Genomic DNA, 67,165 nt, shown 5'->3' with positions numbered 1-67,165 from the left:
GGGCAAGCTCTTTGAAATTTTAGACTATAGCACACTTAAAAGTTTATGTGTTTTTAATTTCATTCCTAACATGCTCTGTGATATTTATGTTTGTGATTTCTTTGAAATTACAAGTGTTTTCGAGTAAACCTTGTTTTCCGGGCACACTTTATATTCCAGGTACACTTTTGTTCCCTCAATATACTTGGTAATTTCAAAACTTGACTTTCCGACTACACTGTCTGCTAGAAATCCTTTTCCGGGCACACTTTGTATTCTAGAAAGGTTATTCGGGTATACTTTGCATAAGAAGGTTGTTGGGGCACGTTAATACAGTGTGAAGGTTGCTTGGGCACACTTTACTTCCAAGTATACTTGACTGAATATGTTTTTAGTATGCCTAATTGAATATGATTCTTATTCTGATAGGGTTATGCTAGACTAAGTCATTTAATTTGAATTCAAGAAATTTATACGGGGATCTTCATTGATTCCTAGTAAGGAGGTTTATTTGATATCCCATACTTGATTATTTGCCTTGTGATTAATTTCTCAAGAAATCTGGTATTTCGGGTAAGCTTTCTTCAATAGTGTCTTGACTTTAAATCATTTAGCTTGACCAAGCAAGGTTTGATGTCTTTTTTTAATCGGGTAAACTTTGTGTAAGTGGAAGTATACCGAGTAGACTTTGGATATATTAAACTTTCCAAGTAAGGTTTTATTAACATAAATGGTAATAAATGCTTTTAATATATCAAGTGGATAATGTTACTATTTGACAGCTAATAATTCACAAAATAACAAAAAAAACATTTAAAACCCACTTTCAAAAGGTATATAAGAAGGAGTTAAGCAAAATTTTCAACATTACTTTTCCCTCTCCCTCCTTCCACTGCAACTGCTTACTCATAAAGAAACCTAAACCGACTTATCACATTCATCTTTAATCCAAACCCTAACTTGAATTAGCCCTCTAATTCCGACTCGGTAAGCAATAATAATGTGTTCTCCGATCCCGATTAGACTATAATGGGCTTTGATTATGTATCTGATTACTAATACTCTGTTTTTGTATTTAGGTTATAAACTTGTCGAAGAACAGGTTCTTGATTATTTTTCTCTCTTTCTTCTTCATTTTTATAACTTGAAATTATCTAAAGTTGTGAACTTTATGACTAATTTCACTTTGAATATGTTAGTTTATTCTGTTCAGATATGGCAGAAGAAGAAGAACAGCCAAAATACTTATTTGAAAAGAAGCATAATATGTGTGCACTATTGCAAGTCACACCTGACAACGAGCCGATGGAGAGAATGATTACATGGATGGCTCGATCAAATGTCAGATTCGCTTTTACAGAATGCCCAATAACCTACAGAAATCATTCACTAGATTTCTGGAGATCTGCAAGATTCATTGATGACATTAATGGGAAAAGGATTTAAGCAACAGTCGCAAGTCATGAGATTCAAGTGACTGAAGAGTGATTAGAAGATGCTTGCGGTTGAATGATGATGACCATAACCCAATAAACTTCAATACAACACACCTGATGAGAATATTTGAAGAGACGATGGGTTATCAGGGAACTCTACATGATGGACAGTTTCAAAAATGGATGTTCCCTATGTTGTATAGATTCCTAATTCATCATGTGATACAGGGATTTTCTCCACGAAAAGGATCATGGAATTTGATGATTCGTGATCTAGCAAATGCCACTTTCGGAATTATTTATGATCTGCCATTTAATTTCTCAAAGATGATCTTTGAGGGATTGGTTTCAAATTTGAAGATGTAACATCCTAAAATTTATAATGTTAAATAAAGAAAGTTACGTTTAGTGATTTCGCGTTATTAATTAATTAATATCGAGTAAAGAACGGATCATGGACTTAGATTAATTAAGATGGGTTAAATGAGAATGGGCCTTAGGTCCATGGGCTTTAAGGGATATAAATATCCCCTAAACCAACCTAAAACCCTAAACCCTCATTTCATTTCCATCATAATCTCTACACACTCAAAAACACACACACATACCTACACCTATATACGGCCGAGAGCGAGAGTGGGATCCAAGACCAAGTAAACGAGATTCTTGATAGATCCTTCAATACGCAAGATAAATACAAGATCTAGGGTCCGTGACTAAGCCAAACAAACACGAAAAGGTACGTTTTGATCTTAAAGTTTACGTTTTTATAAACGTTTAGCATTGAAACTTAGAACGAGAGTAGATCGGGTATAAACGAAACATAAAGTTGTAAACTTGATGATAAATACGAGTGTAATGAACCCGAAAATGGAAACGGCTCAGTTAATGAACCCTTAACACTAGTATTGAACGTTTTTGAGCTTAAAGGTCCAAACTTTACGTGTTTTCGGGTCAAACCATATCCAAAAACGACCATAGGATTGATCACGAGTTGGTTAAATATCATATCCAAGAGTTTCACGTCAAAACGATGATGATTTTGGGGGATTAAGGTTGAACAGAGGCGTAGCTGGGCAACTTCGCCTGCAAGCGATAACTTCGCCTGCAAGCTTAACTTCGCTTGCAAGCAAGTTCGCCTAGCTGGTAACTTCGCCTAAGGCCAAGTTCGCCTAGCTGGTAACTTCGCCTAAGGCCAAGTTCGCCTAGCTGGTAACTTCGCCTAAGGCCAAGTTCGCCTAGTTGATAACTTCGCCTACGGCCAAGTTCGCCTAACTGATAACTTCGCCTAAGGCCAAGTTCGCCTAACTGATAACTTCGCCTAAAGCTAAGTTCGCTTAAGGTTTAACTTCGCCTAAAGTTAAGTTCGCTTAGAAAATAAAATTAAAAACCTAATGGAAAATGTGTTAAGACAGTTAATGTAAATAAATTTTTCCAAGCTGACCTGGCAGCTCGACCCCAGCCAGGGGCTCTGCCCCTTGGACCCTGCTAGGGGCTGCCGCCCCTAGACCCCGCTGCCAGGGCGTTGCCCCCGGACCCCCGTTCGTTGTGGGTCATATAAAGATAGAAATACAACATGAGTAGTAGTAGTTAATTGATACATGTAAATATTATACAGTTAGCCGTGCACAGCTCAAGAAGGGAATAACTATTAACGGAGAGCGTAACAGGATTCAAGTGAGTTTCTAGCCCCATTTATGTGTTATGTTTTCGGGGCTGTGTGCATACTCAATATGTTTGTTAAGAGATAAGTGTATGCCTTATGTGGATAATGTGAAATGTATGAATGATTGCTTGATGGTACGTGAACGATCTTCGGATATTGCACGTACTGTTAGGTTGTAACGCTATGTATAAGGTAAGTATGATATGTATGCTTATGTGTATGAACGTGATAAAGTTAATAAAAGAAGGAAATGATGGTTGTATGGTTGTATGGTTACGAAAAGGGTACCGAGCCCTAATAATACTCGAGGTATGATGTATGGTTGTATGGTAACGAAGAGGGAATCGAACCCTACTAATATTCGAGAACTAGGGAACCGAACCCTACTAATATTCGAGGAGAGAGGGTACCGAGCCCTAATAATACTCGAGGAAAGAGGGTACCGAGCCCTAATAATACTCGAGGAAGGAGGGTACCGAGCCCTAATAATACTCGAGAAAGGAGGGTACCGAGCCCTAATAATACTCGAGGTATTTAGGGCGTAATGCTCTTTATAACGTAAGATATGAAAGCAAGTTAATACAAAAAAGGAAAGTAAGAAAGTATGAAATTATGAATGAAAGAATATAAGTTTATGTGTATTGTATAATGTATGATTAACTAGAACTCACTCAGCGTAGCTGACTTTTAGTATGCACGCAGGTGAGTAGGATGAGGCAGCTCGCTTGAGGAGACACGTGGCACTGAATAAGAGGCTGGCATCCGAAGACTCAAGACGTTTAAGTCTAATGTTTGTTTATTTTGAAAAACAAAATGATGTTTTAAGACAAGATGTGTTTTGTTATGAAATGTTTTATGAAAGCTTTTATATTCCGCGAATGTTTTAATTAACTCTGATATTTAGAACTGCGTTTATGAGTAAATCCAACACGAAAGTAGGGCTACCGGTAACGGGGCCTTACAGAAGAAGGCTGAGGTAGATAGATTTCTGCAGTACCCAAGGTTTCTACAGATAATCTTTAACAGTGAATTACAAGGTCTACCCACTATTGGCATTAGACAGCTACTGCAGAATCCTGACACTTACAAGAGAATTAAGAATCCGGGTGCTGCCAATAGATTCAATTCTGAAGTTCCATTTGAAATTTTGCCATAGTTGTTGGATCATAACTTGGAGGTGATGCCAGTGCCTGAGTTAAGCTCAGAGGATGAAGGAGGAGAAGATGATTCTGATAGTGATAGTGATGACTCAGATGGAAATGATGATGTTGATGAAGGAGGGGCTGGAGGAGCCATGATAATTGGTGAACATGATCAGGGGAGCAACCTGAGCAACTAGAACAGCACGTTCCAACACCACCACAGTCACCACCACTCATTGACCAATCCATTATATCATCACCACCACAAACTCCACCACATCAAACCACTCAATCCACACCTCAAACCCTAACCATAAGCCAACCTGAAACATCAACACATGTATCCCCAACACCACAAACACCACCAACATCCAGCCCAATTCACTCAAATCCTTTTATTCCAAGCCCACCTCATACACACTCACCACCACTATCCATATTTCAAACCCAGAACAACCTAAATATGAACAATTTTCTACATCACCACCTACAACACCACCCACTGACACTGACTTGTTGACCTTGTTGAAAGAAAATGTTGAACTGAAGAGAAGGAATGAGGAGGTGACAATGGAGAATGTGATGTTGATAGAGAAGTTGGTACAAGTTGAAATGAGAATCAAATCCCTGGAGCAGAAGGTTGAGAAGACCTCAGCTGCCCCAAAACAGGGGGGGAATGAAAGTATGCCAACTGTCTCTGGTGTAAATATTGAAACTGAAACTGTGACAGTTGTAGACACTGCAGACAGTTTGAAATTGATTATGAATGTTTATGATGATGGAAAGGAGAGTAGTGAGGAAAGGAGAATTGAGGATGATGAGTATGAAGGTGATAGATTAGATGTTGGAGAACAGGACTATGATTACAATGATGAAATAGTAAATGTGGAAAGGGATGAAGAGAATGTTGAGACAGATGATGGAATTGATAAGACAAATGTTGAAGAGAATGTAGCTGCTACTGATATAGCTACTGATGTCTTAACTGACATTCAAACTGGAGTAGAGACTGAAGTAATGAATGAAGGGAATACTGCTATTGAGGAGCCTATCACTCAAACTGAACAACCAGAAAGCTCCAAGAGGGTAGGGTATGACCCTGAGTTAGAAACACTTGAAAAGGAGATTGATGATTATAGACAATCTAATGATGACGAGGAAGAAGTGCCTAAAAGAACGGATAAAAGCAAGGAAAAAGTTATAGAAGAAGAGCCTATGAAGGTATATCCAAAAAAAGATGTGTCGTTTAAAGATGATGCTATTGCTGCTGATGCTGCCTTAAGAGAACAAGAGAATATTCTGAGAGAAACAAGGGATAGGGAAATTCTGGCCCAAACCCTGACTTCAGAAGAAATGGCAGAGCAGGAAGCCTTGATCAAACAGGCCCAAACTTGCAAAAGAAATCTTTGATGATGTGGCTGATCAAGAAGTAATTGATGCCTTGATTAAGTTAAAAAGGGATGAGGAAGTAGAAAGCTCTTTGGCTATGGTGGTTAGCATTTTTCAACCACAGAGTCAACCTGAAAAAGAACACCAAAGCAGGTTTTTTCGGAAAACTCTATTTATTCTGGTGTGGATGGCAGGCAGGCCTATATTTCTTGGTTTTAATAGGACTCCTTACAAGCGTTGTTTCTATCTACTATTATCTAAAAATAATCAAGTTATTAATGACTGGACGAAACCAAGAAATAGGAGCCTGAAAGGAATCCGGAAAAGGAGAATGAAGAATCTGTTGAAGAAATGTTGGCTAAGGCCTCAAGAATACATGAAAGAGTGGAAAGATTTGAGAAGATATACTCAAGGAAGAGGAAAGCCACTGATCAGGGCATAAAAGATTATCAGAAAACAAAGAGAGGGAGATGGGATGAAAAGAATAAATGCTATATTGAGACTCCTGATGATGATGATAATGATGCCAGTCCAATCAGGGCAATTCCACTACAAACACTGCAACCAGGTCAACAGATTCCAGGTGTTCTTGATGTGCCTATCAGAAGTGAACCAGAGCATCCACCCTATGATGAACCTAAGATTGATGCTGTAAATGATTTATCTGAAGAGGAGGATGAGTATGAAGATTCGGATGATGATGCTAATCCTGATGGTGATCAAGGAAAGAATGCCAAGGCTGTTAATGTTGAGTCTCCACAAGTTGAAATGACTGATGAGCAGAGAGCCAACATTGAGTTAAGTATGAGGGAAGCCAAAAGGAGTCATCCATTAATTGTAAAGTTGAGGAGGTATGGCATAAGTTTTGAAACTTTGGCTGATCTTGATGATGATCAGTTGCAAAAGAGACTTAAAAGGAGAGGGATGGTTTCAAGAAAAAGATGGAAGAAAAGAACAGAGATAGTCAGAAGTTTAGAGAATATCTAAGAAAACATAACTACTCAGAGAAGGACTTGACACAATTCAACTTTGACCAGCTTCAAGAACTCTACAACAATGAAAGAGAGAAAGTAAAAGAAAAATATGTCAAAGAAAATGATGAGCTTGAAAAGATTGAAGCCTTGAAGAAAAAGTTTGGAGGTATGTGTGGTTACTTACTGGAGAGAGGGTTAAAGCCTGATGTTGTAGAAAGCCTGTCAAGAGAATCTGTGCAGGATCAATACAACAAGTTGAAAAGAAAAGAAAAACTGAAAAGGACACAAACTGAGAAGTCTTCCAAACAATCTGAACCAACTGATGAACCTCAGACTAAAAAAAGAAGAATTCAGACTTTGAGAGAGAAAATGAAAGAACAGGTCAGATCAGATGAAACCTCAATCCCACAAGAAGCCAAACCTGAACCAGAAGATGAACCCATTGTCCCCTGAGAAAATGAAGAGATGATAAACATTCTAAGGGACATAATGATTAATCAAAGAGGGATGGATGAAGCCTCATTCAATGCCTTAGAGAAGCAAGACAAAGATCTTTTATACATACAAAAGGCTGAATGGGATAAAGCTTTGAGGGAGGGAGATAACCCTAGAAGCTTTTTTGAAGGAAGATTTGTTTCTACAGGACTGACAAATAGTCCTGGGATAGCTAGGATGTTGCTAGCTCTCAAAGAACAAGCAGGACAGGATGTTGTTGAGTTGGCTAATCTCCCACCTGAAATGGTAATTTCAATATACATCAAAACCTTTAATTTGAAGCCTAGAAAACCAAAGAAGTCCATTCCATTCAGGCCTCCAATTTCAAGAAGATATCCACAAGGTGGAAGAGGTGAATCAAGTAGATCTGCACAACAAAGAACAATAAGACCACAATCTGATGTGGATCTTCCAAGAGAAATCTACTTTAATTCTATAACTGAGTCCCTGAAGGTGATTATGGAAAGTAGGCAACTGAGAGAAATTGTTGCCCGAAGTGACTTTCGTGAATACACTGAAGAGCAACTGGAAAGGATGGCCACTCTTAATTTGTATGACTACAGAAATAGAAACAAGATGGCTGGAAGGCAGATGAATGATCTGTCAAAGTTTTTGAAAGACGAAGCTGACAAAGGATTCAAGTTCTTAAAAGAAAAGAGAAGTTGGAGAATGATTCAACTTCACAAGTCAAAAAGGACAGAAAAATTGAGAAGAATGGACATTGCTGAAAGAGACTATATGATGAATGTCAGAGGCAGGAATCCATTTTCAAATATGAACACATGCATAAGCCTAGGAAGAAGAATGATACGCCCCAACTACACAGTACAAAGAAATGGCATTATAACTGAAGTGGAATACAAAGAAAATGATGACCATTACTTGCTGAGAAACTCTGATGGAAAAATACTGGGGATTATCAAGAAAGATGAAGACTTGACTTATTTGCATGTTGAGGATCTGATGGATATAAGGGATTTGGTTATACCAGAAAGTCATACTCACTACCGAATCCTTAATATCTTTAAAATGAAAGCTGCATCAGAAATAGTCAACCGAAGACAAGCCTCCCATAATTCAAGGAAGAGACAAGATTAATAGAATAGGCTTTGTGATGTAATGTCTTCGGACAGAATTTTAAATATGTAATTTGTTTATGTTTTCTTGAATATGTAATTTGATTTTGATTTGATGTGTATTTTGACTAAGTGTAAATAACTTTAGAAATGTTTTGGGTCAGCTGAGGTCTTCCAATCTAGGGGGAGATTGTTGAGTCAAATATTTGACCAAAGTGAGATATATGGAAGATTGGAATCTTCTCAACCTCCTCGGAATTCGCTAAGTATGGATCCGGGCACACCTTAGACCTCCGAGCAAGCTTTTTACTTAGCCGGGTACGATATTTTGTCTATCGGGCAAGGTTATCTTCAAGTAGTCTTCTTTAGTGGATATCCGAGCAGGGTTTGCAAACTAGTGCATTGTCGGGCAAGGTTCACTAGTTTATGTAAATCCGGGCAAGGTTCACTTTATCAAGCAAGTCTATTCTTCATAGCCAAGTAAAGTTCACTCCCGAGTAAGCTTTTGGCTAACCAAGTCCATGAAGCCAACTGATTGGAAGACCGGGCAAGGTATTCATTAATAATAGTGGTCCGAACAAGCTTGATGATTTAATGTAATATCTTTAAGTAATATCGGGCAAGGTTCAACTCAAGCAAGGAACTTTACTGCCGAGTACACTTTGCTAATAATTTATTTTATAGCAAAGAGTTGAATGGACCATTGAAGAATAAGGTTGCTCGTAAGGGTTTGTCGGGCAAAGTCTGGCAAAGTCAAGAAGACTGAAGTCTACCCAGTGAGTATTTTACTTGGTAAAATACTCTTCAAGTAAAGTCTATCTGGAAACTGATCTCGGACACACTTCTTTGTTACCAAGTTGTGAAGGATGGCAGAGTACATAGCCTACTCGGAGAATGAAGATTAATGCAAAGCATACCTGGAAGACTTGTTTTACACTTAGAATATTTTGTGATTATGTAACTTGAATATGTATTAATGTTTGGGGTTTCTAGAAGGAATGACAGTTGTGCTAGGTTGGCAGGCCTATAAATAGAATGTTTTAGGGCACGCCGCCTACGGAAAAACTACGGATTTTGAGCCTTTACACTTTTTGATAAGAAAGAATATTTCTTGAAAGTGACGGCCGTCCTAGGATTCGTACTGATAAACCTTCTTTCAAGAAACCCTAAATAGATTATCGTTTGTATGAGTAATATTATACAAATGGAAATCTTTTGGGTAAATCTTGTTTTGTGTTGGTTACCTTTGAATATTGATTAAGCAACCGTATGTTTGTTATTGATTCCGCATTTAACAAACGGAAATCTTTCTAAATATAGCAACCCGTCATTAACTCTCTTGTCGACACATCTATTTGTGTGAGTTATGACATGATTAAGTAAGATCCAGCTGAAAATCGGGGACCCGACATAATTATAACAGGCTGCTTGAATAAAAATTAAAAGAGAAATTAATTATAAAAGATAAATCAAAATAAAGTTTTAAATAAAAACACATATTTTAATAAATACTTTTAAAATCACCTACTTTAGTAAATATTTTTTCCTCACCATCCATTTTGATAAATCAAAATAAAGTATTTGTTAACATATAACCACCACCATCAGTTGAAGATAGCCACATAAGCAACACAAGTGGTAACCATTTGCAATTAACTAAATGTAAAAAAATCCGTTTTACAAAGAATAAGTACAAGAAGCAGTTCAACAATACATGCATATACTGCCAAAAGGTGAGTGAGAATATAGTGTTTCACCAACTGTTTACAAATATAACTTAGGTATTTAGAGTTGCCTCTTGGCCACTCGGGAACTTTTGACCATATTTCCTCCATTGCTATCCATTCTTCATCAGCTGTATACAACAACAAAAAAATATAATATACACAATTAGAACTAATTAATCAATAACAAAAATCAAAAGAAATTAATTATAATTAAGTATAATCTACCATTTTAATTAGACCGCCATGGCTGCAGAAGCGATTGCATATGAAGAACCAAGCACTTGCCATTCGTCTATTCGGCCACGCCAAGCAACAATTTTGACTTCAGTAATCACATCCCACTTTTAACTTCGATTTTTTTCTTTTTAAAACCCATAACTGTTCAGTTTCGATTTTACGGTGGCCAAAAATGTCAAGTTGAGTTAACGAATATTCAATTTTTTTGTTCAGGTTGAAATGAAACATGCGAACTTGAACAGATGCACTGTTGTACACCAAGCGACTTTGCATAAACATTTAACGTATAATTGATGACTAATATAATACAGTTCGGACGATTTCCAGCCCATCAATGAGGCGTTTCACTTTAGGTCTCTATACAATGACCCATTTAATTGACCCAATTAACTACTTTAACCCATTTAATCAACAGTAACAAAATATACTTTAATTAACAAAAATCTGCAATAATAAAATCTACTTGCAAACAAAATTTGCATATAAATAAAATCTGCAGAAATAAACTTAACGAACTGAATTGTAATACCTGCTGCAGATATTGAGCAAGCTGACGCCTCTGGATAAGAGAGAATTGTTTGATCAACTTCAGTACTCGACAACATCATTAATATAGCTGCACCAAAATAAAAATAAAGAACCTATAATCATCTAATTTGAGCTATGAGATAAAACAAAACTTAAAATGACTCGTTAAAATAACTTAAACGTAACACATGTTTCGGGTGGCTTCGATTTGGTTTCGCTAAAAGAGTTCAGATCAGGTTGTTTCGGGTCTGTTTTGGTAATCGTTTACATTTAGAAAAGACACCCTAATATAATGAATGTTTACCAGCTACCATGATTGTTTCGACAATCATTTAAGTTTAAAATAACCCAAGCGAACTCGTTCTAAACCTGAACCCAAATAAATCAAAACTTAAAATGACCCGTTAAATTAATTAACTGAATTGTAATCATTAAAATGACCAAAAAAAAGAAAATTAAAAAACTGGTGTAAACTACACAAAAATAACAGTCACAATTTATAATGTGTAACCTGTTTAATTAACTGTGTCGACCCATTGAACAAAAAAGAAAACGAGTACCTAAATGTAGATTGCCCGGTTCCTCCTGTAGCAAAAGTGACAAGAACCGCCTTTCCAGACTCCATTTGTGCTGCCTAATAGCACCACAAAAATAAGTTTAACTCCAATATTTAACTTAAAAGTTGAAACAGGAAACATGTTGATAATAATAAATTAATTAAATAAAAAGTAAAAAAAAAAAAATTATTTGAGAACATACCATAGCGAATTCGACATAAGCTCCAAGCGTCATGACTCATGATAGGTGCAGAATTGCTAACTTTTAGACTTTTAAATCCATCACCCACTGCAGCAATTAATTCTACACCGGTCACTTTTCATAACTTTAATCAAATTTTAAAAACCAAAATGAGCCAAAGAAAAGATCCATGGACTATGAGATACTAATCGGAATTCAATTACAAAAGGCCTAAATATTATTTGTTAAAACCAAACAATGGACCATCAAATTCACACCAAATTTCATAAACTAACGTATATCAAGCCTAATTTTTAGTTCTTAAAACAAATTTGTCTACCATGTACTTTAAATCAACATTCAAAATAGTATTATATGTTTTATTTTTTGTTGACCTGTGTTTTATGCCTCAAATCCAGCATTAAATGGACGTCGATAGCCTGAGATTGCTAAAGAGTATGACGTGCAACAACGCCACTGCTCTTGCAGAAGTGAGAGATGGAGCACTGCCATTCCTTTTGCGTCCACCATAGATTCTTTGAAAACCACCAACATCAAGCCTTGCACTCAAATAAATCTTCCTTGCAATGGAAGCCTAGCATAATTAAAAAATAAAAATATCAACAGAGTGAAATTAGTTATCACAATATCAAATGTATATCTGAAATACTAAATGAAAGCTTACCAGCTACGTTGTAGTATCAATCAAGATCGTATGTTACAAGCAACTTGAATGTAGTGGCCTTGACAATATTTGTCCAATGTGAAATCCATCTAATCAAAAATGACAGCAAATGAACACATGAGCATAAACTGGGTACAAAACTCAAATCTTAATAACTAAATTCACATATAGTTATTTCAAGATTGACAAATGCAATATAACTTACAAGTAAGCAAATCTCTACTAAATATAAAGAGTGAGTGAAAGACCTCTTAAAAGTTAAAAGGTCCAACAAATATTGATAAGTTTACAAGTCTTAATGCATGGCTTAACTTCTTTTTAAGGGTAAAGATGTCTTTCTATCAATACTTACATCTTGGCCCCTCAATTTTTATCAACTTTTACTATATAAACAATAATTATATTTTTGGCCCCTCAAGTAAAACTAACAACCCCTCACGATTTTTAAAAGATCATAACTATTTCATACGTTAATATTAAAAAAAAGAAACTACACCATAAAAACGTGAATTTTGTTCTCTTTAATATTTACGTCCGACAACCGGGTTCTGGCAAGGCGTTTAACATCATCGGGTTACACCGACACTGGTTAAGCGTTTGATGTCGGGTTACATGCGTACCGACATCGGTTACGAGTCAGATGTCGCGCTACACACGTGGCGACGTTAGATTTCATGCGTTCAAGCGCGGGTTACCCAGGTACCGAATCTGGTTACGCATCCGATGATGCATTATGCGTTTATGGTCGTCAAGTTACGCTCGTACCGGTAACAACTATGTGGTCGATGTGCATTCGTTACATGTGTATCGACATTGATTACAAGTTTGATATTGCTTTATGCGACAGATGTGGGTTTGTGTTCGTTCCAATGTTGGTTGACGCGCATAGCGAGCCTAACGCGCCTACTAACGTCGGGTTGTGCGTTCCATATCAACCTATTCTGATCAGTTGGAAAATAACACCACCTAATTCTAACATGTTTGAAAATAACACCAACCCATTTTGACACGTACATAATCACGCAATATATGTTGCAATTTTGCATGCACATAATTACGCATAAAGAAAGATAATTACACACCTTCTATGATAATTACACAACATATTTTCATAATTACGCATGACTATAATCACACTTATTATACGCACAACACACCTAGGTATAAAGAAAATTATTTTTTTTCTTTAAAAAAATAGTATAGCAAAAAAAAAGGTAGTTTGTTTTTTTAGAAAAGAAAATACTTATGTAATTTTTTTAAATGCTTGATTTTATGGTGTTGTTTTTTATATAATAATGTCGTGGAGAAAAGTTATCAATGTTTTAAAAGTTGAAGAATTATGCTTAATTTAGGTTCTAGTATAAGGAGGAGAAAAATATAAATGCATATAAAGTTCAATAGTTTAAGTAAATACAAGTATTAAAACACATTAGAAATCTTATAAATAATTTATCTTTTTGTTTAACGTTAAACATTTATTATTGTTTCTCTGTCCATATGAATGGAGAACCAATATGGGAGAGACTATATATTCTATAAACACAAGTTCAGTCCTTATAACAAGCAACTGACTTACTCAACTTTTTGGTTAAGTAAAGTCTTAGAATTAATCCATCGACATGATTAAGTTAAATGTGTGATATTTATGATAATAAATTGTAAAGCTGAGCCAAATTGAGTCAATGAGAAAACGTATGATCCTCTTGCAAGATGTAATAGCATAACATGATACCTACACGAGACGGTTACTTTAACAATACTTTATTGATACACGTTGTTGTTCATACATTACATAAGTTAAGCCTATCGAGAATTCGGCATGGTAACGTTACACGGAGAATAAATATGGCATAGATATCTACGTATATTCATTAGGAAATGACTATTTATAAGCTACCCTCATTAGTTAATCATCACTAATGAATGAGGTCGCTCATTCGTTAGACACACCTAACGAATAAGGTTTCCCATAGAGAATGACCTTCCATTCGTTAAACATCCTCAACGAATGGACATTACATTAACGAATGAGCCTTCATTTGCTAACTCCCTTAGCGAATGAGCTTAATCTATAATGAATGGACCTCATTCGCTAAACCTGCCTAGCGAATGAGCCATATTACATTAAACATAAAGACTAAACTACCCTTAACTTATTCGATCAGCTGTGGACAACAAATCATACACTGACAGTCAAGCATACCATCTCAAGTTTAATTTGAAGCCTAGCCAATTCAGCTCGGAATGAAGTTCGAGTCCAGTTCGAGCTAGCCCTGGTTTGGATTATATTAGCTCGTTAACAACCTTTAACTATTGTTCGCCGCCGCATCGCGCGGGCACTCTACTAGTGTAAAAAAAATAGGTATTCAGATTTGAGGTGGAAACTTCTAGCCTAACTTTTAATAGCCCTAAGACTTTGACCGCAAGAATCAAGTTCATCAAATTAATTTTTGATCTGAGGGTAATTTGGGAAGTTTCAAGCTTAAAGTAAGGGTCACGGTATATAAATTATAATCAACGGCAATCCTGGTGTTTTTCAAAAATTTGAGAATACGGGTTGATATAAAATCAAAATTTGATTTGAATTCAAGTGACCACAAAAATCATCCAAAATGAGTAATTTACAATTTTACGTAGCAACATTAACATATTTACAATGATCAAAAAACATATACAATCCAATTTGTGAAAGTTAATGTCTTACCCCAATTCTCCTAATAACCCACAAGCTTGCTGCCAAAGCTAAACCTACGCCACTTTTATTGAACTCAAGTGATTTACTTTAAAAATTAGCTATTGCGAAAAAAAATCCCTGATTTAGAATTGTCAATCTTACCTACTCGCCTGAGCTGACCTGTGAATGAACAACGCCATTGTTTTAGCTGAACAACCACTCTTGTCGACCGCCACCGTCTATCAACAACTACTATTCGGCGGCAGAGTTTCGTGAAGCAAAATACAGTCGATTAGAGAAGGAAATTGTACTTACCAACAATAATAGCAAGCCGGAGTCCTTGTAGCCCGCCAGAGTTTCGTGAAGCAGAAATAAAGCCGTCTGTAAGCGGAAGGAAAACTCAAGACATGGAGAAAGAAGAGACGGTTCTAGGGGTTTTTTTGGGAGCGGAGGAAATTTTTGAATTTTGAATCTCACATTCTTACATCCTTATGATGTACTCTCAATTACCTGCATCACATTATTTGTGTAAGAGAAAAACAAAACCCTTAAAAAAATAAAAACCATCAAAAAAATTATTAAAAAATAAAAAAGGTAAAAAAAATCAAAATGTTTATCTGACATCCTGGTAAAAAAAATATATCAAAAAATATATTAAAAATGAAAAAAAATAAAAACAAAAACAAAAAAAAATATCTAACATCCACGTTCCAAAAAAAAACTCAAACTTAGTTTAGCTTTTAGTGGGTTTAGGTTTTTTTACATGTAAAACAAAAAATCTCATTAACATTTTACATGTAAAACAATAGTTCATTAAGATTTCACATATAAAATAACAGTTTTAATTAACATTTTACACGCAACACAACAAATCTCATTAACGCTTTACATGTAAAACAACAGTTCTTTAAAAATATTTATGTAAAAATTAATATTTTACATGTAAAATAACACTTTTCATTAACATTTACACGTAAAACAACAAATTTTATTAACATTTTCCATGTAAAACATAAGTTATTTAAAATTTTACATGTAAAAAATTAATATCTTTCATAAATAACAAAACTTGTCATTAACATTTTACACGTAAAACAACAAATCTCATTAATATTTTACAAATAAAACAACAGTTATTTAAGATTTTACACGTAAAATATTAATGAACTGTTGTTTACATCTAAATTGTTAATGAGATTTATTCTTTTACATGTAAAATATTAATGAAAAGTCCCGCTCCCCCCAGGACAACATAAAAAAGCCTACATCCGCTAAAAGCTAAACTAAGTTTTAGTTTTTTTTAACGGGGATGCTAGATGTGTTTTTTTGTTTTTTTTTAATTAATTTTTCATTTTTTTAAGGTTTCTTTTTCGGACCGGGATGCTAGATAAACATTTTGGTTTTTTTAATTTTTTATATTTTTGTTGTTTTTATTTATATATTTTTTTAATTATTTTTTTCATTTTTAGGGTTTTTTTTCTAACACAATGTGATGTTGGTGATTGAGGGTGCACCATAAGGAAGTGGGAAATTAATCAATGGTTGGGAAGTGAGTTCCCCAGTTTTCCCACTTTTTTGGAGTTCCCGAATCTATTTTGAAATTGAGATCCATTTTAAACCACAAAAAACCCAAAAACTAAAAAAAAACGCAAAAATGAAAAAGTAAAAAATCAAAATTCTTATTCATCATCCCAGTTGTAACATCACGTAAATTTTGGGCCAAAAATGTCAAGTTTTCAAACTCCAAGGTTGAAAATGTAAAATATGTTTTCCTGACATATCACGCTACGCAGTGGATCAGAAGAGAGCCTCATCGCGTATCGCGATGGGGTATCTGACACGTTGTGACACGTGTGCCACGTGGCACACGGTGGCACCGTCTGCCGCCATGTGGCAACACGTCTGCCACGTGTTGCCACGTGGCGCAAGGCCTGCCACGTGTCGCCACGTGGCAGGCCTACTGGATGACTCATTTATGGTATCGCGACGGGCTTCAATCTCAGCTTATAAATAGAGGGCCACGGGTTTGATTCACTCATACCTCAAAACATACAGCCCTCTACCATCTGGATAACACTCCACATAAAATGCACCAAGCGCCAAGACACTCAAGTTATCACCAGACAAGTCTACCTATGTATCAACCATCTGAGGTCCCGACATATTATCCTTCCGAAATTCCGACTTATCAACAAACCGAAATTCCACCATATTACCCAATTAAAGCTACAACACATTTACCACCAAATCCTCACCCTTCGTTTGCTTTCCTCTCCAATTTACCAATCAAGGAGGAACCTAAATCTTCTTCATCCGACTGGATGCAATGCCACTCCGATCAAAGAATATGGCATACCGACACTTCAACTATAGATTCTGTTGATTCCCGCGTCAACAAGGAGGGGCCATCTCACAAGCCCAAGATGAGAGTGACGATGCCATACGAGAAGATTCATACGCCGGCAATGACCGAAGAGGAACCAGAAGAAGAACCAGAAGAGGAAACCGACCCTGAGGAGGAATATCCTGACAATCCAAATGAAGTAACCACACCAATGGATGAGCAACACTCAACCCCAAGCTATGGCTCTGTTGATCCGTACATACAATTTCTTCAAGAGCTCAAGGGCAAGGCATCATCAAGCTTCCCACCGTACCAGGGGAAGATTCCATCAGTTGGAGAACAAGCGAATGAAATTAGAGAACAAAATGAGGCAGCTGAAGCTTTCTTCAACTACCAATCTGATGTGACTGCTTCTCCATATCCAGATCCAAGGAATCATTTCGACATTGTCATGATGGGGTACCGTGATCCACCACGCCGCTACGGTTATCCAATGACATTCCACAGTCACAGGAAGAACATCTTGATCGAGCCCTAATGAGACGGATGAATTAAGAAAGAAGATTGCTAATGATGAGAAGAAAAAGAAGAAGATTGGAGAAACGTTTCTTTGCAAGTGTAACATACTAACCAAGGTCGTGAAGAAATTCGTAAAAGATTGAGAGGATAATGATGATGGCATGTTTTCAAGAGATGAAGTTTACATGTTAAGATAGTCTGTGTGATATGTGTAACATATAATGTAATAAGGATAGGAGTTTATATATCGTTTAAACGATATACAAGTATGTTGTAAAATAATATACATATCATTTTATGATATGTATATGTATGTGAGATAAATAAAATTGTATATTAAGAAAAGAAATATGTTAAATTTCAGATAAAAATGTCTCGACAAAGTGATAACCGAGAGGCTTCTCGAAAAGAAGCCGAAAAAACGAGAAGAAAAAGGGAAAGGTCCCGAGAAAGAACAAGAGGAACCAATCCCCGATAAATATATGAATCAAATCCAACAAATGATCAAAAAGGCTGTTAGGGAAGAATCTGAATTCTAATCACAATCTAGACAAACAAAACATTCCCAATCTGTTCACCCTTCCCAAAAATTTGTTAAGTCTCATCTGAAACCATCTCATTTAGAAGAAAGTGTTCATGAGTCAAATTCCGATGGAGGCGTTCGACAAGAATTTAAGAAACTCAAAATAGGTGGATGTTCGTTTAAAGATTTCAAATACTATAGACCAAAGGAGTTTCATGGTGACAAGGGAGCCATCACAGCCGTAAGATGGCTTGAAGAGATGGAGACGATTGTGATTACAAGTAAGTGTTCTGATGAGGAGAAGATTCAGTATTCTGCCCTGATGTTCAAAGGCGAAGCGCTAGAATGGTGGAACACGTTAATGATGAGTAGAGGAAGGGAGGTGATGTATAGTTTGACCTGGAACGAGTTCAAAAAGTTGTTGATGTCGAAATTCTGTCCGATGCATGAAACGGACCAAATTCAAACAAAATTCTTGACTCATAAGGTTGTTGGAACAAACCTTCGTGAGTACAATACGAAATTCCACGAATACTGTCGTTTGGTTCCCTAGCTGGTTACCCCCGAATCCAGCAAAGTCACACGTTATATTTGGGGATTACCACGAGAGATTCGTGACAGGGTGAGGTCACACTTGCCACAAACCTCTGACTCCGCGATGGAGTTGGCTGGATACTTGATGGGCGGAATAATCCGCAATAAGGAGGAGGATAAGAAGGTCGTAACAACACACGACTCAAGGAAAGGAGGAGACACCCGTTTCAAGGGTAAAGGAGTTAACCAACGAAGGTCTGGCTCCAACCTCGGCATCCCTCAATGCAAAATTTGTAAGAAATATCATAAAGGTAGATGCAACTTTGCTCCTCGAGTCTGTGAATCGTGTAATAGAACCGGTCACGCAACGGCCGATGGTTGGAAGAAGAAGATGACTTGCTACAACTGCAAGGAAATGGGACATCTCAGCTTTGAATGCCCCAAGAACAAACCCGCGATTGGTGGTGCGGGTGGTAGCAGTCAAAAGAATGAGCCTAAGAAGGGCAATGCAAGAGTCTTCGTCCTTGATACGAAGAAAGCGGCCGACACACCGGAAACCATTACCGGTATGTTCTTAGTTAACAATACTTACGCTAGAGTATTGTTTGATTCAGGAGCCAACTTAAGTTTTATAGATTATAACTTTTGTAGTCTATTAAACGAACCTTTAATCAAACTAAATAAAACTCTAAGCGTCGAGACCGCTAATGGCGAAATCGTCAGAATCTCCGAAGCCTTAGAAAATGGAAAAATCTTACTAGATGGTTATGTTTTGCCTATTCAATTGCTACCTATGACTCTTGCTTGTTTTGATGTTGTATTGGGTATGGATTGGTTATCCGATAACCATGCTCACATCCTTTGCAATAGCAAAACCGTTGAACTTCGAGCCCCGGATAAACGAATTATTCGAATTGAAGGGGATAAAGACGCTGGTCGAGTTAGCCTAATCACAATGATAAGGGCTAACAAATGTTTAAATCAAGGATTCTTAGCATTGATAGCCTACATCACCGAAGAATCAAAACCCAAAGAAATCGAAGACGTTTCCGTTGTTTCCGATTATGCCGATGTTTTTCCCGACGAACTTCCTGGCATTCCTCCCGATCGTGAAGTAGAGTTTAGGATCGATCTTATTCCCGGTACTGCTCCGATCGCCAAAGCTCCGTATCGCCTCGCGCCAACCGAGATGAAGGAACTGAAGAAACAATTGGACGAGCTTCTCAAGAAAAGTTTTATACGACCAAGTTCATCACCATGGGGAGCGCCGATACTTTTTGTCAAGAATAAGGATGGATCCATGCGTATGTGCATCGACTACCGAGCTCTCAACAAAGTTACAATTAAGAACCGTTATCCACTCCACGAATTGACGACCTTTTCGACCAACTTCAAGGTGCTAGCTTTTTTTCTAAAATCGATCTTCGTTCCGGCTATCACCAGCTCAAAGTTCAATCCGAAGATATTACTAAAATTGCCTTTCGAAAAGGTATAGCCATTATGAGTTCACCGTTATGCCATTCGGACTTACTAATGCGCCAGCTGCGTTCATGGATATGATGAATCGTATCTGCAAGCCTTACTTGGATAAATTTGTTATCGTATTCATCGACGACATACTTTTTTACTCTAAGTCTAAGGATGATCATGAAGTCCACCTTAGAACATTACTTGAAATTCTAAGAACCGAGAAGTTGTACGCCAAGTTCTCAAAATGCGAATTCTGGTTACCCGAAGTACAATTTCTTGGTCATATCATCAACGTAAACAGTATTCAAGTGGACCCCGTTAATATTGAAGCTATCTCTAAGTGGGAGGTCCCAAAGTCACCAACCGATATTCGAAGTTTCTTGGGATTGGCTGGCTATTACCGTAAATTCATCGAAAAATTTTCCCAAATCGTTGTTCCCCTAACTTCTTTGACTCGTAAGAATATAAAGTATGAATGAGGAACAAAACAACAAGAGGCATTCGATATACTCAAACTAAAGCTTACCCAGGCACCTATACTGGCCTTGCCAGAAGGTACTGAAGATTTCGTTGTGTTTAGTGATGCATCTCATTCCGGCTTGGGATGTGTACTAATGCAACGAAAGAAAGTAATCGCTTACGCCTCTCGTCAACTCAAGGTGCACGAAAAGAACTATACGACTCATAATCTAGAGTTAGGCGCCATAATCTTTGCACTTAAGGTATGGAGGCACTATCTCTATGGAATAAGATTTACCGTGTACACTGATCATAAAAGCTTAAAGCATATTTTCGATCAAAAAGAGCTTAATATGTGCCAACGACGCTGGATGGAAACTCTAAACGACTATGACTGCGAAATTGTCTATCATGAAGGTAAGGCCAACGTTGTGGCTGATGCCTTAAGTCGTAAAGAGCACGAAAACCAAAAAGAGTCCGAGCATTAAGGCTAGAACTTCAAATCGATCTTATTGACCAAATCAAATCAGCCCAAACTCAAGCTATCAATGAAAACAAGATCTCCGATGAAAAACGTAACGGCACCATTGACTCGTTAGTCGAAGGTGACGATGATATCCTTAGAATGGGAAACCGAATTTGGGTACCAATCGTTGGGGACTTGCGTGAAAAGATTATGAATAAAGCTCATAAGTCCAAGGACATGATGCACCCCGGTAGTGACAAAATGTATCAAAGCCTCAAGCCAAACTACTGGTGGAATGGGATGAAAAAGGACATCGCTTCGCATGTTGCAAAATGTTTTAACATGTTTGAAAGTCAAAGATGAACACCAAAAGCCTTCGGGATTGCTCCAGCAACCCGAACTTCCCGTATGGAAATGGGAGTTAATTACTATGGATTTTATAACCAAACTTCCAAAGACGACTCGACAGCATAACGCTATTTGGGTGATCGTCGATAGATTAACCAAATCTGCTTCGATCAACGAATCATACTTAATGGATAGATTAGCACGTATTTATGTGAACAACATAGTTGCTTTGCATGGAGTACCGCTATCTATAATCTCTTATGGAGACCGTCGTTTCACGTATCACTTTTGTAAAAGCTTCCAACAAGCCTTAGGCACCAAGTTAAACCTTAGCACCGCCTATCATCCACAAACTAGTGGGCAAAGCGAAAGGACGATTCAAACGTTGGAAGACATGCTCCGCGCATGTGTGATAGACTTTGGTGGAAGTTGGGACAACCACTTACCCCTAATGGAATTCTCGTATAACAATAGCTATCACACGAGCATTCAAGCCGCATCATTTGAGGCGTTATATGGTCGAAAGTGTAGAACGCCCGTGTGTTGGTCTGAAATCGGAGATAATCAAATATCTGGACCCGAAATAGTCCAAGAAACCACCGACAAAGTTCTTCAAATCCGAGAACGACTTAAGACGGTACGTGATCGCCAAAAGAGTTACGCTGATGTCCGTCGTAAGCTATAAGAGTTCAATATTGGTGACAAACTTCTTTTGAAAGTCTCGCCATGGAAAGGTGTAGTTCGCTTCGGCAAGAAAAGAAAACTAAGTTCTCGATTCGTTGGACCCTTCTAGGTACTCGAACGTATTGGCACTGTTGCATATCGTTTGCGACTGCCCGAGGAAATGCAAGGGATACACGACGTATTCCATATCTCGAATCTGCGTAAATGTTTAGCCGATGAATCTCTTTCGATGCCATTAAAAGATGTAGAAATTAACGAGAACTTAAAATTCATTGAAAACCAATTTAAATTGAAGATTCGAAAACGAAGAAACTTAAAAGACGAACATTGAAATCGTAAAAGTAAAATGGGATTCCCGAAGAGGACCTGAGTATACATGGGAACTCGAGTCCGAAATGAGAAATAAATACACTCAATTGTTCTCGTAAGCAATCTCGAGGACGAGATTTATTTCAAGGTAGGGAGGATGTAACATCACGTAAATTTCGGGCTAAAAATGTCAAGTTTCCAAACTCCAGGGTTGAAAATGTAAAATCTGTTTTCCTGACCCATCGCGCTACGCGATGGATCAGAAGAGAGCCCCATCGCGTACCGCGATGGGGTATTTGACACGTTGTGACACATGTGCCACGTGGCACACGGTGACACCGTCTGCCGCCACGTGGCAACACGTCTGCCACGTGTCGCCACGTGGCGCAAGACCTACCACGTGTCTCCACATGGCAGGCATGCTGGATGACTCATTCATGCTACGTCGCGATACGCGACGGGTGCCCAGGAGGCCGTCGCGTACCGCGATGAGCTTCAATTTCATCTAATAAATAGAGGGCCACGGGTTTGATTCACTCACACCTCAAAACACACACATTACTCTCTCTCTAAAATCTCTCTAGACCTCGAAAGAGTGCCCTCGATCCGCCTCGATAAACGTGTCCAACTCCTCGTTTTCCGTGCCATAGTTTGATATCCGTACCACTCCACAACGATATTCCGAACAAGAAGTTGGTGCCGTCCCGAAGTCCCAAGGATCATTTTGAAGTGCGTGTTGTGAAGAGATGGCGTCTCGATAAGCGTGCCAAAGAGAAGGTGTTGATCAAGAAAGGTTGATAGGAAAATAAAGTCGAAGTGCTGCCCGAGTGTGTAGGGTAGATTGAGCCAAGAAAGGTAGGCATAATGCCCGAATAAAATAATAATAAAATATCATAAAGGCTTAATACCCCAAGTCAAAGTTATTCTCGATAAAACAAAGAAATATATAACAAAGAAAATAAAGAAAAAGAAAAATGAAATATATATGTGAGTATATATATGTATATGATTATTCTTTGTTATATAATATATTATTTAAGTATAATGAGTATACTTAAATAATAAAGAAAGAAATACGTTTCTTAAAGAAGAAGAAATGTAGGGTTTTTATAAATAAACTAAAGGTTTATAAAGATTACTTTTTAACTAAAGGTTTTAAAGTAAAAAGAGATATTGAACTAAAGGTTCATCAAGAAAAATAAGACTAAAGGTCTTAAGCTGGATCGTGTATCCGACTAACAAAAGTTATACTCGTACTATAGGTGTGAGATAGCAAGAGAAAGACTCACGGACGGTGTTGGAAACCGATCCCATTGAAAAGGTGAATACGCCTCACTTTTACAAATTTGTTTTCAAACAATCAAACGTGTTATGTGTAAAATTTTACATGAGACTAAGTGTCTCTAAAAACATTGTAAATAAGAGTATAACCTAGCCCTCAGGCTGTGGTATACGTTTGTCTGGATCCTTACATATGTGGAATGCGGTGGGCACATCGCACACCACGCTTGGTCACGACCTCTAGCCACAATGGGCCAGGCCTAAGTTATGTCCGAGTGAGATTGACCATGTGTATATTTATGGTACCTAAGTTATGTCGAAACGTTGCGGTGTTTTGCTAAGGTGACCTAGTGTAGAGACTCGAGTTTATAATGATTGTTTATCTTAATTATTCCTAAGCCAAGATGGGCCGAGGCTTACGTGGTCTCGAGGGGTGATTAAGTAAAGAAAATATTTTTAGCGTCAGCATATTCACCAACATTCGTTGCTGACGTATTTTATTAACATTTTGCAGGTAATCAAGATTAGAGCTTGAAAGACGAAGAGCTCAAGAATCCGATGGCTCGGATAATTTTGTGTGAATATTAAAATATGATAGTTTTGTAAAACATATAAACAAGTAAATACTAAACGAGACTTTCGTCTCGTCTTTTTGTAATGTAAATATTTACAAGTTTGATCCTTATGTTTTATAAAAGTCTTCCGCTATAACCCGTAACTCTGATTTATTTACAAATGTGGTACCAACTATCGATCACACTCCTAGGCCTAAGATGGGGGTGTGACACCAGTATCATAAAAAAAGTGTCTCGGTTTAACTAAATTATACACATATGTATAATATGTGCATATATGTACATACATGTTTTCTTTTTATACACATATGTATAATTTAAGGTAAATGATATTATACATATTTGTACATTATGTAACTAGATATTAAATAAAATTATACACATGTGTATAATACGAAGTTTTGTTTTTTTAATATGAAACCAGAATGAAATATAATAATTTTGTTTCTTTTTTACTTTTTAAATTTTTTTTTGTTTTATAATTTTTTTTATATATTTCTTTAGAGGTTTTTTTGTGGCTTAAAATGGTTCTCAAAATTCACAATTTCCAAATGTTTCTCTTAAGATCCTTACCATATATATATATATATATGATCAAGATTATGAGAGAACTTATTTTAAATTAAGAACTATGAAAACCATTTTAGACCATAAAAAACCCAAAAATAAACAAAAATACAAAAATCAAAAAATTAAAAAAAAAACAAAATTCTTATTTTATCATCCCGGTTTCATAAAAAAAACTCGGTTTAGCTAAATTATATACACATATGTATAATATATACATAGGGAGAGGTTATTATAAAAAGAATGGTGTGTCTAGAAAATGTAGGAAGAGATATGGAGCATTGGATCGTTGGATCTAATGGTTGTGATTGGTTGGCGTGTTTTTGTTCGATGTGTTTTACTTTATAAGCACAATTAAAGGGATTAAGGGGTAAAAAAGTCAATAGTGTTATAAACACATGCAGATTTGTCAACCAATATCTATGGAAACTCCTGTTTATCCTCAATCATTGTGATTCACTTGTTAATGTGTTGCTCTCACCTTTCCTAATCTAATCGTCTTTGACTTCGTCTTCCTACTCATTACATAAACACAACAACTGTTTATCATCAAAGTGAAACACAGTCAAACAAAACATAACAACAAAGTAGATAACAACACACTAGTCGGGTAACAGAAACACACCAACATTAATAAATACACATCTACTGGTTAACGAAAACACGCCGACTTACCGTTCTCGTCAACATCAAATTACAACACATCATCAACCAACTTTTACTAGTAAATTTGTGATGCATTACGATATTGATGTGAGACAAAGAAAGTAGCAAGTAGTGGAGAACTCCACCCTTGTTTCACAAAATTCTTTAACTTAATTTCACAACCACCCCCATTAAATTGACTTTATTGTCAGAGGTGAATTAATTTCCACTATAAAATTATAATATATAAAATCAAAGAACAACCTACAATGATTCAGCCAAATGCAATATGGAATTATTAAAATATACAAATTGTTTTTTGTTATGATAACGATCGTCAGTGTATTATTATAAAATTATAATATATAAAATCACTACATAAGTAGTTGGTTTTTATTTGGGCACAAGTTTTTGATGAAGACATTCCGGTAACAGTCTCGCTAAGTGATTTTGCAAATGATGATTTTGAATTATTCTTGCAAATCTTGGTAGTTTCATGAATTTGGTCAATCTATTTAATTAAAACAAGGATGCAATTATAATCAGATTTATGGTCCTTAATTAAAAATATTGTTGATTACCATCATACCCCTATGTGTTCTATTGAATTTAATGGCCATGATCACTTCTTACACTTTCTAAAAAAATATTTTTTTTATTTTAACCTTTCTCTATATACACATATATGTACATTTACATGTTTTTTTACACATTTGTATAATTTAAGATAAATGATACTGTACATATGTGTATATTACGTAACTAAAGATTATATAAAATTATACATATGTGTATAATACGACGTTTTTTTTTATTTTTTTAATAAAACCAGAATGAAATATAAGAATTTTGGTTTTTTTTACTTTATTAAAATTTTTATTATTTTCTGTTTTATGATTTCTTTAAATGTTTTTTTAAATGTGTTTTTAGTGGTTTAAAATGGTTCTCAAAGTTCTCATTTTGCAAAGGGTTTAAGATCCTAAGAGAACCCTTTGCAAATTTGAATCCCATGCCATCAAGGTGGTCGCCCTTTAGGGGCTCTCTATCTCAAACACTAAACACTCTCACAAGAAATGATCAACACATAACTAGTTTACGAAGACAAATACCATTATATACTATTTATGATTGCACATGTGCCTAATCGGTACATGAAGTGTCATAGTGTAATACCAGCAAATATAAGTTTACAATATAAATATATATATATATATATTAATGTTTAGATGATAATAATAATAATAATAATAATAATAATAATAATAATAATAATAATGGAACAAACTAATAAAAGATAAGGCATGATGTTTAAAAATTAATTTAATATATTATCTCATATGCTCATTTGAAATTCCAAAAGCAACAGCTCGTCATCTACGCAATTCAATTTTGCCAATTATTTTGGAAAAAACTCCGAAGCCTCCGGCCCACTCGTTGTTATAAAATTCCTTGAACCCTAAGCGAACTCCTCACAACCATACTATCATATGCTCTCATTCTTCTCGCCTATCTCTCTATGTGAACCGGGCCGACGACTCCATTGCCGACGAACCGTTCCGAACCGATAGCATACAACCCTGACCTCCTATCCGTTCGAGTTTTTCCTATTTCGCCATATTAGTTTCATATCCCAACGCGAACGCCACCACCTTCACGAATAGTGTACTACTAGCGACCGCTGCAAGTCAGACGCAACAGGCGTCTTCGTTAGTTCGCATCTAGGTAAATTGCGAACCCATTGTGAATTCTTGTTACATATTAATTCATTGTGTCTTCGGTTGAAATCTGATGTCAGTTGTTAATGGTGTTCTATCATAGTTCCACTGACGTACCTCGTGCACAGCCACTCGTTGAAATTTCCCGCAAGCACCGACCGTCGTTTTCCCTCCTCGAGTAAGTCATCGCCCGCATCACGTACCACCACTGTTTGAGCTTCCGCCTTCGATTTGTTCTGTTTGGAGAATCGTCTCGTTTCCGTGCATCGCCAACTTTGTTCTACAATAGAGGTACTCGTCGACTCCCTCTCTTCTAGTTCGCATGCCTAACTAAGTTGTTCGAATAAGGCGTCTATGATAGTTGATTTGTTCCGGCGATGGAAAATGTTTTAATAAAAACTCTATTTGAAATTTTGTTATAACTCATGCATGCATGCATGATATAGAAAGGAAATCGAGAGCCTCTTGGGGACTTTCTATTCTGTTGGTTTTAAAAGACAAGTTATATTTAGTTACCGTAGTATGCATGTTGCGATTGGAAAAAGTTATGAAGACTCATAATAATTAATATGAATGGCTCCTACCATCACCATAAATAACCTTTAAATATTTAGATATTTTAATAATATAAATTAAAATAAAAGCTTTGATAAATAAATGAACAATTCAAGTTCATATTAGTTTATTTCACTTATTCTTTTATAATTAAGTAGATATAGAGATTTTAAATTTTATAACTAGCTATATTTTGGAAGCGTAAACATATTTAAGTAATTACTAAAACCAACATATCACAATACGTTATTGCCATATAAATAGTGTCCTTCCAGGGAAAAATCAACGAATCCGCCAAAGTACTTATGTTAATACATCTAATTCCACATTGAAATCAAACCATAGGTTATTGTACGACGTGCGCACACTAAGATTTTATTGGATGTGCTTTGCTTGTTGTCTAAGGTACGGTTTCTGTTTTCGTTTACTCTTAGTATTAATTATAGTCCGTTATTTCGTAGTACGGTTTCTGGTTTCTTTCACTCATATTATTAATTTTATTCCGTTACTTCGTAATACGGTTTCTGTTTTCGTTTACTTATAATATAAACTCTATTCCGTTACTTTGTAGTATGGATTGTTGTTACGCGTTCAGTTATATTTTAGTTATATGTTTTAAGTTTTAGTACTCTGTTACCCGAGAATTTTCTGACTTGTCATTGGGGCGTCAACGACATGGCACTTGTCGTGACACTGCGTAATTAAAGTTCACGGCGTCTCTAACTAGTACTTGTGAAGTATTAGGGCCACTTAGGGGCGTATGGATCGATCCTAGTTCTGTTCTGATTTCTGATTTCTGATTTCTGGGGATGGAACAATGCGTGTACGCCACACGTACCATCTCATTGGTGCATGGATTAGCTAACTGTGTACCCCTCTGTTCTGTTTCTGGTTCTGGGTGATGCTGTGTACACAACTTATTTTATAGATATATTATTGTCGTGTAGTTTGATATATGTTTTCTGCATCTGTTTCTGTATATGTTATTATTATTGTTTTATATCCGATTCTATTATTTAGTAGATTGGGTTATATCAGCATCTGTGTTAGTATTATATTTAGTATATGTATTAGTTCAGTTATGGTCGAGTGCCATTCTATTTCTTTTTCTTTTCCGTAAGTTCGTCTTTACATGTACTATTGTTCTATCCGTTACTGGGAAATTTTTGGCTCAGCCGTATTTTTTTATTTTGTTTTCAGGTAATCCGGAACTCGGGGAAAATTAGTGATGAGAGAGATTAATGAAGTTCAAGCTTTTAAAAGTTAATTAATTTTGGTTTAACAATATGACTTAGGTTGCTTTGATTTTTGTTGTATTTTGAATTGTGACGTTGATTTAATATATGTAATAATGACACGTCAACCTGTTCTGGGTTGAGGTGTTACAGATAGTAACCTGTTCGTGTCTCTATGATTATTTTTTTCTACTCTTTTTTTTTTGGGAATTTTGAAAATACACATTATCCTTATCTTCTTGCTTCCCCTTACGGTCACGCTAATTTTTTCGTGAAGAATTAAACTTCTTTCCTTCATAGGTTTTAACTCACCTAATAATATAATCTAGAGTTACGTTATGAGATTAGTGAACTAGCCAATTGAGGCAATTGTTTGGAAAAATTTTACAAAATAGGAATATTCAATAGACTCAAATGGTTTCTACGAAAGAAAAACTGTATTTTAGGTTTTCAGGTGACCTGTCATTTGTAATGGTGTATCCTAGAATGGTTTCAGGTTGTGAATAGTATTGGTAAAAAATGAGGTGTGTTAGTCGTCAAATCGGTGAGAAAAGGCACTATTCACTCTTGCCATTTAATACGACGGATATCTGATCCATACTTACCATTTCAAATGACATATTCTTGTTACAGGATTCAAAGTGGCGAAAGTGAGGAGAGTGGTATCCGCCATTTGTAATGACGGGTCACAAGATAACTATATCACTTCAGAAGATAACACTCCAGCTCACCAGACACAATCTGCACCATTCTGTGTGTTATGAACCCGGACCTAGCCCAGATAAGATCCATAAAGCCCGGCCCAATCAAGAAACCCAACAAGCGGAATGGCAAATGAAAGAATGATCAGAAGATATAATCAAGTGAGAGCGAACAAACAGGAAAAATAATGAATATTGTTTAGAATGTGGTTGTCTTCTTCTTCCCATCTCATACTCTGTAACTCTAAGCTTCTCATCTCCTTTTTGTACCAGTTATCTTGTATTACATTCGTTACATACGGTTCTCAATTATAAAAACATATAAGATTTAGTACCTATTTGTATTACTTGTGAGTTGTGAAATAACCATTCACAACATTGGTGCTTTCATTGCTCCTTAGCACAGATGGCTTTGGATGATTATCTGCTAGTGAATGAATCGCTCACCCTAATTGAACGCCATGTTATGCTTGAGGAGATCTACACTCGACTATCTCAGTTTCCAATTCCACCTCTAATTGAGGTTAACGATTTACCAGATGATGTGTTATCTGCTCCGGAATTAGGTATGTAGGATCAAGCTCCACCTTTACCTCGATTCACTGGATTACATCCATATAAATGGCTTGCATATGCTGAAAGGTATTTCACTAACAATAGAATTCATAACACCCATCGGTTTCCATATGTGTCTACTTATTTTCATGACGAGGCATCTGTTTGATTTAGTTTTTCCCACTTTACAGAATGGTCGGATTTCAAAAAGTCATGTGCACTGATTTGTTTTTGTCGGGATGATAAGATAGCATGTCCGTTACAATCCCTTAACACTGAATCTGCTCACCAGGTGTATGATGAAATGCCTAACTGTATTAAAAATGGAATGGGTCAATGCAATTCATGAAACCATGGATGATGAGGGATTCCAAATCCAAAATGACTCAATGGGTGATGTTCAGAGTCACTTGGAGTAACGGTTGCTCAAATGGATATATCATATTTTATAATTGTGATGGCATATATTAGTGTCTTTAATAAAAAAAATATTTATAATATTAAATGTTTTATTTTTATAAATAATGTTATTTTGAAAATAATAAATAATAAAAAAATGTATTTTAAATTACATTTATTGAGTGATTTTAATAAAAAAAATATTTCTTAATACTAGACATTTTATTTGTTATTTAAGAAATAATATATAATAAAAAGAAAAGATAGTGATGTTGTCAAATCAGTCAGTCAAGTAAACTATTCGTATCTGTCATTTGAAATGGCGGATGTCAAGATGACATCTTCCATTTCAAATGACGGATGTATGAAAAATACATTTTAAAATTTAGGGGTATCCTATGTTGGGAGTTGTGACCTGCCAGTCAAACTGGCGGCTCATGTGAATTGACATCCGCCATTTCAAATGGCGGAACACCCGCTAGTCGTCCACCTCACCAGACAAGATCTGATAGGGCAAACATTTTGCTTCACATCCGCCATTTGAAATGAAAGATCTCCTAGTTACCATTAACATCTTTTCTCTCTCCTAGAAACCATTTCATCCTTAACGATTTTCCTATTTAAAAATATCTTTCTTAGTTTATATAAATTAACCTAACTTACTAATCAACACATGACACGGCTATTAAGTTAGAATTTACGTCCACATACCCAACAATAACAGGTCAACCAATTCATAAAGTTACTTGTCTAATTTACAACAAAAAATGGTATTTTGAAATTTAACATCGATAGGTATGCATAGGTTCTTTATAAACCGATTCATAATTAACAAGTTCTAACAAAAACATACTTTTAACATAATTTTAAATTTTAACCTGGGAGTGATTAAATCTAACACTTCTAACATCTTGTATCGTGTTCTTTTTCATATGCAGCATAACTTTTCATGGCTCCTTGTTGTTTGTCATATTCCTTTTTCTACTTTAATATCCTTTTCCTTACTTTTTCTTGCATTCCTCCGTCTAATCACGCCTTTTCTTGTGGCACTAATCTCCTCTAGTCGTTGGAGCACTTCATCTACTTTGGGTCTATCCTCGGCCGAGGCGCAGGTACAATTCATAGCTAATTGCGGTATACATAGTAATTCCACATTATTGATGGCTTCATACATGATTTCAGCATCAAATAGTTCCCCGGTCCACTGTTGCTTCGGAAGTGATCTCACCCAGTTAAGCATGTTAGAACCATGCTTTACTGAATGGGTTGATTTTCTTGTCAAGAGTTCAGAAATAATCAACCCCAGGCTATACACATCAGTTTCCATACTAGAGTTTTTGAAATTCAAGAGTTCGGGTGCACGATTATAACTAGAATCTGGTCTTGCAATAATTCTAAGCCGGGAAAGGCCGAAGTCTATGATAAAGGGATTGTAATCTTTATCCAGCATCACATTTCCTGATGTGAGGTTTCCATGAATCATTTGTTCAATTGTGTGCAGGTGGACTAGGCCTCTTGTGATGCCGACAATAATTTTCTTCCTGGTTGGCCACCCAATTGCAGTTTTAGACCTTCTACCTGCTGAAGATGCACAAAAAGAATCGATTTCCAAAATTTTATATGCTAGTTTAAAATACCAAAGAGTTTGTCAAATAAACTAACCGTTCAGGAATGATGCAAGGGTCCCATTTTCGCTACTAGTATAGATAAGAAGAGCCTCACTTTTGTGATTGTAACATGCCTGAAGAGGCATAATATTCTTGTGGCGAATTTTTCCATGGACAGAAACTTGTATCTCAAACGTTTTATAGAAAAACTCTTTTATCAATCGTTTAACCACAAGGTGGTGACCATCATCCAACCTAACTCGATATATTGAAGAGTAACCAGTCCTGCTTATGTTTTCAGCGGGTGCACGTAGCAAGTCTGCCATCGTTAAAAAAGATGTAGCATCAAAGAGAATTAGTGGAACAGAATCATCTTGCTCCTGTTTCAAATTGTCAACATCCACAGGAACTGGTGTGTTGAGCAATTCAATATCTTCCTCGATGGATTCACTGTCACTTCCGTCATCATCTACCAATGTCCAAGAGTTGCACTTCATATAACATTTGCACCCAAACAGTGATCTTACCTTTTTGACAAATGTTGTGTTTGAATTCAACTCGCCCATCCTCTCTTGTAGTGATAATATAAAGCCAAGTTTTGCCACAACCTCAACCATGGTAGGGCGTGATTTTGGATCATCATGTAAACAAGATATTGTAACGCGTGCAAACTCTTTTACACAATTAGGTGATATTTGTCCTCGAATTCTAGGGTCAATAATCTGATTTGGCTTTCCCTTTCTAATAAAGTCAAGAGCCCAGGCTACTAAACCCCATTGCTCTTCATCAAGAGTTGCATCTACCGCAGGCCTCCCACACAGCACTTCCAACAGAACAACTCCAAACGCATAGACATCGGATTTTCTAGTCAATTTTCCTGTATAGAAATAGGCCGGATCAATATAACCAAACGTCCCTTTGACTTGGGTACTAACACAACTATGTGCTTGGTTTGCTGGGCTTGTTTTGGCTAGACAAAAATCCGAAATTTTTGCTCTAAAGTTCTCATCCAACAAAATGTTTGAGGTCTTTACATCTCGGTGTATCACTCCATGTTGCGTGTTTGTCCCTGTGTGAAGGTAATTCAGCCCATGAGCAGCGTCTATGCATATTCTGAGTCGTTGTAACCAAGATGGAGAGTATTCAGCCTTGTGAAGTTGATCTTCAAGGGTGCCATGCTTCATGTACTCGTAAACGAGTACCATTTCTTGTTTTTCGTTGCAATAACCGATTAAAGAAACTAAGTTACAGTGATGGAGTTTACCAAGCATCTCTACTTCAGCCCAGAACTCCGGTGCTCCTTGACTGGATAAGAAATTTAGCCGCTTCATTGCTACAACGATAGTTTCAAACCGCTGATAAATTGTACACTTGTAAACCTTTCCAAATGACCCACGGCCAATTACTAATCTGTCATCGAACGCTTGAGTAGAAAACTGAATCTCACTTAGCGAAAACCGTCAACAAATTTCATCAGGAGGTGATATATGAGACTTATAAAAATCCAATGCTGTTCTAGGCATCATGAAACTATTCTCTTTATAACTAATTTATTGTGATCTTGGGGACGATGACCATAAGTTAGAACTTCTAATTAAAATGATTTTAAAGATTTCGGGTTAAAGAACTTTAGAAATAATTTGAGGATAATTTGTCCACATTCAATAATTTAGAGAGTCACCTTCCATGGTTTTTCCTTGATGGTGTTGTCTTGTCCTTTCATATTTTTATTTTCACCTTCTTGTTTCTTATGTCATGTCTTATACATCTTCTATTGAATTAGTTTGTCTTCATATAGTTATCAACAATGAGCAAAAATAAAATGTATTTCATGCCATAACATCAAATTGCCATTTAAAACTATAACAATTTAAGTACGTCAATATCCCTGAAATATATATGAAATGCATTATTTAAGAGCTGCAATATGATTTTGTTTTAAATATTCATGAATGATAGGTCTCGACACAGATCTTATTAAAGAAAATGTAAAGGAATTGTAAATAACAAACAAATAAGGTTTAATAAGTGTTTGAGAGATTGCTTAATTCTATGATGATATAATTACTATAAAATTGGACTTTCACCGACAAACAAAGGGAATATTGGTTGATTTATTGGTTGTGCATTATGTTGTTTTGGATGTATTACCAACATATTTTTCTAACGGAACATCGACGATCACATTTACAATAGATTTTCTTCCTACTAACGCATGAACAACAACACCAACAACAACCGTACCCACTAAGTGTTGATAAATCAAGAGGCAATCACACAAACAATATGATGAACAAGAAACTGAAGAACAAAGATTGAATTGAACTTTCTTTATTATGATCGATCGTATGATTACAACAGGTATCGATGGTATATATACCTATCCAACAGACACAACATTTCAATAAAACATTGTATATTTCTAACCCTAAACTCGTTTTTTCCCTGCCGATTCCCATCAAAAGAAATTGTTGGATCCTAATATATCCGGTGAAGAAACACTCTCAATATTTAGCAAATAATCTACTGGAGAGATCTTGCCAGTTGGAATACTAGTTTTCTTAATCCATTGTCGACCTGGAACTGTAACTAAAACATCACACATGCTCCCACTATCATGATGTCCACCATCGATACCTTGTCTCTAGGTTTATCACATGAAAATTGAACCCTATTCTTCCCATGAGATTTTGTGAATCGGACTGCCTTTCATCGGAATTAGATCAACTCCTTATGGTGATATGTTCACCATATACAATGATCCCCTTTTCTTGCCATAGCCAATACGAGTTTCCCTTTGACTATCTTGCACTACCTATTCCTGAACCGCCTGAAATCAGACGTTTCTTCAAAGTTGAAATAACCCTAATACCTCTTAATTAAACTCCAGAAGTACCTACTGAAATGATCAATTCAATATAACCCATACGTGTAACCTCTAGAATATCATCGTTTATAGGTAAAACCTTACCAAAATCCCAAACTTTAAATTTTCATCGTTTCACTACAATAAGTGGCATGAAACAATGCATCAGAATCCATCACCCAAGAATCAACGTTATGTGAAAATTTCACAAAATTTAGTAATTACATAACCCGACACCAACTATTTTTAGAAAACTAGTTTCTTTAGCTTATGTTGTGAGGAATTTGATTTCGTTTAAAATCTAGAATTCACAATACGTTAAACCGGAAACTTAAAACTTTGTTTAAATACCACTCAAAACCACAAACCCTTCCTATACCCCCATCATATCGGCACCCCATCATCTAACTCACGAATCCATTGATTATTCTTGCAATGATTACCTAACCTAGAGATCATGTGTTGTACATACTAAACCAATCTACCTTTCAACAGGACATCACCACCTCGCTAACCTACTCCCCCTCTTCTCCTCCATAAAACCCACGACTCACACCACCACCACTCTTCACCTTCACCATTTTCAATTTTAGTCAAAAACGCACACAAAATGACTTAATCACAAATGCTTCTCATCACAAATCAAGAAAACACAACAAGAAAAACACCATATCTCCTTCTCCCTCTCTCCATCGTCGGCTACTCCCAACCCCACGAATATCACTAATTTTCCTTGATTTATAAGAATCCAACCATTTTCTAAGCTATTCTAAGCTAAAATGGAGGTTGAAGTGGATTGCATGTAGATTAGGAAGCTATAGGAATCAAAAAATCAAGTAATTGTTAGGAGCTTTTATCATCTTTATTAACTTATTTTCACCCAAAAATCCAAGGTAAAATCATAATTCATAAGTGTAGTATTTTGATTTTTAGTTATGTCTTAATATTTCTCACAATGGTTGTAGAAATTTGAAAGATGAAATGGAGAAAGAGTGTGCATGTGTGCGTGACAGTGAGTTTTTTTATGTGTATGGATGGAGGAACCAAAAACCCATATACATGTGTTCATACATGGATTTAGTTATATTGTTGTTGTTAGATTTAGAAAGAATAATTGATGTGTAGGTGAAATGATGCACTTTTATTGTTTAGTATTTGGTGTTTTAATTGTTTATATATATCGAACACGAGTACTTTGAGTGGTTTTATGATTACATGTACTCGAAGATTAAAGGAACTAATTTGGAGCATTAAAGATACAAGTTGGATGTTGTTACATTCAAGTGATTAATATGTAATAACAAATCTATTCACCGAAGAAATTGATAATGAATCCATAAACGAGTGTTTAATTGAAGAATATGTGAACGGCTAAGACTTTGACTTTGAATCTTCAAATCTTCATCAATTAACCAAAGAATGTGTTGCAATCAGTAGCAAATATGAGCTTATTTCTCTGATACCACTTGAAAGAACATGATCCAAATCATGTATAACATCATGAATGTGTAAACGAGATGATAAGGATCGACTAAATTGTATTTGCTATACTAAAAAATATTGCAGAATAATATCATAAATGATTCAAATCACAATCACTCATAAGCTCCAATATAATGATATAACAAAGTGAGTACAACTGATCAGAGAATTTCTCAAAAACTGTTACAAAATAATGACATGGTAATCATATATATACTAAACCTGTTTGGCCGTATAAGTCTAATGTAGCGTATAAGACTTATACGCTCTGTATAAGTATTTATACGTCTCTAAGACTTATACGCAGCGTATAAGTACTTATACGTCTCTAAGACTTATACGCCACTTAACAACTATCAACTAATGACATTTTTAACCCTTTACAATACAAATATGACATGTAAAGCCCACAAGACATAGCATTAGACATTAATTCTCTAACAAAAAGGGATTCCCACCTAAACATTTCAAACTCAAAACATATATTTACTACTTATGTTACAATATAACATAATATAATTCAAGAATCATGCAAATTCCAATATGCTTTGCGTGTTGTTATTTAACCAATTTAAATAACATGGTATATGCAAAATGCAAAATGCCGTAAGTCTTGCATATTGTTATTTAAACAACTTAAATAACATTACAAGTTAACATGCAAAATGCAAAATCTCTCATAACATAAGTTGTACATATAATTTATTTATTTCACAAGTGCAAATATTTAAAAACCCAATTTCCAAATATTCTAACTGTTGATATTTATTTGTTAGATCATATCTTAAATAAATATCGTGGTGTTTGTCTAGCTAGTTATTGAGTATGACCTGACTTGGATCATAACTTACTAGCCAAATCAGTTATAATATGTGTCTTGGGTTGACCGAGTCCAACAATTGTTACATTCATTACGATAGTGCAACAAATAAGTGTTCACTCATGAATTTCAAATAACAAATGTATACACACACATTCTCTTCCGCTCACTCAATAACTAATGAATGCTCATTCGTTAAACTTTTAACGAATGAAGGACGAACAAAGGGGTATTCATTAGCATTTAACGTATGAGGAGGTTAGTCGTTTGTTTCTTAACGAATGACGACCCATTCGTTAAGGTTATAATTAACAAATGAGAAATTCGTTGTCTTGTGAAATGGGTAATTGTATATTGTATATAAATCCATTAGAAAAAGATGGACAGCTCATTCGTCATTACCTAGAAACCTCCCAAATACTAAAGAAACCCTGCCAAAGTTTCTTAAATCATTAACATCTATTTTGCGATTTTGGTTATCTGAGTGTACTAAGAAGGTAAATAAGGATACTCGTAATGATAGATTTGAGTCAAATTTGCATGTATTACACGAACATTTGATAACGATCTCAAATCCACTTAATTGGATATTAAAATGGTTTCTAAAATCAAATTAGACTATAGGGTTGATTATCGATGTTTTATCAATGTCATTGAACCAGTTTTTAATGTATAAGATTGAGGTTTGAATGATTCAAAAATTCAAATTTCATTGTTTGACTTTTGATGTTCATCTTAATTTTGACTTTCCCCTTAATTGGTCAAAGTGACGATTCGTTAATGTATATTCCTTATTTAGTAACAAATGAGTATTCTCATTCGTGTATTGTTGATAACGAATGATACACCTTCGTTATGATACTTAACAAATAAGCTTATTCGTTAGTTTATCTAACGAGTGAGACATTTGTTTATCTAACGGATGTACCTATTCATTTAATAAATGTTGATGAATGTGCCTATTCGTTTGATAATTTTAACGAATGTGCCTATTCGTCAATGATTGATAACGAATGAAGGCTATTCGTTAAAGATTTATTAACGAATGTGGACAGATTGTGGACTTAATGTATTGTTAAAAATTCTAAATTGTGCATTTTTACAGAATGGTTGAAAATATGCAGTTGATGCACCCAATGTTGAGCAAGACCAGCCTGTTTCTCAAGAACGCCTGCTATAGCACAAGTGATCGAGTTATCTTACGATTCGAAACATAACATGTGTGTTTTTCTAAATGAAGATTTCTTTGGACACGCTATGTTCGGAAGCATAATTGCTTTTCTCAAGAGGTCCAGGATACACTAAGGTATATCGACTGATTTTCTTGTGCACTTCAACATTATCCGACCTTTCTGGAATACGAACAAGTGCATTCCATATGAGAAGCACATTGAAGCAACAATACAAGATAAGAAGATTATTGTGGACATTGACGTGATACGTAAAGTATTACAATTTCAAGACATGGAAGATTACCGATGTGAGTTTGAAAAAAACTTAATCAAGGGTTTATTCCAACGTTTAAGATATAAAAGAGATTTGGACAAGCCGATGTACAAAAAGGCCAACTTATGCAAGCATTACAAGTACATTCTACATGTACTAATTAATTTCCTAGGAGGATGAAAGGGTGGCTTCGACGAATGTAGAATCATGTTACAATCAGCTTCCGTCGCTCTGATCTTGAATAAACCATTCAATTTCTCCAAAATGGTGTTTTGTCATCTGAAAGAGAAGTTGCTGATGTATCCTCGGTTTCTGCAATCGATCATTAATCACATCGAGCCTAACTTAATCAAAGACCCAGAGACAAACTGTGGTCAAAATGTGGAGACAAAGCCAAGATTCAATAGGTTGATTGGTCATGTTTCTGGGGAGGATTACGTAGCTCCACCTAATGATCATTGGATCCACGACTATTCGGATTCCGAACGTGAAGGTGATCAAGGTGGGAATGATTGTGGTAATGATGGTGGACAAGGTGGTAATGATCCGGTGTTTGAAGGTTGTAAGCGTAAAGCTAAAGGTAAGGCGATTGCTATTGAAAATCCTGAGAAGAAACGACCTTGTAGAGTTTCAGGGGTTGAGATACCGGGATCACAACCTAGTATTCCACGGTGATTCCTAGTACTCCAAGTACATCGAGAGTTACATTGATGACAACGACTGATGTGGTTTACAATATACATATGTAGGTCCAGCCGGATCTACACAGGAGTATCTCGTACACAAAGGGTGCGGAATCCCCTACGTACACGATACGAGTGTATATACGAAAGAACGTAATGAACACGTAACACGTAAGAACAAGGTTTAATTGTTATTAGCTATAAGGAACTATTAACCGATAAACTTAGCCATCCACAACAAAATGATCCAAAACCTTTTTAAAGAACGGCAGAAGTTAGGTTTATATAACCACGACAACTTCGCCTAACAGGCTAGGCGAAGTTGTCCCTAACTTTGCTGTCAGCTAAGTTCGCTAAACCAAAAGAACAAACTAACAAGTTCACCAAAACGTAACAACCAATGTAGTGATTACAGACACGATAAACTCAAGACTAATGAACTACTGGCATAATGCACCAACATATTCCCCCTTGGCAATAGCTTCATTTCTCTTATAGCTTCGTCTCGTCTTGTAATCCAAAAAGCCGTACCAACGATCTTCAGGCACGCACACCGTGTCTCACACAAACTGAGACCACCCGCTGATATTTCTTTGCCTCTTCTTTCCAAGATCTTCTTTTCATTTAGCACCTGCAAATTAGCTTAAGACAAGTTAACCAGGTGCATAGGATCATACACCATCTCCTGTTCATATTGATCTTCCATCACAGCTTTAGCAGTCTGGCAATCTACATACCACCACTTCAGGTCTTTCATCACATCTTGAGGCATTGTCTTCATCAGAAACTCTTTTAGACATCGAATCAGTTTGTACTTCATCAACATCCAAGGCTTACCATCTGCTCGCAGCCCTCTCACTATCTTCAATCAATTTCCCTTTCTGAGGCTTTAACAACTCAAACTTTTTCTCTTTAACCAACTCACTCCACACAATCATACCGACCCAGCTAGCAAACATATCCTTACTCTTGTTAATCAACCTCAGACGAGCCAAATCCTTTACCTCACATTCAGGCAATGTGTTAAACGATCTCAGCTTCTATGCAAAGTACTGATTCCATCATATCTTTTATCCACGAACACCTTGAGTTAATCATCATACAACCAACAGATACTACCTTTCCTTTGATTCAGCATACCCCTTGATATTGTAACTCCTTTTGAACATCGGAGTCACCTTCGGTTTCTTTGTCTTGTTAAACTAGTGAACACACTCTTCTTTCCACCTTGGCTGTTCTTCCCACTCAGACTCCCCAACTCCGCTATTATCTTGACTTACCTGTTCTTGACCACCACTTGGAATATCATGTTCAACACTATCATCCGGTATCTCACCTTCCTCTAAGCCACTGTCAATTTCATTCTGTTCACCAATCTTTTCAATCTCACTAAAAGGAAACACATCTTCAACCATATCGTCCTCATCATCTACCACAACGGTCTCACCACCTGCACTGCCATGGAGCAATAGACCCCCCTGAGATTTGGAAGCCCCAAGAGTTTGTTCAGTTTTTGGCAACTCACCACCTGCATCTTTCGATGCATTGGGATCATCATCTCTGTCCTCTATCCTCTTTGTACTCAACTCATCGCCTTTGCAAATAGTCTCCCCCCTGAGATGCTAAGAACTGCTTTAAAGCATCAAAAAGTTTACCATGTTTAATAAGGAGAGACGACTGAATTAGATTTTCAGCCACTAGCTGTTGAATAGCGTGTGTATAAATGAGATTAATTCTTGACTGCTCAGCTACTACACGTTCTAGAGCCGCTATCCGCTCTGAATCTGACAACGAAGTATCAAAGGCAAACAACATTTGAGAAATGTCCTGAGCATATGGCGGAGGGATACTGAAAGTTACTGGAATCTCTGATGAAAATGAAATAGTAACCTAAGGAGGAATTGTAACCGAGGACCCAACAGTTGCCACCACAGTAGATTCAAGAAACATGGCCACCACTTAAGATGAAGTAACAATACGTTGTGGTAAGGAAACAATCTCTCGCACTAACATCTCAACTGTAGATGGTACAATGGACGTTCTGATAAAGCAACAGTGGGTTCACTAGATGTCACTATTAAGGGTGTAGATGAGGATGGTATAAGTGTAGACATATCGGATAATTGTGAAGGAGCAAAGCGAACAACGCTCGAGCTTTCACCAGCCCTAGCCTTTTTGGATCTACGGACTAGAGCATATAACTCTTTCTCATAATCCGAGTCACTATCATCATCAGAATCTTTCTTTCATTTCCCTTGTACCCTTTCTTGAGAGGCAAGAACCCGCTGAGCCTCATCAGTGGAGGAATCAGATAAAGTTTCTTCAGAGTCCTTGGCACCGTCCCACAGAAGTAGCAACTAAAGGAACCTGAATCCCATACACATCAACAAACGAAACTAGAACTTCAGAAGCACCGACTGAGGACATACCAAATATCCCTTGTGTTCCAAAAGCAACATCTAGATATACTCTCTCGGCGGCAGACATAATAGGAGCATCTATAGGAGCATCATGAACTGGAGCAACTTGGGCTTGGGCATCTTGAACCATCAGAGGTGGTTGTATGATATCAACATGTGGTTGAACAGGATCAGCAAATCCATCATTTGGTGGAGCCACATATGAGGGATTCACAAGAAACCCAAATAAATTTGTGCGCCTCGGGCGACGGTCAACATTAATTCGTGCACTCGATGTTCGACACTGAGCAAAAATCCTCTTGTTCAAACTTTCCACAAAAGGAATAGGACGACGTTGTTGAAGATTCAGAGCTACGTGATTAAGAATCATCTGTAAAAACCTGGGATACATCAGGAAACGTTCCCGAGCCACTGCCCTCCGCTGACAATCAATCTCATATTACACCGTCTGACTGAAGCTAAATGGTTTATTATATGTCAGCGCGGTCATAGCAGACTGCATTGTTGCACCCATACCATTGGAGCAAGCTTTGCGACCAGACATGCAAACGATCAACACATGCATCAAGAAACGCCATTGGTCTAGCAAAAACCCCTTTCGGCATTGAGAGTCTTCCAACGGACCTGAGTACCACATGCGAAGAAAGGCTCAGTTTCTAAAGGTAGCTGAATACTCAGTCGGATCCTGAGTAGTTTCAATCCCGAACTGTAGAGCCTCCCGTATCTGATTAGCTGCGAACTGTACCACCTTTCGATTGACGGTAGCACGCAAAACCGGAGGATCCACCCGACAGTCATACTCAACCGTTCTCCAAAAGTCTTCAATATTCGGCTGAGAGATCGGAAGAGTTGTGGTGATAGCATGAAAAATCCACGAGTGTATGAGAAACATGATAACCTCCGCATAATCCTCAGCTCCACTAGTATCCGGGTCTAAGGTGACATACATGTTGTGACCCAGAAAGAATTGTCTCTTGTGTCCATCTCCCCCATCACCACCTGTGCCACCAGCACCCGCAACCTCAGCCATACCTGTAGTGCAAACGAGCTAAGTTAGAGGGATGCATAATTAGCCGGTAACTTCGCCTATCTAGGGAGCAGCGAAGTTAGTGTCCCAGCGAGGTTAAGATAAACATAATGAATGCAGCGAAGTTGTTAATCAAGCGACGTTAATGTTAACTTTGCTAGTCTGATAACAACGCCGTATGATCAGGTCAGAATTTGAAGTCCTTTTCTGTTGCAACTAAGGACGATCCGAAGACCAACGTAGGTACTACTAGGTCCGATTAACGCCGTGGTACCTTCAATGTTACCAATACACTAACAATAAAGGATTATTGAGACTTATTCGAGTTATTCAAGAGAATCAATAATAGCGGTCAGTATAGGAGAGGTTAACGAGAAAAGGTAACAAATTATGAATCGATATGTGTTAACAGACCTTATACACAGACCCAAAGTAGATTTGGATAAGACTGATTCAAAGGAGAAGTTCACCGAGGGTTTAAGAAGTTTTGTTTGACTTAGTTTGACCAAGAAGAGAGTTATATAGTTTCTGAAAACCCTGGAGTCGAAGTTGGTTTAACTTCGCCAGTTCTCACAACTTCGCCATTAGCGAAGTTAATACATGTTAAACAAAGATCAAGAGCGAGTAATGTGTGAATTAAAAGAAAAAGTTTGTTAGAAAATAAAATAAAATAAGAAAAATTAAAGTAGGCGGGATCAAATTTCAGTCTTTGAGAGCACCCAGCGCATTTATGAAAAGATCCGAACAGGAATCATATTGATTAAGGAGCTGTCACAAGGATTCATGTTCAGCGTTATTACGACATAGAGAAATAGGTTGATGGCAGGTATATGAAACTTAGCATGGTTTTCATTGCTTTCGTGATACGAGTTAGGTTCAATTAGGCACAGAATTTAGATGGACATCACTTATGGACCTGTGATGCCTCCTATCTATTCTCAAGGCGTATTTGGCTTTCCCCAAGTCACCCCGATTTGGCTTCGACCCGTAGTACTTGATTTATAGATGTACATGAGATTCGGCTTTACAAGCCTTTCATTAAGTGCGTACAAGACTCATTTAGTGCCTCATCCTTGTCGTATTAGGCTTTTGAATTTCAAAGGCAACAACGCCATACAATCATTTCACACATTTGTTTATAAATAATAACGAACACTTGCAAGTCCCGAATCTGGATCACTAGAGTAAGAAAACACAATATTTGCAGGGATCAAGAAACTAACGGGCTCGTGTATGACTGGGTAATCACTTTTCTGCCTACCATTCAGAGGACAAGTTCTTCAAAATGACTCTCCACAGTAAATCGAGCAGATTTAGTTTATATCACTTCAACTTTTACGCACCATGGAAAGCTACCATGCCAAAAAATGACTGTTCTAAAGTCTTTTAAGCTTAATAACTTCACCCGTCAGGCACACAAAATCAATTTATCTATCATTTTCAAAAGGTTGAATCAATTTTCAATTTAAAAACCAACTTTGAAGCTTCTTGAGAAGCTATAGACTGAAAGAGTATATCACTTCCCAAAGAAAACAGTTTACATTCAGACACCCCAGTCACTTCTTAGCTTTTAGGTAAATGACTATCCCAAAAATCCAGTGGATTAGCAGGACCAAACACATATGAATATGTGTTCCTCAAACTTAGTGTAACCGACATAATTTTCAGTGAAAGAATAGAAACCCATCATAACCGCCCCAGATGCTTTCAGTTATTAGGTTAATGGCTATCCTTTGAATCTACAAGTAGATACAAGGACCAAACACATTCAAGAATATGTCCTTCAACTTAAGCAACCGACATAATTCTCAGCGATAGTGAGGTTTTTTTTTTTTTTTTTTTTTTTTTTTTTTTTTTTTAAGAATAGAAAACAAAAACACGGTTACTCGGGATTGATCATCCCATTAAGCTCAGTTAGGTTTTGAAAACGAGACCGGTCAAAAGCTTTTGTAAAAAGATCGACAAAATTTTCCAGCGAATCAACCTTTTCAAGCATGATTAATTTCTTTTCAGCACAATCCCGTAAAAAATGATGAAGGATGTCAATATGTTTTGTTTTACTATGTTTAACGGGATTGTTAGTTATCGAGATTGCAGCAGTGTTATCAATGCAATTAGGAGTTTGAGTTAAATTCAGACATCTCGCATTTGTTGTTGTATCCACAACACCTGGGAGCAACAATTTGATGCTGCCATGTACTCTGCTTCACAGGCGGATATGGCAACAGAGGTCTGCTTCTTGCATTGCCAAGACACCAATCTTCCTCCAAGAAACTTACAACCACCGGTTGTTGACTTCTTATTCTGATTGCATCCTCCATAGCAGAGTCCGTGTATGCTACCAGATCCAGTTCTCCTCCCTTTGGATACCATAGACCCAACTTAGGCTTTCCTTTAAGGGATGATTCTTGTGGATTCTAGTGGTTTGGACAGGAGCAACTTAGATGTTTATCATTAAACTTTGGACGATGCATGATGGCACGTTAGATTGTTTATCATTAAACTTTGGACGATGCGTTTCAACAGCACTTGACACGTTAGATTGTTTATCATTAAACTTTGGACGATGCATGATGGCCTCTTCTTCATCAATTAGCATCTGAGTGGCCATCCTTTCTTCTATTCTGCAAATTCAATAGATGGTAAATTAAAAGACTTAAACAGTTTATCATAATCAAAAGCCTCCTCTGGTCCCATGCTAGGCTTTGGTGATTTGTAACCGGTAATGTTCGTGTTACAGACAACCTCAACCTTATTGTTCGATAAATTAAAGACTCTTCTGTTGGGAGATCCAACCATGTAGCCAACAAAAATACCTTCGTCAGATTTCTCACCAAATTTGATTAGACGCTAAACTTCCCATGTTATGGTAGCTTTCTATGGTGCATAAAAGTAGAAGTGATACAAACTAAATCTACTCGATTTTATGGAGAGTCATTTTGAAATGTGCATGTCTCCACATATATCTCTCCGAATGATAGGCTGAAAAGTGATTACCCAGTCATACACGAGCCCGTGAGTTTTCTGATTCCCGCGAAGATAGTGTTATGTTTCTGCAGTGATCCAGATTCGGGACTTGCAGTTGTATTCTTGTAAAAAAACATCATTTATTGTTACCGTTAAGCCTTATGAAGATTATCTGTTTTCAAATATCACGAAAGAGGCTAGAAAGCATCATTCAATGTATAAGAGAGTTTGGGAAGACGAATCGAAAAGTCGACATATGAATATTGATTAATCAGACACTACGGGTCGAAGTCAACTCGGGGTGACCTGGGGAAAGCCAAATACGCCTTTAGAATAGATAGGAGACATCACAATCTCTCATGTGATGTCCATCTAAAATTTGAGCTTAATTGAACCTTATCTGTATCACAGAAACAATGAAAACCATACTAAGTTTTATACCTGCCTACAACATGTTTCTCTATGTCATAATACCGCTAAACATGGATCTGTGTGATAGCCTCCTAATCAGTATGATTCTTGTTCGGATCTTTTCTAAAACCATGCAGGGTTCCTTCAAGACTGAAATTTGATCCCGTCCTTTTACTTAACTTTTGTTATGTGTTTTGTCTTATGGTTAGACTTCATAAACACTTGGTTACTTGTTTTTGAACGTTTATTTTTAATTTTTATTTATCTTCGCTATGGGCGAACTTAACAGAAGGATGAAGTTGACCATGGGCGAAGTTATCCATAGGCGAAGTTAATTTAACTTCGCCCATTGGGTTTTCCAAAACTATATAAGTGAGAACGGTGGTCAAAATTAGTCAAACTTTTCACTCTTAAACCCTCGGCAAACTTACCAGTTGAATCACACCTCATTTTTATCAGTTTCTATTCCGAAATCAAGGTTGGTCTGATCGTTGTGACTCATAATTCATATTGTATGTTTGTTAATCTGTTCCTTAATGCTCTGTTTTAATCTGGTTTTTGTATCAAACCCTATAGACACTATGTCGGTTCGATTGAAGATTGTTTTGGTGATAATAAGTTATTCGACATCTTAATCGCACTACTCTTTTCTTATTATTACTCTCTGATCGGCCATTCTAAACCATAACTGGTTGTTAATAATGCGCCGTTTATGTGGCCAAGTTAGGGTTATGGCGAAGTTAGGTTATTGCGAAGTTACTGCAAGTTCACCAATGAAACAACTTCGCTGCATAAACTTTGGGTTCTAGTAGTGTAATCTTCGCTTTGATACTGTAACACTCCGTGTTAGAAATCTTTACAGCACGCAATGTACTTTTTTCAGCGAAGTTAATAACTGAGCTACATCTTAACTTCGCTACTGGTAGAACAGCGAAGTTAAGGTCTGTTGCTTCGGAAATCTAACTTAGACTGTTTATTTTGCAGATATGGCTGCTGTGGCTGGTGCTGGTGGCATTGGTGGTGATGAAGGTGGAGGTGATAAGAGACAATTCTCGTTTCTTATTCGTTCACGTATTTTCCATGCTTTCACAACTACTCTTCCGATATCACTTCCGAACATTGAAGATTTCTGGAACACGGTTGAGTATGACTGTCGTGTTGACCCACCAGTGATGCGTGCCACTGTCAACAATCAAGTGGTACAGTTCTCGGCCAATCAGATCAGGGAAGCTTTATTGTTCGGGGTTGAGACGACTGAGGATCCAACTGAGTTTTCGGCTACTTTCATAAATAGTGCATTTGTTCGTATGGGGTATTTAGGTCCATTGGAGGATTCTCAGAGGTGAAAGGGGTTTCTGTTAGATCAGTGGCGGTTCTTGATGCATGTCTGGTCGCAAGGCTGGTACAGATGGTATGGGTGCGACAATGCAATCTGCAATGGCTGCTTTGACTTACAACAAAGCTTATAGTTTCAGTCAAATGATATTTTATGAGATCGATCGTCAGCGACGCGCGTTGGCACGGGAAAGGTTTTTGATGTATCCAAGATTCTTACAAATGATTTTCAATCATGTTGCTCCTAATCTACCACAACGTCGTCCTATCTCCTATGTTGAAAGTATAAGCAAGAGAATCTTTGCAAAGTGTAGGTCCTCCAGTGCTCGTAGCAAACCTAAACTTCGTCCAAGGCACACTGCCTTTTTTGGGTACTTAGTGAATCCTGATTATGTTGCTCCTCCAGAAGATGAATTTAATGATCCAGCACCACAACAAGCTGATATCCCTCAACCACCTCCTGTGGTTCAACCACCACCCGTGGTACAACAAGTACCTCCTGCTGACCCTGTTGCAGCTCCTGAAGAACAAGTTGATCTTGAGATTGTCTTTGGAGGGCAATGTTTCTTTAATATGGAAAGAGTTGATCCGGAAGCTGAAGTTCAAGCCTCGGTGGGTGAGGTTACTGTTATGCCTGCTTCCACAGTTGGTCCATCCGTGGGACCGTCTATTGCTTCCGTGGAGGATTCAGAGGAAACCTTATCTGATTCTTTCACCAATGACGCTGTGGAAGCACACCGTGTTCTGGTTGCCCAAGAGAGAATTCATGGAAAACGAAAGAAGGAATCTGATGATAGTGAGTCAGATTATGAGGATGAGCTGTATCGTGTTGCTCGTAGATCAAAGAGGGCCAGGGCTGGAGAAAGCTCAAGTGTTGTCCATTTTACTCCACCATCGTTATCGGGTATGTCTATGTTACCTGCTTCTTCGGCAATTCCATTACCAGTAACCTCGAGTGTACCTTTGGTGACTGTATCGTCATCATTTGGTATTCCTCCAACTACGTTCCAGTTTTCAGCACCGGTGATTGTTTCTTTACCACCTCCTACCCTTACTCCATCAGAGGTGGTTGCTAGATTTATTGAGTCCACACTGGTAGCGACTGCTGGGTTACCTGTCTCTATACCACCCACGGTTACTATTCAGCCTACATATGATATTCCAGCAAGTTTGGGAATTCCACCGCCTTATGCTCAAGATATATCTCATATGCGGTTTGACTTTGATGCTACCCTGTCTGACTCTGAGCGGATTGCGGCTCTTGAACGAGTTGTTGCTGAACAGTCAAGGATTAATCTTATTCAGACACAAGCTATTCAGCGGCTTGTGGCTGAGAATCAGATTCAATCATCACTTCTCATTGAGCACGGTAAACTCTTTGATGCTCTTAAACAGTTCTTAGCATCTCAGGGGGAGACTAATTGCAAGGGTGATGAGCTGAGGACAAAGAAGAGACAAGACAGAGACGATGATCAGGTCAGAATTTGAAGTCCTTTTCTGTTGCAACTAAGGACGATCGGAAGACCAACGTAGGTACTACAAGGTCCGTTTAACGCCGTGGTACCTTCAATGTTACCAATACACTAACAATAAAGGATTATTGATGACTTATTCGAGTTATTCAAGAGAATCAATAATAGCGGTCAGTATAGGAGAGGTTAACGAGAAAAGGTAACAAATTATGAATCGATATGTGTTAACAGACCTTATACACAGACCCAAAGCAGATTTGGATAAGACTGATTCAAAGGAGAAGTTCACCGAGGGTTTAAGAAGTTTTGTTTGACTTAGTTTGACCAAGAAGAGAGTTATATAGTTTCTGAAAACCCTGGAGTCGAAGTTGGTTTAACTTCGCCAGTTCTCACAACTTCGCCATTAGCGAAGTTAATACATGTTAAACAAAGATCAAGAGCGAGTAACGTGTGAATTAAAAGAAAAAGTTTGTTAGAAAATAAAATAAAATAAAGAAAATTAAAGTAGCCGGGATCAAATTTCAGTCTTTGAGAGCACCCAGCGCATTTATGAAAAGATCCGAACAGGAATCATATTGATTAAAGAGCTGTCACAAGGATTCATGTTCAGCGTTATTACGACATAGAGAAATAGGTTGAAGGCAGGTATATGAAACTTAGCATGGTTTTCATTGCTTTCGTGATACGAGTTAGGTTCAATTAGGCACAGAATTTAGATGGACATCACTTATGGACCTGTGATGCCTTCTATCTATTCTCAAGGCGTATTTGGCTTTCCCCAGGTCACCTCTATTTGGCTTCAACCCGTAGTGCTTGATTTATAGATGTACATGAGATTCGGCTTTCAAGCCTTTCCTTAAGTGCGTACAAGACTCATTTAGTGCCTCATCCTTGTCGTATTAGGATTTTGAATTTCAAAGGCAACAACGCCATACATTCATTTCACACATTTGTTTATAAATAATAACGAACACTTACAAGTCCTGAATCTGGATCACTACAGTAAGAAAACACAATATTTGCAGGGATCAAGACACTAACGGGCTCGTGTATGACTAGGTAATCACTTTTCTATCAACAATCAAGTGGTACAGTTCTCGGCCAATCAGATCAGGGAAGCTTTATAGTTCGGGGTTGGGACGACTGAGGATCCGACTGAGTTTTCGGCTACTTTCATAAATGGTGCATTTGTTCGTATGGGGTATTCAGGTCCATTGGAGGATTCTCAGAGGTGAAAGGGGTTTCTGTTAGATCAGTGGCGGTTCTTGATGCATGTCTGGTCGCAAGGCTGGTACAGATGGTATGGGTGCGACAATGCAATCTGCAATGGCTGCTTTGGCTTACAACAAAGATTATAGTTTCAGTCAAATGATATTTTATGAAATCGATCGTCAGCGACGCACGTTGGCACGGGAAAGATTTTTGATGTATCCAATATTCTTACAAATGATTTTCAATCATGTTGCTCCTAATCTGCCACAACGTCGTCCTATCTCCTATGTTGAAAGTATAAGCAAGAGAATCTTTGCAAAGTGTAGATCCTCCAGTGCTCGTAGAAAACCTGAACTTCGTCCAAGGCACACTGCCTTGTTTGGGTACTTAGTGAATCCCGATTATGTTGCTCCCCTAGAAGATGAATTTAATGATCCAGCACCGCAACAGGCTGATATCCCTCAACCACCTCCTGTGGTTCAACCACCACCCGTGGTACAACAAGCACCTCCTGCTGACCCTGTTGCAGCTCCTGAAGAACAAGTTGATCTTGAGATTGTCTTTGGAGGGCAATGTTTCTTTGATATGGAAAGAGTTGATCCAGCAGCTGAAGTTCAAGCCTCGGTGAGTGAGGTTACTGTTATGCCTGCTTCCACAGTTGGTCCATCCGTGGGACCGTCTATTGCTTCCGTGGAGGATTCAGAGGAAACCTTATCTGATTCTTTCACCAATGACGCTGTGGAAGCACACCGTGTTCTAGTTGCCCAAGAGAGAATTCATGGAAAACAAAAGAAGGACTTTGATGATAGTGAGTCAGATTATGAGGATGAGTTGTATCGTGTTGCTCATAGATCAAAGAGGGCCAGGGCTGGAGAAAGCTCAAGTGTTGTCCATTTTACTCCACCATCGTTATCGGGTATGTCTATGTTACCTGCTTCTTCGGCAGTTCCATTACCAGTAACCTCGAGTGTACCTTTGGTGACTGTATCGTCATCATTTGGTATTCCTCCAACTACATTCCAGTTTTCAGCACCGGTGATTGTTTCTTTACCACCTCCTACCCTTACTCCATCAGAGGTTGTTGCTAGATTTGTTGAGTCCACACTGGTAGCGACTGCAGGGTTACCTGTCTCTATACCACCCACGGTTACTATTCAGCCTACATATGATATTCCAGCAAGTTTGGGAATTCCACCGCCTTATGCTCAAGATATATCTCATATGCGGTTTGACTTTGATGCTACCCTGTCTGACTCTGAGCGGATTGCGGCTTTTGAACGAGTTGTTGCTGAACAGTCAAGGATTAATCTTATTCAGACACAAGCTATTCAGCGGCTTGTGGCTGAGAATCAGATTCAATCATCACTTCTCATTGAGCACGGTAAACTCTTTGATGCTCTTAAACAGTTCTTAGCATCTCAGGGGGAGACTAATTGCAAGGGTGATGAGCTGAGGACAAAGAAGAGACAAGACAGAGACGATGATCCCAATGCATCAAAAGATGCAGTTGGTGAGTAGCCAAGAACTGAACCAAATCTTGGGACTTCCACATCTCAGGGGGAGTCTACGGGTCCGTCAGGCAGTACAGGTGATGACACAGTGGTGGTTGTAGATGATGAGGATGAGTTAGTTGATGATTTGCTGACGGTTAGTGAGATCGAAAAAATCGGGGAACAGAGAGATTGAAAGTGAGTTAGAGGAAGGAGAGATAGTTGATGATGATGTTGAGCATGATATTCCAAGTGTTGATCAAGTAAAGTTGGGTCAAGAGGAAAATGTGACGGGTGATTCTGAATGGGAAGATCAGCCAAGATGGAAAGAAGGCTGTGCTCAGTGGTTCTTCAAGACAAAGAAGCCAGTAGTACCCACAATGTTCAAGAAGAGTTACAATATCAAGGGTTATGCTGAAGCAAAGAAAGGTATTATCTGCTGGTTATATGATGAACAGTTGAAGTTGTTTGTGATAAAGCGATATGATGGGGTTCAGTATTTTAATAAAGCATTGAGATCGCTCAACACCTTTCCTGAGTGTGAGATAAAAGATTTGGCCCGTTTGAGATTGATAAACAGAAGTGATGATAATTTTGGAAGGTGGGTAGGGAAGATTGTGTTGAAGGAAAGTATTAAGGAGAAAAATTTTGAGCTTTTGAAGCCTCAGAAAGGGAAGCTAGTTGAAGATACAGAACGTGGTATGCGGGCTGATGGTAAGGCCTGGATGGTAATGAAATATAAGCCAATCCGATGTTTGAAAGAGGTTCCGATGAAGCTAATGCCCAAGGATGTGTTGAAGGATCTCAAGTGGTGGTTTGTTGACTGCCAGACTGCTGGAGCCGTGATGGAAGATGAAGATGAACAGGAGATCCTGAGAGTGTATGATCCAATGCACTTGATTAACTTGTCTCAAGCTGATTTGCATGTACTTAATGATAAGAAGATTTTCTATATTCCTGCGTGGAAAGACGAAGCAAAGAAGTACCAGAGGGTGGTCTCTGCCTGTGTAAGATAGGGAGTTCATGCTTGAAGATGGACGGTGCATGATTTTTGGGTTACAAGACACGTGAAAGATGATAGAGATATGAAGCTACTGCCAAGGGTGAGTCTGTTGGTGCATGATGCCAGTAGTTCATTATCTCGTGTTTATTTGTGTCTGTAATCATTTACATTGTTCGTTTTATTTTAAACTTGTTAAGTTTGCATTTATGTTTTGGCGACTTGAGTTGAGCGAAGTTAGGACAACTTCGCCTAGTACGTTAGGCGAAGTTGTCGTCCATATATATATCTAACTTCGGCTCATTTTATTGTAACTTGGACGGCTGGTTTTGTGACACTTTGGTGTTACGTGTTTGGTTTCTTGGGTATTATCTTTGCAATATAACAAGTATTATCATATATACTCGTGTGTTTGTTTGTCATTTACGTGTTCATCGTCTTAGCGCTCGTATCGTATACGTAGGAGATTTCGCACCCTCGTGTTACGAGATACTCCTGTGTAGATCCGGCTGGGAACCTACAATCGAACATGGGGACCCAAAAGGTTCAAGACCTTTTAGATGCGGCTTTCAACCATGCATTAATTCATAACAGGTTTTGTTTAATCTTTTAATAATCAAAACACGGTTAAGGATATAGCAGGCTGTGGCGACAGCCCCAGCCCAGAACACCACGGGAAGTGTAGCATAGTCCTGGCGCCCTCGATTAGATTTTGATTCTTCCATTCAGCCACTCCATTCTGTTGCAGAGTATACGGTGCGCTAAACTGAAGCTCTATCCCTTTCTGCAGACAAAACATCTCCATTTGATAGTTCTTGAATTATGTGCCGTTATCGATTCTGATGAACTTGACTTTTCCATCGACTATGTTTTCCACTTTGGTAATCAGATTAATTACCAACTGCACTGTTTCATCTTTAGCTTTTATAAAATACGCCCACGAGTATCGTGAGTAGTCATCAGTCACAACCAAGCAATATGATGTTCCACCCAAGCATTTAACGTTTATGGAACCAAATAGATCCATGTGAAGCAAATCCAGAGGTGTTGTGCTGCTTTCCTTTCTTGAGTTAATCAACTTGGAGTGATGTGGTTTCTTGTGCTGCTTTCCTTTCTTGCATGACAGACATTGATCTTCAAAGTTGAAATTCTTCAATGGAACCCCAAGCACCAAACCATTCTTGACTATGTAATTCATTTTACGTAGATGGATATGTCCCATTCTATAGTGCCATAATTCAGACTCAGACTCTGTTGCTTTAGACATAAGGCATGATTCTTTAGTCGCCATCTTAGTGGATCTCATGTCCATCACATATGTATTCTTTTCTAATGGAGCTTTCATGACAATCCAACTTTCAGGGATCTTGAAACCAGGATAAAGCACGAGTGCTTCGTCTTTTGTAAAATGCACGGTGCATTCTTTGTCACAAATCTGAGAAACACTCAGAAGATTGTGTTTCAATTCTTCCACAAAATTAACACTCTCCAACTTGATCCTTTTGTTAGTAACGGTACCGATGCCTGAAATCTTTCCTCCACTTTCCCCTGCAAAACTAACTCTTCCTCCTTGTACAACTTTCCAATCACGTAACAATTTCTTGCTACCCGTCATGTGTCGGGAACAGCCACTGTCGACAACCCACATGTTGTTCACAGTCCTATTTGACAGTTCCTACACAATAAAAGTGACGAATTAAAAGCGGGGGACCCAAGACCTCCTGGTCTTGGGTTGTTAAAACCTATTAACCGCCATCCAACTCGTTGGTTGCGTAAGAATCCTTTGAGGAAAGTTTCCATTTGATCTGACAGGAAGATTTCTAGAGAAACGATTATGAGACCATCCAAACATCCTTGAGTTTCTAGCATTAAAAGTTTCAGATGATTCAAAGTTACACGTTCTATGATTAACTGAGAAAAAACGAGGTTGGTTTCTTTGGAATCTTGGATTTGACCAATGATTAATGTTAGTAGATTTACAATTTTTACGAACACTAGTTTTAGGTTTCGTTTTATTCTTAGTTTTGGTTGGCCTCATATTTTTAGATTTCTTCCCTTTTAGAGGACAATTACTGACAACGTGTCATCTCTTATGACATCTAAAGCAACTCTTGTTCGAATTATTAGTGTCCATCTGAACATTCTTTTCGGGGGTTGTGACAGAGGATGAGGTTGTTTTCCTGACAGTTTGTTTCACATGGGGGGGGGGGGGGGACAAATGGGATTAAAGAAGATTTTTTTTTTCACTAAAAGTATCGTTCTCCCCCCGTTATTGTAACACAACTTCATCATCCATCTTAACAGTGTCCACGGACCTATTAGACTTGTAATCTTGATTGATGACTGAAGAATTTGTCTGAATCATTCGTTAATATCCTTGTCAATCTTTTTATGATTGGTTATATTAACGTCGGTGTTTCTTGAATGTACCTTAACGGGTGAAGTGTTGGAGTTTACCTTACCTGTTAAAGTCTGATCAGACTCAACACAAACAGATGGCTGATTACACGAATTATAAGTATAATTATTGTATGCGGTGGTGGAACTTCCGTGAATCCAATTCCCCCTTTATTGTTAGGAGAACGTTGAACATTTAGGACATGATTAAGCAACATGGAGGAGTTCCTAAACTGTTCAAGTTTTCTGTTTAGTTCCACCACTTTTACTTGATAATCAGCTATCTGTTTATCCTTTTCAGCTATAAGTTTGGTTTATTCTTCCACTTCTTCATAACTTAGGTCAATTACTTGTATCTTTTCGGCTAGTGTGGCCTTAAGGCATCTTATGTCTTTTTCACCAGCTTTTATTTTTACCGTATAACTATTTTCCTTTTGTTTAGTATAGTGGTGTTTTTTTTAAACTTTTTAATTCTTTTTCCAAACTTACATACTGATCAGTTAAAGCATTCAATTGTTCAGACAATTTTTCACATTGTCACTGAGATTCAGAACATACTTCTGAGAGCTGATCATTCACTTCTGCCATGTATGGTTGGTTCTCCACTGGTTCCTTTTCATATCTTCCAGTTAGAATGTTCAGTTACTTCCTCCACTTGGATGTTCCGATTATATCCCCCATCCTGTTGAGATACAATGGCTCTTGTCTCAGCATCATTTCCACGAGTAGGTTTATTCTGACTCCTTTCAACTCTTTCATTTGTGCATTCTCTTGCAAAATGCCTGTTTTGTTGACAGTTGTAACAATGAACTTTTGATTTATCAAACCCCGGTCTCTCTCCCACGAACTTTCTTCCTGTCTTTTTCATAAACCTTTTTACCCTTCTTACTATCATAGCCATTTGCCACTTTAGATCCATCTCTTCCATGTCATCAGCATCTATCTGATCATAATCCTCATCCAAGGTAGCAGGGCAACTATCCTTCCTTTGATGTAGTTCTCATAAGAAGCAATGAAAGATGCATAGAGTGAAAATCGTTGTTCTGCAAATTTTACACTCATTGGCATTTTTGAGTAATTCACGTTTGAAGAACATACGGAAGAGCTACCAACCGAAGATTGATGTTTTGATGAAGCATTTCCACCAGCAACAAAGCATATATCCCCATCCACGTTCAAACCACATGACCATCTTGAGTGGAATTTGGTTCTCCACCTGAGTAATAAGCTGTCGATTCTGTTTTAGAGCTTGAGTTTGGAGCCTTTTGCACCATACATTCCCGGATCCTGAACCTGATCAGTAGGCGTCTCTTTTCGTAACATATTAAGCTCATAATTACGTAACTTGTTGACCGCCTTTTCTAAATCGAAGTTATCAAATTCTTTATCTTCTCTCATCAGAACTGTGTACATCTCCTATTTTAGTGGGAGAGCGTCTAGAATTTTTTCTACAATATATCTCACCCTCAGTATACTCTATGGAGTAGTTGTTCAACTCGGTCATCAGAAGATAATATCTCGTGATGATGTCATCAAGTGATTCATTCTTAAAGTACTTAAACACTGAAAATTGAGTTTTTAGCAATTTTGTCTTGGAGTTTCGAAGCCTTACATTACCTTTATAACGGTTCTCTAATGCTTCCACAATTCTCTAGCAGACTTGTACTTTCTGAACGTATGTAGAATCTCTTGAGGCAGTGCCATGGTTATTGCTGCTAATGCTTTACTTTCTGCTTCATACATATTCTTCTCGTCATCCTCCATCGTATTATACTTCTTTAGTTGCTCACGACCTTCAAACTCTATTGTTGGAGGAATATAACCATCCTAAATACATACTCACATATTTGCATCTTGGTACTTCATGTACTGCTCAAATATGTCTTTCCAAGCAACAAAATCTGTGCCTTTTAGTAACTTTGGAGCTTTAGTCGCTGACCCCGCTTCAACCTCCATCTTTACCAGTTCAGTGATGTTTGTTGAAGTCATCTTTAATCAAACGAGAGCTGAAATTATAACAATACCAGGTGAACAGTGACTAGCGAAGTTAAGTTAAGTTCGCCTTTGAGTTAACTTCGCTTAGGCGTAGTTAGAATGATATAGTTAACTGCGCTGGCTACTAACTTTTCTAGATAACAGATAACTTCGCCAAGGATAACTTCGCCAATTCACAACTTCGCTCCTTATATGTTTGCCAAAACCCTAACGATGTGTGACGGCAACTTCGCTGATTTCATAATCTGATTTTGAGGCTCTGGCTTTGATTTTGGAAGGTATAATGACACGAGGACGTGCGAAGAGGGTTTTAATGTTGAGGAATGGACAAAACGAACGGTGTTTTACGTGAAACGATTCCGCGAAAAGTCAAGCGAATGATTTTAAACACTCGTGTGATAATCCCGAACCACATAATCACGAGCAAATGCTCTGATACCAATTGTAGGTTCCCAGCCAGATCTACACAGTAGTATCTCATACACAAAGGGTGCGGAATCCCCTACGTATACGATACGAGTGTATATACGAAAGAACGTAATAAACACGTAGCACGTGAGAACATGGTTTAATTGTTATTAACTTTAAGGAACTATTAACCAATAAACCTAGATGTCCGAAAAAAATGATCCAAAACCATTATAAAGAACGGCAGAAGTTAGGTTTATATAACCACGACAACTTCGCCTAACAGGCTAGGCGAAGTTGTCCCTAACTTCGCTGTCAGCTAAGTTCTCAAAAACAAAATAACAAACTAACAAGTTCGCCAAAACCTAACAACCAAAGTAGCTATTACAGACACGATAAACTCAAGACTAGTGTTGAGTCAAAGATTTGACCTAAAAAGAAGTATAAGGAAGATTGGAATATTCTCAACCTCCTCAGAAATCGCTAAGTATAGAACCGAGCACACTTGGACATCCGAGCAGGGTTTTACTTGGCCGAGCATGATATTTTTCCTATCGGGCAGAGTTATCTTCATGAAGTCTTCTTTGGTGTATATCCGAGCAGGGTTCACTATGTCCAGAAAGATTGTTCTTCATTACCGAGCACAGTTTGCTTACTAGCAAACCCGTGGTCAAACCTAGATTATGAAGCCAAGTACTTGGAAGATCTAGCAAGGTATTCATTAATAAAAAGTAGTCCGAGCATGCTTGATGGAAGTTAAAGAATTATCATAACTACTCATCGGGCAAGGTTTAACTTAGAACAAGCTACAGTGTTACCAAGCACACATTGCTTTGCTAATAAGTTACTCTCAAGCAAAGAGTTGAAAGGACCTCTGAAGAACAAGTTTGCTCGTAAGACCATATCGAGCAAAGTTTGCTATGGTCAAGAAGATTGAAGTATGCTAGTTGAGTATTTTCTTAGGAAAATACTCTAAGTAAAGTCTACCTGGAGAACTGTTCCCAAGCACACTTCAAGGTTACCAGGCCTACTCGGATAAGACAAATGTTACAAAGTCTACCCGGAAGACCTGTTTTTACACTTAGTATAATTTTGAATATGTAATTTGATTATGTACTAATCATTAGGGTTTCTAGAAGGAATGAAAGCGGTCAGGAGGTGGCAGGCCTATAAATAGAATATTTTAGGGCACGCCTCCAAAGGAGACGGATTTCAGACAGCAACCTTTACATTGTTCAGACCTAAAGAAATATTTCCTGATTAAAGTGTGACGGCTGTCATAGGATTGTACGGATAAACTTTCCAAACAACAAACCCTAATTGATTAACATTTGTATGAATCATTTATATAAATGGAAATCTTTTGAGTGATTGTTTGTGTCTGTTACATTAATTAATCCTTAAGCAACAACTCTGTTTGTTTCTGATTCCGTCGTTAACAAATAGATTTCTTACCCAAATTAGCAGCCCGTCATTAACTCTCTTATCGACACATTAATTGTGTGTGTTATGACTTGACTGTGAGAGTGAGCGATATATACAGGACCGTCAAGTGGTATCAAAGCTTGATTTACTGCTATTCGGGTAAAGAACTTGTTGCTGATTGAAGATCTGAAGAAGAACAATCATGTAAGCAGAACATTGTTTCATTGAAGAGTGACATCAGCTGCTCTGTTCATCATTTTCGTCCATATCTACAAACTACCGGTGTTTTCTTTTCTTTATTTTGATTAAATTTGGCACCTTTACTGATTAATCTTGCTCCAATCGAACCAGATACATCATATCTGAAGATTTGATTCTTAGATCTGATTATTTTTCAAAATATGATTTTGTACTTTGTTTTCACTGATTTACTGTTTTGCTTTTCGAAATACCAAAATGTCTGGTTACGAAGAGCAAGAAGTATCTACTAATAAGATTCCAAGATTGTATGGACAGGAGAATTTCACCAAATGGAAGGTCTTATTTGAAGCTGCTGTGTGCTACAACGATGTAGACATGTGGAGCTCAATCAAGAATGGTCCACAAGCAGCTGATGGTGCTGGTACTACTGCTACTGTTCGTGATAGAATGAAGAAAGCAGATGACAGGGCCTTAGCCATGATTAAGCTAGGACTGTCTTGGGAAATCCTTACCAAGGTTGCACATCATCCTACCACAAAGGCAATGTATGACGCAATCCTTGAAATGTTCGAAGGGACCACAGAGCTCAAGAACATAAAGAAGCAAAGGCTCAAGAAACAGCTTGAGAGGTTCAAATACAAGGATGGAGAAAGATTGAAATCAATCCTTGAGAGATTCTTGGCTATTTTGAATGACCTAAGAACAACTGACTATGTGATGACCGATTTTGACTTGAACACCAAGTTGCTCAATTCAATGCCAAAGGAATGGTACACTGCCTGCAAGTTCATCCTTCAAAAGCCCAACTTTGATCAATTAAAGGTGGATGATGTACTGTGCTTCATTCATGCTGTTGAGATAGAGATGATCAATTAAAGGTGGAAGCCATGTTTCCAGGTGACCAATGCTCTTATTGCACCTTTGGGAAACTTTTATACCAAGAACCAACAACAAATTCCCATCATAGAAGAACCAACCGAACATGGTGTTGATACACCTAAATCATTTGTTGGTGGTAGCTCAAGTCACCAAGGGATCCAGTCAAGGTTCAATGTTCAACTTATTGGTGACAATGACTTTGCCTCAATGGCAAGTGAACATGTGCCTTACTCTGGTGGAAACAATGGTCAAGCAAATGAAACTCAAGCACTCTTCTCAATGTTCACTAAGTCCTATAATGCATTTGTGGCCAAGAACTTAATCCACACAAGTGTCATACAAGATGATCTTGAACAAATAGATGATGATGACCTTGAGGATATGGATTTAAAGTGGCAGGCTGCAATGTTTGCTCTCAGAAGCAAGAGGTTGTTCAACAAGATTGGTAGATCTCTGGTTTCTGGTCCAAATGAGAGGATTGGGTTTGATAAGTTCAACTCAATATGTTACAATTGTCAACAGCCTGGACATTTTGCAAGAAAATGCAATCAGCCCAGAAATTTTTAAATGAATCAGTACCAGAATCAACAACAGAGAAATCAGATGCAATATCAGCAGAATTACCAACAGAACTAGCCAAGAAACAACAACTTTAACAACAACAATCCCAACTTCAAAAATTATCAACAGCCCCAAATGAATAATCAACAAGTTGTGCCTCAGAATCAAAACTTTCAAAGAAACCAACTCCCTCAGCTCAAAATAACACCAACAGGAACAATCAAAATCAACCAAGAAATCAAGGGAATGTAGCTGTGGCTACACAACAAGAAGGGGATTTTTATTAGAGTGACCATACTGATGACATTACAAAAGCTAATGTAGCTTTTATGGAAAATATTGAGAATGAGCTTGGAACCTCATCTTCTCAGGTACACTCAACTCCTATAACTGATTAACATGAAACAATTAATGCTTTAACTATTAAAGTATGCAAGCTAGAGGGTGAGTGTTTTAGAAAACAAAGTATCATCAATGGGTATGAAGCAAGTGATATTATCAATGAAGAAAAGATCAGAAGCTTGGAAGATGATTGTGTAAGTAGCTATAGAGCTCAGCAGAGATACATCACTGAGATAGATGGCTTAAAGAAGATGTTGGTTGAAGAGAAGGTGAACAACACAAAGTTGCAAATTGATAATGAGTTTCTAAAGAATTTGGTTTCCACAGGAAACATTTGTGGTATCTTGAACCAAGTTAGTGAGAAAGATAAGTACAAGGTTGTTCCACCACCATTCAATAACAACTTTTTGCCCAAAGTTGACAAAGAAAAGAGGGATGGATATCTTCAACAATTTAGTGATGTTTTTTCAAGATAAAGAAGAATTCATTGACCTTTACAAGAGAGTTGAAGTGAGTGAAGAAGGAGAGTTTGTAGTGAAAGAAGATGTAAGAGAAGAAAAGTCAGTGGGAGTGCAAGTCTCTGAAGATGAATTTGATTCTGATGATCTGAATATGGATGATTTAAGTGACTTGAGTGATCAAGTCACCGAAGAGGAGATACAAGCTGCTGAGAAAAACAGAAGACTCAAGAAACCAGAGTCAATAGATAAACTTCCATTGTTACCTCCTATGAAACCATATAGGAAGAAACAAAATGAAAGAATGAAAAGAGAACATGTGTCCTTTGACATATATGAAAGGACTAAAGTGAGCTATAATGTAGTGCAGCCTCCAAGCAAGGCTGTGTTGCAAAGAATTAAAGACAACAACAAGAATAAGGTAACTGAAACAATTGTTGGTGACAACTTCATTCCAATTTACCCAGTTTTCTCAAGCCATGAAGTCTTTGATATTGGGGAAGTTGAAACTATGGATGAATATGAAAAGAGGAAGTAAAGGCATAAGGGAAGCCTAGATGAAGAGCCTATGAGTATGAAGAATCATCTTTATAAAAGGCAAGACTGAAAGGCAAGATATCAAGATAGATGAATTTGTTCTTTTTTCAATTGACTTTGATGGTCTGAAGACTCAGAAGACACTTGGGGTTGATCCACCAAGACCAAGTGAAAGGTTTAAGAAAGAGAAAGACCATGAAAGATTCAAAGGAAAAGTATGATGCAAGAAATGTGATGAATATGGCCACCACACTGATACTTGTTATTGACAAGACCCTCTTTTACAAAAAGAAAGGAAGAGATTTGTTATTGTTACAAGTTTATGTGGATGACATTATTTTTGGGTCAACCAATGAACAAATGTGTATGGAGTTTGAAGAGGTAATGAAGTCCAAGTATAGCATGAGGTCAATGGGAGAAATGAACTTCTTCCTTGGTTTACAAGTTCAGGAGAAGGCTGATGGGATATTCATTTACCAGTCTAAGTATGTAGAGGACATACTTGACAAATTCAAGTGTAATGATCTGAAGACAGCTTCAACTCCTATGGATTCAAAAGAAAAGATGGTAGCTGATGAAAAGGGGGAACCAGTGGATGCGCATGAATACAGAGCAAAAATTGGCTCACTGATGTATTTGACTGCCTCAAGGCCTGATATCATGTATGCAGTTTGCGTTTGTGCAAGATTCCAGTCAAGCCGTAAGGTCTCTCACATGAATGCAGTCAAGAGGATCTTTAGATATTTGAAGGGAAGACCTGAATTGGGAATTTGGTATCCAAAGAACCAATCTTTTGATATGATTGCCTACAGAGACAGTGATTATGATGGCTGCAATATGAGCAGGAAGTCAACTTCAGGAGGATGTCAGTTTTTGGGTGATAGATTGGTGTCATGGCAATGCAAAAGCAGACCACAGTGTCAATCTCAACTGCAGAAGCTGAATACATTGCTGCATCTGCCTACTGTGCACAAGTCCTCTGGATTCAGAACCAAATTCTGGACTATGGTTTGAATTTTCTAAACACCCCTATTTACATTGATAATATTGTTGCATCCTTTATTTTTAAGAATCCTGTGCAACATTCCAAGACCAAGCACATTGAAATCAGACATCACTTCATAAGAGATTGTAGTGAAAAAGGTTTAATTAAGGTGAAAAGGGTTGATACAAGTGAGAATTTGGCTGACCTATTCACAAAACCACTTGATAGAACTAGTTTCAACTTTCTTCTGAAAGCCCTGGGAATGATCAACTCCAATGAAGTCTGATTTATGATGTGTGCTTGATTGTGCAAACTGACTATCTTCTCAAAGTCTTGATGAATGTTATTTGTGTGTATGTGTTTGAATATGATACTTTTAATGTTAACTGATATGTGCTTATTTGACTATCTGCTATGTGCAAAATTAGGTGTCTTTGATACTTACGCTTGTTTATCAGTTGATATTTGTGTGATGTCTTGATAAGTATTTTGATTTGAGTTATTTGATTGTGTATGCTTATCTTACATCCTTGATTAAATGTTTGAGTATGTGTGTTATGTGATCAAATGATGTTATTAGATAGGCTAGACTATGCATCTTAGTAATGTCTGCTTATTATGATAATGTCTTTATGATTAAGATTTGAATATGTTACAACTGTTTGTGTCAAAATGTGTTCTTATGCCAAAATTAAATGTTCAAATGAATTTTGCATAATCACAAATTTTTTGATCAAAACATGAGCATGTTATTAATGGTGAAGAGTTATGATAAGACTATTCAGTTCAAGCTTTAAAGAAGATTAAAAAGGATTCTCAAAGAAAAGTCTCAAAAGAAATTACTTTTGCTGAAAATTATGTCATTTGCCCAAGTCTGAGGAACATACACTTGTATATGTTTGGTCCTATCATCTACTTGTAGATTTGAAAGGATAGCCATTAGTCCAAAGACTGAAAGCATTTAGGGCAATTGTAATTTATTCTTTCACTTAAAACTATCCCATTGATTCTAAGCCAAAAGGACATATACTTATGTATATGTTTGGTCATGCTGTTTACATGTAAATAGACAGAATAGCCATTAATATGGAAGCTAAGAGTACTTCGGGTGATTGAATCTGTTAAAATGGGAAATGATAGTACATTGACTGCTTAGCCAATCATATGGATTTAATAGGCTAACATATATGGTTGCTTTCTCATGATGTGTAAAATATGAGGTGATATAAACATAATGCAAATGCTAATCTTTATGTGGAGATACATAGTTGTCTTTGCATGTCTCAAGATAAATCTCTCTAAATGATAGGCAGAGAAAAGTGATTACCCAGTCATACACGAGCCTGCTGTTAGTTAGTCAACCCAAAAATGAAACATCTTTATATATATGACAAAGAACAAGGTTAGGAAAATTTGAGAAAATGTCAGCAATAAGAATAAATCAACCAAACGTTGATATTTGTTTTCAATATTTTATCAAATAAAGTGGGTTCCAACTAGAACTACAGAGATGTGGACATAATCTGTCTCATCTTGAATGAAAGGCATGTAAGTCCGGATGTCATTTAAGTCCACTGTTCAACCTCTATATGTTTGAATTCAAGGATACAAAAATATTCAATAAGTTCTGTCATACAAAAATAAAATTTTTATCAAATATCAGGAGGTTGAAGTCAAATTAGGGTGATCTGGGGAAAGCCAAATAAGCTTTGAGAAGAGATATGAGGCATCATTGCACAGTGTTGACCATGTCTGTATTATGCTTCTTAAATTAACATTTAACATATCACCAAAGAAATGAAATTCATGTTAAATTCAAACCTGCTGTTAACCTATCTATACTGTCATAATAATGCTGAGAATGAAGTATTGAGAAAGCTACTTAGTCAATATGATCCCATTCTTGAGATATTTTCAGAAAGAGAAGGAAACTGTTTTGAAAGGAAACATAACTGAAATTTGATCTCTAAATGCACCATTTGCTCTTAAACAATAATCTTGAATGAAAAATATGGTTGATAATTGGTTTAAGTCAAAAAGTGTTGTATTTTACCTTCAAAAAGGTTGAATATGTATTTTTGGGTAAGATTTGATGTTTTATTACCTTTCAGAGCACAAAAAGTTTGAATATGTAAATTCGTGCAAGGTTTGATGTTTTATAACCTTTCCGAGCATACTTAGACATTTTGGTCTAAGTTCATGATTTTCGAACATACTTTGAAATGTTTATACTTTTTGGGTAGAGGTTCCTATTTTATCTAAAATTTAACTCTTCCGAGCAGGTTTGATATCTGATTATGTGTGGATAAGTTTTCCAGCAAGCTTTAACAAGTACAAGTGTTTTTCGAGCACACTTAACTGTTTGAAAGAAATTTCTTGTTTCTATCAATCTTTGCATCTTAAATGTTGTATATGATAATTCTAGCATGCTTTTATTTAGTTTGTATTGCCGAGCAGACCTTACCAATTGTTTAGAAATACAAATGTTTTCTAGCAAGCTATTTGATATGTTACTAGTTACTATCAAGCTTTTATAGTTAAGACTTTCGAGCATGCTTAGTGTTTTGTTTGAAGGTATAACTATTTCTAGCAAGCTTTGTGTTTTAAGTGTATGCTTGATTTTTTCTTCGAGTAAACTATAAAATCTAGCACACTTAATGATTATTGTGGATATGTTTATTTGAAATTACAAGTGTTTTTGAGTAAACTTTGTTTTCCGAGAACACTTTATGTTTCGAGCACACATTGAAATTTTCAAGTGTTCTCTCAAACATACTTGGTAATTTCTTATTTTTGCTTTTCGAGCACAATTTGTGTCTAGAACTCAACTCTAGCACACCTTGCTAATTGAACAATGTTTCGAGTACACTTTGTGTCTAGAACTTAACTCTAGCACACTTTGCTTATTGAAAAATGTCTCGAGCACACTATGTGTTATAGTCTACTTCTATGATTATTTCCTGTTTATATTTTCGGGGTAAGGTTTATGATAAGTTGTGTTATGTAGTGTGAGCAAGGTTAATATTTAGGAATGTGTTAAAAGATATTTCTTTAGGATTCTTAATTGATTCCTAGCAAGGTCGCCTACTTGTTTATTTATACTTGGTTATTAGTCTTGTGATTTATTTCTCGAGCAATCTTGTATTTCGAGTAAGCTTCCTTCATTTTACTTAATACTCATTTCTAATACATCAAAACGAGCAAGCTTTGTTAAAGTGGAATATACCGAGCAGACTTTGCAAAAACTGACTTTTCCGAGCAAGGTTTGCTAAACAACTTTATAAAGTTAGGTGTTTTTAGATGTCAATATTTTTAAATGGATAAGCTTGTTGTATGACAGCTATTAACTCACTAAAAGACAAAAAATATTAAAAACCCACTTTCAAAAGGTATATAAGAGGGAGTGAGAGAAGTTTTTTCAACATTATTTTCCCTCTCTCTCTCCTTCCACTGATTGCTATCTGAAAAACCTAAAACGACTTATCGCATTCATCTAAATCCTAACCTTAATTTACCAGCCCTCATAATCCGACTCGGTAAGCTTTAATCAAATGTTTTCCGACCACGATTAAGTGATAATGGGCTCTGATTATGTATGATTACTAAACCTCTGTTTTGTGTGTAGGTTATAAACTTGTCGAAGATCAGGTTCTTATTGATATTTCTTTCATTCTTCTTCAAATTTATAACTTGAAATTACTTAAAATTGTGAACTTTAGGACTAATTTCTACTTTGAATGTGTTTGATTATGTTTTTCAGATATGGCGGATGAAGATCAACCGACCTATCCATTTGAGCATAAGCACAATATGTGCGCTCTATTGCAAGTAACACCCGATAATGAAGAAGTGGCTTCTATAATCAGATGGTTGCAACTGTCAAATATCCAGTTCGCTTTAACTGAGAATCCAGTGATTTACAGAAATCAGTCACTTGATTTTTGGAGATCAGCGAGGCTGTATGACGATGTGAATGGGGAGAAGAATCGATGCCACTTTTGCGAACCAAGAGATTCAGGTAACACTACAACAAAAAGGGCTTTTTAGTACGCACAAAAGCGTCCTAAAATGTTATTTTATAGGACCTTTCATTTAATAGGACCAACGAG

The 67,165-nt window shown here is 37.1% G+C and overlaps 1 protein-coding gene across 1 annotated transcript; it reads right to left on the bottom strand.

The window, feature by feature from the left end:
- Positions 1 to 31,359: 31,359 nt before the first annotated feature.
- LOC143618265 (uncharacterized) lies at positions 31,360 to 33,991 on the bottom strand. The gene is made up of 2 exons (XM_077090546.1): positions 32,293 to 33,991; positions 31,360 to 32,211 (listed from the first exon to the last, which is right to left on the bottom strand). The coding sequence occupies exons 1-2, from the start codon at positions 33,566 to 33,568 to the stop codon at positions 31,598 to 31,600; spliced, it is 1,890 nt and encodes a 629-aa protein (XP_076946661.1). The 5' UTR covers positions 33,569 to 33,991; the 3' UTR covers positions 31,360 to 31,597.
- Between the last annotated feature and the right edge of the window lie 33,174 nt (positions 33,992 to 67,165).

The sequence above is a fragment of the Bidens hawaiensis genome, unplaced genomic scaffold (genome assembly GCF_021521415.1).
Source record: "Bidens hawaiensis isolate Kalapana, Puna unplaced genomic scaffold, B.hawaiensis_p1.1 tig00067053_1, whole genome shotgun sequence".
Lineage (NCBI taxonomy): Eukaryota > Viridiplantae > Streptophyta > Magnoliopsida > Asterales > Asteraceae > Bidens > Bidens hawaiensis.
The sequence above is the reverse complement of the archived record's forward strand: the minus strand, read 5'-3'. Positions and strand labels throughout refer to the sequence as shown.

Excerpts from the sequence above, each read along its gene's own strand:
- LOC143618265 (XM_077090546.1), bottom strand. The coding sequence starts at position 33,568 with ATGAAGCGGCTAAATTTCTTATCCAGTCAAGGAGCACCGGAGTTCTGG. Across the intron at positions 32,212-32,292 it reads CCTTGCATCATTCCTGAACG|CAGGTAGAAGGTCTAAAACT; the intron begins GTTAGTTTATTT and ends GTGCATCTTCAG.